The sequence below is a fragment of the Euleptes europaea genome, chromosome 4, assembly GCF_029931775.1.
Source record: "Euleptes europaea isolate rEulEur1 chromosome 4, rEulEur1.hap1, whole genome shotgun sequence".
Lineage (NCBI taxonomy): Eukaryota > Metazoa > Chordata > Lepidosauria > Squamata > Sphaerodactylidae > Euleptes > Euleptes europaea.
Genome location: NC_079315.1, coordinates 103,122,858 through 103,194,460, shown reverse-complemented (window position 1 = coordinate 103,194,460; position 71,603 = coordinate 103,122,858). Strand labels below are relative to the sequence as shown.

Here is a 71,603-nt window from a genome sequence, read left to right as displayed (position 1 = left end):
TCCTGGCCACTTTGTCCCCCCCCCCTCGCTGCGGCTCCTCTCTCCAAAAATCGAGAGGGTGGGATGGCGGCAAGTCCCGATGGTGGCAAGTTTCGCTTTCCCGAGTGGAACTCCCGCCACGCAGTACAATTTTCTGTTTCTTTCCTTTTTGGCTGCCATTTTTTAAACTGCCTTCCCCGCTACCGTTATGGAGTACAGCGGAGAAAGGCGGCGCGGTGGGAACAGAAATCATGCGAGCTTTATCAAAAAAAAGCGGAGAAAGGCAGCGCGGTGGGAACATGAAATTTTATTTCGTTTTGAATGCTTGTGTACTCGACACATATAAATAGCGAGATAGGTTGCTGGTGCGTTCACGGGCCTGATTTCAGAATGGACTGGAAAGCAGCGAGGGTTTCCAATCTTTTCTAACGGTCAGCGCAAGGCCTGGGAAGTCCCCTTCTCTTTTCCAGACATAGCATCATTCTATACCTTATTTTCATTTTTTTAATTCTGCTTCAAGTTTTTTAAACCTCAGAAAACTTCCTTAAAGATTCTGTTGATTTTGGATGACTCAGAGCAAGTCAGGGGACTTGCCTACTGAAAGTGGGGGTGGGTACAGCTGAGAAAGTGGGAAACTATCAGAGGCCTACAATCCACCCCCACAAAAAAAGGCAGGTTTTGGTTTAATACCAGAAGTTCAGGCTGTGGCCACAACTGTCAGGGAAAGGAAGTCTCGGTGCTCAGCGTGGCGTAGTGGTTAAGAGCGGTGGTTTGGAGTGGCAGACTCTGATCTGGAGAACCGGGCTCAGTTCCCCACTCCTTCACATGAGAAGCGGACGCTAATCTCGAAAACTGGATTTGTTTCCCCACTCCTACACATGAAGCCAGCTGGGCGACCTTGGGCTACTCACAGCTCTTAGAGCTCTCTCAGCCCCACCTACCTCACAGGATGTCTGTTGTGGGGAGGGGAAGGAAAGGTGATTGTAAGCCGGTTTGATTCTTCCTTAAGTGGTAGAGAAAGTTGGCATATAAAAACCAACTCTTCTTCTTCTGCTCAGTGTTCCAGGAAAAGTTGTTGTCCTGTTACTAAGGTTGCCAACCTCCAGGTATTAGCTGGAGACCTCCTGCTATTACAACTGATCTCCAGCCGATAGAGATCAGTTCACCTGGAGAAAATGGCCACTTTGGCAACTGAACTCTATGGCACTGAAGTCCCTCCCCTCCCCAAACCCCACCAGAAAAACCTCCCGGCGGTGGCGAAGTGGAACCTGGCATCCCTACCAGTGTACCATGAAGCATAGTGGGTGATCTTTGGCCAGTCTCTCTCTCTTAGCCTTACCTACCATACAAGGCTGTTGTGGTGAGGATAAAATGGAGGAGAGGGGAATAAAGTCCATCACCACAAGCTCCTTGGAGGAAGGGTGGGTTAAAAAATATACCAGTAATTTCCAAATTGTCTTTGTTTAATATAGCCATCCAACTTCCCAGCAGAAAGTGCCACCAACAAGACAATCTGAAGAACATTTGCTTGGAGAGTAAGCCCCACAGGATAGACCTGAGTAGGATTCTGAGTAGACCTATTAGGATGACAAACTCTTAATACCGAATTAAAACACTTAGCCAATTTAAACACCCCTAATATTTTTTTTAAATGTTAGCACAACAAAATTGCCAGTAGACATTATCTATCCAACACGCCGCAGACTCTTAAGATACTTGGCTTGTTAAACTAAGTCTGATTGTGCAAGAAACCTGATTATCTCACCCTGTATAAACACAGAAGACCTGGAACTAACTAAGTACATTCAATGGCTGGATCAGAAGTACAAACAAACAGGCAGGGTTTACAGTGCAATGGCTGGACAAAGTCAATACAGGCTGGAGATTCCAGTGGAGGTCCATTTTTTGCTTCCTTTCACTTCCTACTTCGTGCCACGTAAGAAGAAAAAAACGGAGGAAGGATTTATTATGACTTTTCAGGGGCAAATGACTCCATCTTTTTGTTTTTGTTTCAACTTGGCTTCTTAACGGCATCTTTTCTCCCCGCTCCTTTGCTCACAGTATCATTGCGCTCTTGGTTTTTCATCGTCTTTTCCTTGTGTGTGTGGGTTTTTTAATCTCTTTTGATATGATCAGAAAAAAAACTCAGGGAAAAAACCTGGGGAGAAAAAGGAAAGAAATTACCAGTAAATGATACTTTGTGTAAGGAGGAGGAGGAGGAGGAAGAAGACGAAGACGAGTTGGTTTTTATATGCCGACTTTCTCTACCACTTAAGGAAGAATCAACTGGCTTACAATGGCCTTCCCTTCCCCTCCCCACAACAGACACCCTGGGAGGTGGGTGAGATGTGACTAGCAAAAGGTCACCCAGCTGGCTTCGTGTGGAGGAGTGGGGAAACAAATCCAGTTCATCAGATTAGCCTCCGCAGCTCATGTGGAGGAGAGGGGAATCAAACCCGGTTTCCCAGATCAGAATCCACCGCTCCAAACCACCGCTCTTAACCACTGCACCACGCTGGTTCTCACTGTGGTTAAGAAGCCAAGCTGGAGGGAAAAAAAACAACAACCTTGCACAGAAAAGCCCGAGGCACAGAACCTCCATACCTCTGACAATACCCGTGTTTCAGTTTGCCTGTTCAGTTGGGACTCAGAGATGGGACCAGACTTTCTGGCCACTGGAGAGGATTGTACAGGGAGCACCAGAGAATCCCAATGGGTGCTACCGCTTGGCCAAATAGCAAAGGAGGCTAATGGTACGCAGGCCTCCCCCCCTGCTCTGAGGGACCCAGAGTGGCAGATGCATTGCGCACAGCATCTTAAGTTTTCATTGCACATTTCAGTTCTTCTGGCACATTGTGTGCTGAAGCATACAGACTGGGAATCACCAGTTTCAATATTACACACAGTTCTCTAAGGGCTACTGGTGTTTTGCTTATACCGAGGGCAGCAGGCAGAGCTATCAAGACTTCATTCTGAGAAAAGACAGTTCATATGCCTTTTCCCCTTAGGAAAATATACAGCTGTACATTTGAATTGTGTAATTTGTGTACTGCTACAGGAGTACGATGCCTAATATAAACGATGAGATATTAGTCACCACAGCCAGACAGGGAGATGTTGAGATAGTGCCGTTTTAACAGACAACTTGTTTGTATGCATTTTAATAATGCTACTTTTAAAAGGGGTAAGTTGCTTTGATCTGTAGCGAGAAGCCAACAGAACATCAGTGGTCCTCAAAGCAAGGTATGAAACTGTACATGGGGGTTTCAATGCTTAAGGAAAGAGAATTTAATCATAACTCTGCAAAGACCGATTAATGGAAAACAAAGTCACCTATCTAAGGAGGTACGGCTTACTACCATTATAGCCACGTGGGGCAATTAATGCTCTGCTAATGTAAGCCAAATGCACACATGCCTTTCTTCATGCCCACATGGTGTCACCAATTGAAACCACCCCCACCATGCTGTTATTAGCTATTTTAAGGGGGGGCGGAATGCAGGTCTTTTGCCCTACTTTTTTCTTTAAATAATAACAATGGCCCTGGAAAGGGCTGGAATGAAAGGGTTAATCCCCTCCTGCATAGTCCTTATCACAGTTGGCCCCAGAATGGCCAGCCATCTGGCTGAAAACTTTGGTAGGTTTTTTTGGGGGGGGAGGGGGAGAACCTGAGGAGGGGAAGAGTCAGGGATGCTGTGAACTCACTTCTGGGTGATCAGCCAGAACAGCTCCCTCAAACACATACCAGTGATGCTCAAGGAATTTCTGCAAACTTTATGGTAAATATGATAGAGACTGGGGGAATTTCTAGAGCATCCTTGGGGGGGGGAGTGTAATGTCACTTCTTGGAGATCACCCAGAATGATGTCCACAGCATCTGTGATGCTGATTCCCCCTCCCCAGCATACATACTTTCCCTCCCACTGCTCACTTGATCAAGCTCAGGCAGGGGCAGGATCTGGCCAGCTGCTGGTGGGCAAATGGTAACCCTAGTTGGCCCACATGTAGCTGTCACTGCACTTTAAAAGATGCTGAGAAATGCTGCTCATGGATCTTCCAGCATCCCTTGTTTTAACTCAAATGTTTCTATCGTTATGGAGTCACACTAAAGGCTCATAAAAGATACTGCCATGAATTTTCCAAGAGTTGCCATACAGGGAACCTCAACGTTCAGAGGGAATAAACTTCTGAATATCAGTGCCAGGAGGCAACATCAGGAGAAGGCTTTGGCCTCGGTGCCCTGTTGTTACGATATGGACTGCTTGTATCCTGGACTGGTCATGACAACCCCAGTCAATGCGTGCCCCCACCTCTCCAGAGCAAGCGGCAAGTCTAGAGCCGCCTGGAGAGGAGAGTTTTGTCATCCCATGAGCCAGCAATCAAGGAGCGGAGGCCAGATCAACCCTCCAGTGAACCAGAGGGACTCCATCATTCGCAGTGCCCCTGTTTCAGTGGAAGCCATATTGTAGGGAGCTGACAGCACGCAATCACCGGCAGCTCTCCCCCCCCCCCCCCGAGCTGATCGACTTAATCAGCTACGCATTAAGAGACTTTAAGACAAACAAATAAACACCATTCCTCCGGCTATGCAAAGGAATGCCTTCCAGGACATCGCGATGTGCAGCTTGTGTATGAGCAGCAAAGCCCACCAACAAGAGATCCCTGATTCCCCCAGGGTTGTGCAAACCAATGAAGACAGTATAGTCTACCAAATTATCATTCTCCCCCAACCCGGCAGCCGATCGTTAATCCTTTTGTCACCTTTTGTTTTAGCTTGGGAACAGCGAGGGTAATCCCATCACTCTCCCCCTCGGATAATAGTATAACTGGGGTCCCCGAGATCCATAGGGTACCCCTTAGGTCTTCCCTTGGCTTCCTTGCCGTTACTCTGCTAGTCGGACTTTGTGGAGCCCACCCCCTCTCTCTCCCTCCCTGGGAACCCCTACACTCTGCCCCTTTTTACCCCAGTGTTTTAGTCCACGGAACTTGGGACATCTCCTCTTCAGGACAGGTACCGTATCACCCGTCATCACCTCCTGCCACATTGGCTACCATCACTCTTCTCCTCCCTTTTGCTCTTATAATCTGTACGTATGTTGTGTATATGATTTTTGTATGTTTGTGAACATAATTAATTGACTAAGTAAAAATCTTTAAACTGAATCCATTTGCCTTCGTCTTTCCTATTGAATCCCGGATTGGACTCCCGTAAATGTTGGTTAACGATCCCAAGTTATGCCCACTGCCGGTTATTGAACGCTAATTTCCCCAAATTATTCATAACCGAGCAATCAGGCTAACACTGTCTGCTGACCCTCTGGGGCAGCTGCTTAATCGCTGAATGAGGCGGGATGCTGGACTAGATGGACCACTGGTCTGGTCCAGCAGAGCTCTTCTTATGTTCTTAAAATCTATTGCATTTTTACGCCCACTGTTTCTCCAAGGAGAGCCAGCGTGGTATAGTGGTTAAGAGTGGTGGTTTGGAGCGGTGGACTCTAATCTGGAGAATCGGGTTTGATTCCCCACTCCTCGGCAGGAGCAGCGGATACTAATCTGGTGCACTGGGTTGGTTTCTCCACTCCTCCACATGAAGCCAACTGGGTGACCTTGGGCTAGTCACAGCTCTCTTAGAGTTCTCTCAGCCCCACCTACCTCACAAGGTGTCTGTTGCGGGGAGAGGAAGGGAAGGTGATTGTAAGCCGTTTTGTTTCTTCCTTAAGTGGTAGAGAAAGTTGGCATATAAAAACCAACTCTTCTTCTTCTTATGTTCTTAAAATCTATTGCATTTTTAAGACCATGCTTCTCCAAGGAGCTCATGGTTTTCCTTCAGCGCTTTATCCTCACAACAACCTCATGAGGTAGGCTGGGCTGAAAATGATTAGCCCAAGGTCAGCCGGCGAGCGTCATCAGTGAAGTTGGATCTCCCCAAGCCTAAACTGGTGCTCTAACCATTACGCCATCCTGGCCCTCCAGTCCCAGGTGGTGATGTCATGGCGTTCTTTTGCTTATGACAGGTCATGTTTCTCGATCAAAGAGATGTCTCAATCCTTTGCCAGGCAAACACCCCCTCCTTGAGTTCGGCAGCTTGCTTCTATAATCAAACATTCTTACGTTTCCACCAAGTAAAGGCAATTATCAAGATGGGTGGTGGGATCGTTGATCAGCGTAGTTGCCCTGTGGTGGGAAAATAATCCTCCCACAGCAAGACTCCACCAAAATTGGCTTTGGAGTCTTCAACTGGTTTTTGTCATCTGTTGGACTGCTGCCATTTCTCTTGTACTCATGATCTTCTCCATTCTTGGAAAACTGAGATCACTTTTTGGGGTTGCTGGGCTCTTAGTAAACAGTTGGCAACATCCATTCTCCCCATGCCCGACTTTTCCTTTTATGGTACACAGATGTGGCTCCCTCCACCCCCGCATCGGCTAATTGCACACACTTCTTGTACACACCTTCTTGTACACACCTTCCCAATATGACCTACAAGCAAGATGTGACCTCTTCCAAAAGTTCAATCCCAGTCAGTTGTTTTAGCACTACCCAAGCTCACTGCCACAGCTCAATTCAAAGGGTGCAGTGGCTGACCAAGAAATCACTTGGAATCTCACCTCTTCTGCAGACCAGCAAGATTTCCAGAGTATGAGCTTTCAAGAGCCAAAGCTTCCTTCGTCAGATACCTAGCTTTGCTAAAAGCCAACATGGTTTAGTGGTTAAGAGCGGTGGATTCTAATCTGGAGAACCGGGTTTGTTTCCCTGTTCCTCCACATGAAGCCTTGGGGCCGGTCACAGCTCTCTCCGAACTCTCAGCCTCACCTACCTCACAAGATGTCTGTTGTGGGGAGGGGAAGGGAAGGCCAGTTTGAGACTCCTTGAAGGTAGAGAAAATCAGGGTATAAAAACCAAGTCTTCTTCTTCTACTCAGGAAATCTTATTGAAGAAGAAGAGTTGGTTTGTATATGCCAATTTTCTCTACCACTTAAAGAAGAATCAATCTGGCTTACAATCATCTTCCCTTCCCCTCCCCACAACAGACACCCTATGAGGTAGGTGGGACTGCGAGAGCTCGAAGAGAACTGTGACTAGCCCAAGGTCACCCAGCTGCCTTCATGTGTATGAGCGGGGAAACAAATCCAGTTCACCAGATTAGCCTCCGCCGTTCATGTGGAGGAGTGGGGAATCAAACCCGGTTCTCCAGATCAGAGTCCACCACTCCAAACCACCGCTCTTAACCACTACACCACGCTGGCTCTTATTGGTCTTTTAGGTGCTACTGGACCTGAATCTTACTCTTCCACTGCAGACCAACATGGATACTCACCTGAAACAGTTCAGGGGGAAGCTTTTTTTTCAACAGAGGAAACCGCCCCTGCTAGCAGAACAAATCCATCCCTAAATTTCAACAGGGAAGACGATAGCTCAGCGAGAGCAAGGAAGGGAAACCAAGGGATACTAGAAACAAATGTGAGCAAAACAAACTGTTGTTAACATAGGATAAAGTCATACATTCACTTTAAAAAACTAAAGGGATTTGTAACTTTGGCATCTATATCTTATAAAGAGATGCATCTCATTCTTTATGCCGATAGCTGTCTCACTTATATTCCACCTGTTTACATTTATTTATTTACACTATGTATAGTCCCCCTTTCTCAGACTCAAGGCGGATTATACAAAGTGAGTCAATACCACTGACTGATAAGACCTTCAATAAACAATGCCAGAGGATTAGGGTTGTAGAACCAATCGGAAGCCTAAAAACAGAACTGAAGCAAAGCATAACACCCCAGAAGGTCTTCTTTCCAGGAACTGACCAGACTTAGACCTACCTAGCTTCAGCAAGGCAGCAAACCTAAGATGTCTTTCTTGGGAGTAAGCTTCTGAGAATAAAAAAGGACTTGTTTCTGAGTAGACCTGCTTAGGATTGCTCCTCAAGCTTGGATTAGTCTACAGTGCCTTTAGTACCAACAGTCACCTCGTTATTGATTAGGTTGCTTCATTCGTTCTTTTTTTTTCTTTTTTCTTTTTTTTTTTTTGCCGTCACATCACAGCTGTCTCAAGGCAAGAGACTGAGGTGGTTTGCCATTGTCTCCCTCCTCGGCACGACTCTGGTATTCCTTGGAGGTCTCCTATCCAAATACTAACCAGGGTCGAGGCTGAGAGTGTGTGTGTCTGGCCCAAGGTCACCCAGCAAGCTGCCATGGCCCCAGGTTGAGAACCACTGCTTTAAGGTATTTCAATCGCGCCATGCAAGTCAATTGGCGTTCCTGGCTCCCATGATCTTCAATGGGCTTTCCAGCCTGTCCCATTGTTTCCAATGGGCAATCCTTGTCATTCCTTTCAGTACAGCCCATATTTCAGTTTAGCGTTCTTCTTTGCATGCTCTTTTTCCCCAGGAGAATGGAGCCTTTTAACAAAGCTGCGATGACACCTACAAACTCCTTTATGCATCCTGAAGCGGCGCAGCCCAGGAAAAACATTCCTACTTGATCCTGATGAGTATTAAAAATTGGCCTGAGCAAACTCGCTGAGGATCAGGTCACTTTTATCCATTTATGCATGGGAGGTTTTGCCTTGGATTTGCCACACTCTAGATGCAGATTTCCCCCATCCGAATTCTCAGATCTCTGCATGGGGGCTTATTTTTCAGTTGTGAGAATTTGGATGGAGAAAATGTGCATCTAGAGAGCGGCAAACCCAAGGCAAAACCTCCCATGGATAAATGGCCTGCGTTTCTTGCCATTTGGCCCTCTTGATTGATCAAGTGAATGGCTGAAGCGTTCGTCTTTTGGCAGTTTGAAAGGGAGCCATTGGGTACAAGTAGGCATTTTAAGCCACTTTGGGAACCCGTGGGAGAGAAAAGCGGGGTATAAATAAATATCTAAATAAATGCGTTTAAAGCAGAATGATGCTACGTTCGGGGGCCGGCATGGAACAGTATAAATAAGAAACAACCACACAAATGAATTCCGATTCTTCCACCTCTCTAATCGTCGCTGTGGCTCAGTGGTAGATAAGGTTGCTAGGTTCCTCTTTGCCACTGGTGGGAGGTTTTTGGGGTGGAGCCTGAGGAGGGCGGAGTTTGGACTTCAATGCCATAGAGTCCAATTGATAAAGTGGCCATTTTCTCCAGGTGAACTGATCTCTGTTGGCTGGAGAACAGTTGTAATAGCAGGAGATCTCCAACTAGTACCTGGAGGTTTGGAAATCAGCACAGATGAGAGAATAATTAATAAAGTGCAAACATTTATAAATAGCTACACAAATACAACACTGAACATCAACTAGCCATTCATATACATCCTAAACTATCCTAATGAACATGAACACAGTGTTGTATTTGTGTGGCTATTTATAAATGTTTGCACTTTATTAATTATTCCCGCATCTGTGCTGGTTTCCAAACCCCGTGATACTAGCACAGGGGTGTCTTTTTCCTACAGTACCTGGAGGTTGGCAGCAGGGCCGGATTTAGCTTTGATGAGGCCCTAAGCTATTGAAGGTAATGGGGCCCTTTATATGTCCAGCTGTCCTTTGTTATCAACAAATTGTCGCTGTTTTTTGTGTTGAATATATGCTGTATGGTAATTTATGGACCTAATAGGTATCTAAAGCCATCTGCACATAAAATATGTATTTTATCAAAGTAATTGTTGAACTGAAATACAATTAAGAAGTATATTAGTAGTGAAATAATTATTAAGCTCTAACTTAAAATGATAACACTGTTGCTGTATGTAGGTTTTATTTTATTGTCGAAGGCTTTCACGGTCAGAGGTCATTGGTTCTTGTAGGTTATCCGGGCTGTGTGACCATGGTCTTGGTATTTTCTTTCCTGAAAATATATTAACATACCATACCTTCATTAGCACATTATCTTGATACTTACAGGACAACGATTAGCACATTACCTTTGATACTTTTTGCAGGACAATGATTCAGCTCAAACCCAACCAATTTCTGACTATATATTACTCTACCTACACACTTGACACTGAGAGACACTGTCCTTCAGTGTTACTCCTCTGAAGATGCCTGCCACAGTGCTGGCGAAACATCAGGAAAGAAAATACCAAGACCATGGTCACACAGCCCGGATAACCTACAAGAACTGATAGGTTTTATTTTGTTTTTTATCTTATATTTTGGAAATGTACATCCAGTTTTTTTTCCCTTTAAATTTTTTGGGGGCCCCCAAGAGAGTGGGGCCCTAAGCTATAGCTTGTTTAGCTTATACATAAATCCGGCACTGGTTGGCAACCCTAGCGGTAGAGCATCTGCTTGGCATGCTAAAAGTCCCAGGTTCAAACCCCGGCACTTCCAACGAAAGGGTGATGTGAAAGACCTCCGCCTGAGACCCTGGAGAGCCGCCACCGGTCTGAGTAGATAACACTGACTTTGATGGACCAAAATAATTCACAGTGGTCTGAAGAAGTGAGCTGTGGCTCACGAAAGCTCATATCCTACCAGAAAATATTTTTGTTAGTCTTTAAGGTGCTACTGGACTCTTGCCCTTTTCTACTACTGCAGACAGACTAACATGGCTACCCACTGAGGAATTAACGGGGCTCTCGGCTGCCAGTTTACCGGCCAAGGTGTTAGACAAGGCTCTATTGTATCTCCCTATCTCTTCAATCTATATGCAGAACATATAATTAGGAAAGCTGGATTAGATTTCGATGAAGGTGGAGTGAAAACTGGAGGGTTTGAAAACGTTACAAAAAACATCGCTTTAAAAGGGTTTTTGGATACCACGGCTTATAAATGGTTGGAAGACGTCTTCACAGCTAAAGGGGGCAAACAAAGTGCAAACAATTCACAGTGGGTAGCCGTGTTAGTCTGTCTGCAGTAGCAGGAAAGGGCAAGAGTCCAGCAGCACCTTAAAGACTAACAAAAAATATTTTCTGGGAGGGTATGAGCTTTCTCTGAATCTGAAGAAGTATCTGAAGAAGTGAGCTGTGGCTCACGAAAGCTCATACCCTGCCAGAAAATATTTTTGTTAGTCTTTAAGGTGCTACTGGACTCTTGCCCTTTTCTACTCATGCACAGTCGTGCACACTTGTGCACACGTGAGCTCAGCTGTGGCTCAGGAAAGCTCATACCCTACCAGAAAATATTTTTGTTAGTCTTTAAAGTGCTACTAGAGTCTTGCCCTTTTCTACTCATGCACAGTCGTGCACACTTGTGCACACGTGAGCTCAGCTGTGGCTCACGAAAGCTCATACCCTCCCAGAAAAGATTTTTGTTAGTCTTTAAGGTGCTACTGGACTCTTGCCCTTTTCTACTCATGCACAGTTGTGCACAGTCGAGCACACTTGTGCACACGTGAGCTCAGGCGTGGCTCACGAAAGCTCATACCCTGCCAGAAAATATTTTTGTTAGTCTTTAAGGTGCTACTGGACTCTTGCCCTTTTCTACTCATGCACAGTCGAGCACACTTGTGCACACGTGAGCTCAGCTGTGGCTCACGAAAACTCATACCCTGCCAGAAAATATTTTTGTTAGTCTTTAAGTTGCTACTGGACTCTTGCCCTTTTCTACTTGTGCACAGTCGTGCACAGTCGTGCACACGTGAGCTCAGCTGTGGCTCACGAAAGCTCATACCCTGCCAGAAAATGTTTTTGTTAGTCTTGAAGGTGCTACTGGACTCTTGCCCTTTTGATGGACCGAGGGTCCCTTTTGATGGACCGAAGGTCCGGATTCAGTTTAATGCAGCTGCGTGCGTCCACGCGCCTCTCCTCCTCGCCCGGCCGCGCGCTCCTGCCGGCCGCCGGCTTTTGCAAGCGGAGCCCAGAAGCGGCCGGGCCGTCCTCGCGCGCCGGGACCAATGAGAGGCGTCCTCGCGCGCCGGGACCAATGAGAGGCGTCCGAGGGCGGGGCCGAGCCCAGCTGCCTCCCCGGCCGCAGAGAACTTGCAGGAGGCGTCTTTGCAAGCGCTGAGTGGAGCGAGGCTCGCGCTGGCCGGAGCGCGTGGTGCGCGGCGGGGAGACGCACCGGACCCGCGCGCCCCTGCTTGCGTGGACCGCAAAGGTCAGCCCGTGCGCCTGGGAGGGGGCGCGAGCCGCAGACGCCGCTAAACCCTGCCCTCGAAGCACCGGGGAGCGTTGCAAAGCCGGAGATCTTGCGTCGCCGCGGCTTCTTTTTGGAGGGGGACCAGCGGCTCGAAAACCCCTCCAGAAGGAAAGATATATAGATATATTTTAATTGCATCGAGCTTTTTAAATCTTGCAGCGCGCCAACCCCGGGGTGGAAATCTTATTTTAAAGCTTTTTAAAAAATTATTATTTTTTAATTGCTTATATCGCAGCGACCCGGCAAAAGCAGCTTTTGCTAGACCGGGGGGTGGGGAAGAGGCTGGAAATTCCAGTTGTGACCCAAGACGGGGATCGGTTTCCACTCTTCGAAAAGCGCACGACGAGAGTTGCAGAAAGGACTCGCCAAGAGGAAGTCGGGAAAGCCACCCTGCCTGGCGGGAAGGGTTTGCATTGGAGGGGCGGGGGGGCTGAGAGTTTTCGCTTCTGTTGAGTGTCTCCCCCACGTCCACTAAAGATTTTTTTTAAGAAAGAAAAAGACTGCCTCCCCTCCCCGCCCCCATCCCTGTCTTTAGATCTGCCTTTGAAATGCAAGACTTCTTCCATTCAGGCGCACACCCCTTCCATTGGATCTTCTGCCTTTGGGGCGTCTTGCACCCCTGACTTTCTCGCTTTAAAAAAGAGAATCCCCCCACCCCTTGCGACCACCCCTCGTCATGTCTTTCAACCACACCATGATCCCTTCCGCCAACAGCTCCTCCAGTGGGGCTGTTGAAAGCGGCAGGGCTCCGACCATCCCCACCATCATGTTCATCTTCGGCGTGGTGGGCAACCTGATTGCCATCGTGGTGCTTTGCAAGTCCCGGAAGGAGCAGAAGGAGACCACTTTCTACACCCTGGTGTGCGGCTTGGCGGTCACCGACCTCCTGGGCACCTGTCTGGTCAGCCCAGTCACCATCGTCACCTATCTGCAGAATAAATGGCCCGGGGGTGACCAGCTGTGTGAGTACAGCTCCTTCATCCTCCTCTTCTTCGGGTTGTCTGGACTCAGCATCATCTGCGCCATGTCCATTGAGAGGTACCTGGCCATCAACCACGCTTACTTCTACAACCACTACGTGGATAAGAAGTTGGCCGGGCTGACCCTCTTTGCCATCTACGTTTCCAACGTCCTCTTCTGCGCTCTGCCTAGCATGGGGCTGGGCAAAACCACCCTGCACTACCCCCATACGTGGTGCTTCATAGACTGGCGGACCAACGTGTCCACCTACGCCGCTTACTCCTACATGTACGCCGGCTTCAGCTCCTTCTTGATCATGGTCACCGTGGTCTCCAACGTCTTGGTCTGCATGGCGCTGATCCGCATGCACCGCCAGTTCATGCGCCGCACCTCGCTGGGGACGGACACCGCCTGCAGCCGCTTGTCAGACTTTCGCCGGCGCAGGAGCTTCCGACGCATGGCTGGGGCAGAGATCCAGATGGTTATTTTGCTTATTGCCACCTCCTTGGTTGTGCTGATCTGCTCCATACCTCTAGTGGTGAGTAATGCTCTTGAGACCTTTCCCCCCAACATGATCATTGCCAGTACATCTTTCCTTCTGTAGGAAGAAGAGCTGGTTTTTGTATGCTGACGTTCTCTGCCACTTAAGGGAGAATCAAACTGGCTTACAATCACCTTCCCCTCCCCACAACAGACACCCTGTGAGGTAGGTGGGGCTGAGAGAGCTCTAAGAGAGCTGTGACTAGCCCAAGGTTACCCAGCTGCCTTCATGTGTAGGACTGGGGAAATCAACCCGAGTTCACCAGATTAGCCTCCACCGCTCATGTGGAGGAGTGGGGAATCAAACCCAGTTCTCCAGATTAGGGTCCACCACTCCAAACCACTTATCTTAACCACTACACCATGCTGGAAGAGCTAAGCACTACCATTGCTTTGGTGGCAAGCTACTGCTTGCATTATTTTCATGCACATGATCTTAACCCCCCCCAAGAAAAAGAAGGGTCTGAGCCTATCTTGGCTTTCTTTGACGCTGATTCTTACTGGGTAGGGAAGACTATGACAGTTTGCTCACAAGAAACTCAAAATCAGTACTCTTGAATAATGCTGTTGTTACTTGCTCCACATTAATGTGGTATCAATGACAGAAGAGAAACCAAACATGCAATGTAGGGTTTTTGCATTTACACCACAGATGAGTTTTAAGGAAAATCCAATTTAGGCTTTATGTCTGAAAATGATCTTTTGTCTCCGCTGTTGTGCCAACAAGTTCTCAGGTTGCACCAGCAATCTCCCCCGAGAAACAGTTTAGCAAAGTTAGTTGAACTGAAGAGGGGGTATTTTCTCTCACCTTCTTTCAGAGAGCAAACACAGAACTGAAATAGATTGTGGGACCGGTTGGGCAATCTTAGAACTAACCCCTGGTTTGCTTCCACCAGATCAGATAGAAAAAAACAGCCTGATGGAGAAATTGCCTAGTGTAAAAACTCACCAAAGGAGTGTGAAGATTTGGGCCAATCCTGAAAGCTGAATACATTTTTTTAGAAGTGTTTATGGGGCCACTATGAAGTTTGCAGACACTTAAGCGCCAGACCGCCCCCCCCCCAGCTAAAGCACTTAGAAATCACTCAGTATTAATGCAATGTGTATGTTGCATAAATATTCTTGGATGGAGACATGAGACTGAAAGATTTATCACCTGGCTGCTACTAGCTGCCGCTAGAACTGCTCTTGTCTGGATATACCGGAGCTGCCCCCTTGCCTTTAAGAAGTAAATCAAAGATCTTGCTTTGGGAAATCTAGAGATGGCGTTGGAGTGCCACCACAACTGATAGCTTAGATAAATCGGTGGCTCCTCTCTTCCTTAACTGTTATGCACTTAACTGCAGGAGGTGAAAAGTCCATCCATTAAAAAAGCAACCTTTAATTAAATGACCCAGATCTATCTCTTGTTGGACTTCAGAGACAGTGAGGGAAAAATTAGTTATAGACGTAGCTAGGACTTGCCCCCTGTGGTAAACTTACCAAGAAAACATGACAAACTACTATAATTCTTAGTGTGGGTATATTTAACAACCCACTGGCAGTGCATACATGCTGTTGGTCCATCCTTTCATTCTGGGAGCTGTTGTTTGAGAAAAGTTTTGAGATCCCAACTCAAGGTGGTAGAGTCTAGAAGAAGAAGAGGAGTTGGTTTTTATATGCCGACTTTCTCTACCACTTAAGGGAGACTCAAACCTTCCCCTCCCCATAACAGACACCCTGTGAGGTATGTTGGGCTGAGAGAGTGTGACTAGCCCAAAGGCACCCAGTTGGCTTCGTGTGTAGGAGTGGGGAAACAAATCTAGTTCACCAGATTAGCGTCCGCCGCTTATGACTGGGGAATCAAACCCAGTTCTCCAGATCAGACTTCACCGCTCCAAACCACCGCTCTTAACCAGTACACCATGCTGATAGTGTAGATGAGAGCAGATGAGAGTCGTTTTGAAACAGCTCCCTATTAAGGGTGTATTAAAAATAGCTTTGGAGTGAAGGGGAAAAAAGGCCTGGCTTGAGCATAATCCTGAGGAATTCGGGTAAATGGTTATAATTTACTAGTTTGGCCAGTTTTGCGACATAACAATCATAACAGAGAAACATGTGCTTGGTCTTAGATAATAGCACACCTTGAAGTTGTCGGGCTTGTGTTGAGCAGTGTGTACCTGTACAGAGTTACTGACGGGGACTGTTTTACATGTGATGTTGTTCCTACACAAACATTATCACCATGGCCACACTAAAAGGGTACACATGTGGGGAATGCACAGTGGTTTTCCTACATAAACACCTGTAGCAAAATAAATCTGGTGTGCATAGGTAGCCTCTTATGCTGGAAATATGACAAGCTGTCAACATGGAATGCAGTATGGCAAAAACATCATGGATAATAAGAGATACATACAACCTGTGCTTCAAGCACTATGTGTGTTCCGGGACAAAACACATAGCTCAAAAGGACTTTGTCACCCGCTCAATCTTAAGTTATTCACACGTCACATTTTGGCAGCAGAATAAGTTTGTCATAGGAGTTGACTCTTTTGCCAGTGCAATAACCCAAGCAGGTAGGTATCACTGGAACATATATAGGTATCAATCGGAATATCTGTTTTCCCCAGCTGAATATATCAGCTGAACATATTTTAAATATAACTGTGAGGCTCATCCACTTGTATTGTACAGTACTGAAAAGCAGCAGTAGAACTATCATTTAGAATTGGGGAGGGGGTGTTAAAATGCTGGATCTGTGCCACCTCAGATTGTAGGGGGAAGTATATTTTGGAACGATTGCCCCACATAAATGCTCCCTGCCTGTTGTAAAACGAGCACATCAGTGAGAACACAATGCTAAATATTTCTTGAAGGGAGGGTTCCTACCCTCCAAAGTGGGGAAAGACTCACAAATTTGATCTCCCTGCCTGGAGTGATGCACTCCAGAATTCTGCCACCTTGTTCTGCAACTTGATAAGCAAAGTAGACCTTGGCCATTCTGGAACCCCAGAGACAGGATCTGCAGATCTTTTTCAGAACAGGTTTCCTTAGGAAGATATCTCCAGAAAGCGATTATACTTACAAACGTTAACAGAGTTGGAGACACCTTGTCCAGTATGATAGTCACCCTGATGCTAGAACGCAGTTAAGGGAGAAGGAAGGCCTTGCTTCAGAGAAAAGTAAACCCATTTGAGATTTCAAAATGAACCAGGACACGAGAAGTGGCTCTCTCCATTGTGAGAGCAGCCACTGAGCACCAAAATGGAGGAAATGTGTAATAGTTCAGTAATAAACATTCTTGCTTGAGGTAAGACCTGCTTGGTTGATTTTTCAATAAGTGTGTTTAGTATTACATCTTTACCTGCAAATACTTTTTGATATCCTATGGAATCCTGTGCACACTTACTTGGGAATTAGTCCTAGTGGGATTTAATTCTGAGTAAACATACATAATATTGAAGTATAAATTGCGTATCCATTGCAACGCCCTATTTAAGCATCGCTTCTATCTCCTGTGCTTTAGCCTACCCATTTTGTTTTCAGGGCCATCCTGTGAGGTAGGGTTAGGCTAATAGTGAGGGACATTCCTAAAGCTACAGGTTTGCTTCAAGGATGAGTGGGGATTTGAACAGAAGGGGTTCATTTTCCATTGCACAAAATGAATGTAGTGTCATTTGAATGTCCTGAGAGGTTGTGGCCCTGCTGAAGTGTATATGTAGCTGTGAAACTTTGGCTGTGAACAAAACTGACAAAATAGTAGAGAAAATTTAGTGTGTGTGTGTGTGTGTGTGTATATATATATATACATACACACACACACAGGAAAAATATATAACATATAATGTTAGCAGGCAGAGTTAAGCCTTGATATGAAAACTCGTTATTGAATATGAAAATAATAGAGCAGTAAGTATATTTGATTTGCTGGTCACACTGGAACGTCTTTCAGAAACCAGTGTTCCTAATGCAACAGTTATCTGAGCAATGAAGGGGCCAAGTTAATTAAGAAAAATCGGACAGATTAAAAAAATTGAAGTCGCCAACAGCCATAAAGAGCACGTTGACTAAGAAAAGTGGCTTTTGGTACACGTGTGTTTTAAACTGTCATTCATTCGTTGTCAAATATTGAACGAAGGCTTCACCTCAGGGTGAAGAGACGGATAAAAAAGCTGAAGAGGCATATGTTTAACAAACAAACAAAAGACACATATGACCATTAAAAAAAATTAACTGCTGCAGGGGGCCATGTCCTACTATAATGTTTTTAAAAAGATGTCATGTTGACTTTTTAATATTTTTTATCCAGCACGGAGCCACGTGCATGGGGGCTTTCTTCTACCCAACACCTCTGTGAGGTAAATCAGGCTGAGGCAGTTGGCCATGGGCCCTGGTGACCCAGTAAGCAGAGCAGGAATTTGAACCTGGGTCTTCCTGGGCCAAGTGTCAGTCACTCCCTCCATTACCCAAAATAATTGTCCAGTCCAAGGCAAGCATAATGAGATCTTTCATTTGAAGACACAGGTTTGCTCCTCCGCCAAGCTATTTTTAGTTCTACCAAATGTGGCTCAAGTGATTTCCATTGGTAATATTTCCTTTCAAGTGCCAGCAACTATGCATTGGTAATGAGGCGTAATTTCTGAGAGGGCCGGTCCCAAGACCTGGGAGGAATCACACACCCTCTAATGCAGGAGCCATTAATCTCAAATATGTGTGTGGGAGGACTGTGGTTACTCAGTGGTGAGGGGAAGGAACTTTGCATATGCTCCATAGCTGCCCATATTGGTACCTGACAGGGTTTCTGTCGGTTATCCAACCTGAGTCTTGGGACATGAACAGTTGCATAACAGGCAGAAACGTAATTTGTGCTAATTCTCCCAGCAAGGAAATGCAGGCCTAGAGAAAACTTCCAAATCTGTTGGTTTCCTTCTCTTACTCTTTCCCTCTCTTAAAAGCAACTAAAAGAAAATAATTCTGCAAGCCTCCGTAGGCAGATGTGTGGGTTACAACCCACCAGTTCGGGACCAGTGGCCCTATTCTATGACATTTTAAACCGGTTTTTTCCTTCAGGGAGCTCAGAGTGTGTACATGGCTCTGCCTTCCCAGTTTTATAACCACGACGACCCTGTGAAGTAGGTTAGGCTGTGGGAATGGGGACTAGCTCACAGCAACCTTCATAGCTGAGTGGGGACTTGAACGGGGACTTCCCCCAACGTGACACTAACCACTAGAAGGTTGTGGTTCACTGCTGTAGAGGAGGTAGCCCCAGTTTTGCTCTATGACAAAGGGGCCCAACGTGGTACCCATGGGTGTCATGTTGCCCATTGGCTCCTTTTCTGGGACTTCCCCCAACGTGACACTCTAACCACTAGAAGGTTGTGGTTCACTGCTGTAGAGGAGGTAGCCCCAGTTTTGCTCTATGACAAAGGGGCCCAACGTGGTACCCATGGGTGCCATGTTGCCCATTGGCTCCTTTTCTGGGACCCGCCAAGTGTTTTTAGGATGTGGATGGGGCCAAGTGGAAGTATGACTGGCTGTGTAGATTTTTTTAAATGTTGCTTTGGCAGCAGCTGCTACCACAGCACAAGGATCTTCACTGTATTGCTGAAGTTAAGCGGTGACGATCGTTTTGTGGCTTGCTCCGCCTCCTGCGGTAGCCATTTTGGGGCCGCCATTTTGCTGCTTCTCCCGCCGTGCTGTGTCAGAATTATAAATGTGCCCGCAGGTTCAAAAAGGTTGGGGACCCCTACACTATGGCCACTTATGCATGGGAGGTTTTGCCTTGGATTTACCGCTCTCAGATGCACGTTTTCTTCATCCAAATTCTCAAAACTCAACAATAAGCCCCCATGCAAAGTTTTGAGAATTCGGATGGAGGGAATGTGCATCTAGAAAGCAGCAAATCCAAGGCAAAACCTCCCGTGCATCAATGGCCTACGACATAAATGGGTGACCCATTTTCCTGTGGAAAATATTTCTTTTTTCATCCTAATCATGACACGGGGTTCCTTTAAAATTCCTAAAAGCTCAAAACATGATGGGTGTTCTGCTGTCACGGAACAGCAAATCACATTCCTGGCTCACAGACAGTTAAAAATACAGGTCTGCAACTTAACAATTTACGCAGAAGACCTGTGGCTGAATGGTAGAGAATAAGCTTTGCATACAGAAGGCCCTGGGTTCAAATCCTTTTTAAAGGGATCTTTGGTAGCTAGCAGGTGTCAGGAGAAACTTGTCCGTGCCTGAAATCCTGGATTGTTTCTGCCAATTAGAATAGACAGTACTGAGCCAGATAGACCACGGTGCAAGTACCAGGTCACTACTGACCCATGGGGCGACATCACATCCCGACATTTACTAGGCAGACTATAGGTGCTATTTGCACAGCCCAAAGAATGCGCTTTCAAGCCACTTTCACCGCACTTTAACGATCGTTTGCAAGTGGATTTTGCCAGTTCACACAGTAAAACCCACCTTCAAAGTGCATTGAAAGTGGATTGAAAGTGCATTCTTTGGGCTGTGTAAATAGCATGTTTACCAAGGAGGGGGCGCATTGCCATTGCCTTTCCCAGTCATCTACACTTTACCCCCAGTAAGCTGGGTACTCAATGCTCTCATGAAATTTTCTTAGTCATTATGGGGCTCTCCATCAAATGGGGGGTGGGGGTGGGGAGTAGATTCCAGGAAGGGACAGTGAGGTCTGCAAATGACAGAAGAAGAAAAGCAGAGAAAGGTGATAATCAGCAATGGGGAAGGAGTTGTGGGGGCAAGGGGAGAGCACTGGGTCAGCAAGGAGGGAAGATGGGGGTTTCCCCTTGCCTGTCAGTCCTTGCAGGCCATTTTTGGGAGTCATGCATAGACACGTTAAATTTTTCTGGGTAAAAATTACTCAGCAGATTCCGATTCCTCCTTAATATTAACTAGCTGACCATGAAAAGCAGTAGGCAACAGATGAGGTTTTATGAGAACAGGTGAAGATTTGGTAGAAGGTTACTCCTTTGTTTGTTCATGGGAGGTGGCTGCCATAAAAAGGTTGCTTTACGGTAAAGCATACTTTGTGTTTACTTTCAGCTAGAAGGGGAGCCCTGGCTTCCCTGAAAACCTGAGGTAAGATCCTATTCCAGTGACATCCAATGTGGTAGAGCGTATCAGAGTAAGCCTGGGGAGACCCGGATTCAAATTCCTACTCAGCTGTGGAGGCTCATAGGGTACCCCTGCTCCAGTCTCTCTCTGTCTCTAACATAGCACCATAGAAATGTTTGAAATCAATAAATAATAAAATGGTACAGTTACATGGAAGGCTGTACCACGTGCATTACTGAGAGGGCTTTGAGAGCCAGTGTGATGTAGTGGTTAAGAGCAGTGGTTTGGAGCGGTGGACTCTAATCTGGAGAACCAGGTTCGATTCCCCGCTCCTCCACATGAGCGGCGGAGGCTAATCTGGTGAACTGGATTTGTTTCCCCACTCCTACACACGAAGGCAGTTGGGTGACCTTGGGCTAGTCACAGCTCTCTCAGACCCACCTAACCTCACAGGGTGTCTGTTGTGGGGAGGGGAAGAGAAGGTGATTGTAAGCCAGTTTGAGTCTCTCTTAAGTGGTAGAGAAACTCGGCATATAAAAACCAACTCTTCTTCTTGAGCGGTCATCTTTTCCCCTCACAGGTAAGGCGGCCAGTTGGAGAAGGCAATTTTTATTGGGGGGGGGGGGGTGGGAAATCCAGCAGGGAAGTATAAGCACCTTCTCCTCTCCCCTCTCCGCTGTCTTGATCAGATTCATTGCCCCACTCCCTCTACTGGAGCTACATTTTAAGAAATGAAAGGTTTTCAATGTCCTATCTAATCTGGATTTCCAAATAAGAGTGCTAAGAAAAGCTCAGCCGTTTGACTCTGAAGTTCTGCAACTTAATCCCAAATATATTCAGGGGGCGGTAGCAGCGGTTTTCAAGTTCTGCAGGAAATAGCCTTGCGCATGCTCAGAAGCCACTCTATACTTCAGATTTTTAACTCGTATGTTGCAGTGCTTGCTTCCTGAATGCCAAATGGAAGCAATAGTTTTTGTGTGAGTGTTGCATCATATAACTTATTACAAGAACAGCATCCAAAAATCTATTATTGTTTTATTTAATGTGCATCGTTTTCATAAAGTTGTACAGTGACAAAGCTTGAAGAAAAGAGGTTGATTTGAATTAATTACCTGTTGCAATTAAGCACCTGGTTCAGATGGGCAGAGCAATACTATGGGGGGGAGTCTTTGTAGCCGGGATCACCCATGTGCCGGCGTTAATGCCACTTGCGCTGGCTGAATTGGCACTAAGGCTGGCACAGGGCCACTTACACTGGTGCCGGAAAGCTGTTCAACAGTACCACACATGGGTGCTGGCGCAGCAGCGTTTCCTTGGCGCAAGAGTTTGCGCCGGCGCCCCAGCGGGTGTTTCTGGAGGCAGGGCTGACTTTAGTCATCTCCCTGAGGTCTTTCACTCCGGGAACACTCCCTTTTGCTGGTGTGAACATGCGCCTGTGAAAAGGGAGGCATAGCCCCATGAAACTCAATGGAGCAGTTTCACGGGGGGTTCTGAAAATTCATTTTCGGTTTGCCATTCCCTGACGCTCCTCTACTACCCCACCCTTAGAATTGCGCTGTTAGTTACAAACTACAGACTTCAAATATGATTAACAGTTTCAATGAGTTTCTGTGAGATCTGGTAATCAGCTGCATCCATTAATTTGCAATTAGCATCGAGTTTGAAAAATTTTAAGGTAATCTATAGCTTCAAAATGGATTAGCAAACACCGGTCCTCAGATTAAAAACAGGGGATTGGTGGTTCTTCATATAACCCGCAAGTCACTGGTTTCATTGAAATAGACTCCAAAATGTACAGTTTTTTTCATTGTTTGGAAAGGATTATTAATACTGGCAAGCACATAAACACAGACCTTGCAAAAGATACAGTAAATAAATATTTATCGAGTTCTGAGATAAAAAGAAAAGCTATTGAGCTAGATACCCTAGCCACTCACTTGACTTTTTTTTTTTTTTTAATTTTTTATTCAGACATACCATGTCTGTTTGGTCAGAGTTTTAGCAGCAGCTGGATACACATTCATGCTTTCCCAAAGTGGCCCCTGCATCAGAAATGTTTTATACCAAATGTACAAGCTGTGCATCTGTGGGTGGAATTTATACTATGGCTCTATTTCCCTGGAGTAACCCTGTTAAAATCAAGGAGATGACAAAACAACTTAATTTATGCAATTATTAGACTGGCAAAGAAGGGAATATCCCACGCCTGTGTAATCAGGAATTCAGTTCAGCCTTTCTGGCTGCGTATACAATCCAAAAGCAGTTTTAGTTGCACAGAAACTGATCAGAACAAAGTAAGCGCCTCTAATCACGGAACAAGATGCACTTATGCTGGCGGCGAGGTCACACTTCCTCCTAAACCCTATCGGCCCCCAGGCTCAGGAATGCTCTGTTAGATTAGCTAGATCTTCCACAATGACTCAAGATTTGGTGTATGGGGAACAGAGGGGGTTTGCTTATAGGAAGTAAATTGCTATGGACTTCGTGCATATTGCAGGAAGAAGCTGGTAGGATCTAGCCCTAAATGTCTAACTCTGTATTGGTATAGTGGATTCTGTTGGGTGTGATGTCAGTAACTTGCCATTTTGTACTTGGATTGGTTGCCAGTTCAAAACTTTCACTGTTCTTGCTGCTTTTACGTGTCCTGTACAAAACCAGTCTTCCGTTTTGGCTGCAGCTGCCCAGATTGCCACTAACTTCACTCTTTCTTTCCCTGGCTTGCTCCCCCCGCCCCACTTGTGCAGAAAGGAAAGGAACAGCCTGCAGTGTAGACACAATGCCATCTAGTGGTTAGAAAACTAGTTGGAATTCAAGCATTTTCAAGCCCCTCCTACCCCCCAAAAAACCCTTTCATCTCTGCTGTTTTCTCTAGTAGAACTGGTCCCTCAGGATCAGAGCAGATCCCTGTATGGGGTTGCCAGTTCAAAAACTTTCACTGTTCTTATGTTCTAACCCCTGTTTAAAATGCAGTATGCATCTTTCCAGATATCTCGGAACTCTTTGGGGGGGATGTTCAAATGAACAGGAAGAGAAGAGATTGGTTTGTTTATTTTCTGTACAAGGTGAAGGGCTTTGCATACTGCAAAAAAACTCAGTGAGATATCCGAGACATTGAAGGAAGTGAATAATTTATGACGTAATGGATGGATGCTTATAAATGGGTCCTACTCCCAAATCAGAGAACATAGGATTGCAGCCTAAGACTTGGATTCTGTACTTTTTGTCCACTCGCAGAGTCAGTCCTGAGCGGTAGAGCATGTTCTTCTGGCACAGAAGTTTTGTGCTTATTCAAAATACTGGCCTTCCATGAGCAGAAAGAACCTATTATTTATTATTGTTATTTTATTGAATTTCTACCCCACTCACCCAAGCCGAGGCTGGGCTCAGAGCAGCTCTGGCACCAAAGGAACAAGTTCTGCAGCAGAAGCCAGCCCCATGCAAGCAGAAAGAAAACTATAGAACCTAAACCCCTGCCAGCGTGGTATAGTGGTTAAGAGCAGTGGTTTGGAGTGGTGGAGTCTGATCTGGAGAACCGGGTTTGATTCCCCACTCCTCCACATGTACGGCGGAGGCTAATCTGGTGAACTGGATTTGTTTCCCCGCTCCTACACATGAAGCCAGCTGGGTGACCTTGGGCTAGTCACACCTTTCTTAGAGCTCTCTCAACCACACCTACCTCACAGGGTATCTGTTGTGGGGAGGGGAAGGGAAGGCGATTGTAAGCCGGTTTGATTCTTCCTTAAGTGGTAGAGAAAGTCAGCATATAAAAACCAACTCTTCTTCTTCTTACCCATTTCTTTGTCATCTTTCCAGCAATAGGCTTCAGATCTGAAGTGTGTTGGGTTTTGACATGAAGCTCGGTGAGCGCCTTTTAAGTCACTGGCTAGCATCCTGAACATTAGTCACCCGTGTACAATTAACTGTTCATGGGATCGCAGCCAGCCTTTCCATAATACATTATAAATAGGACAGGCCAGATCCACATGGAAAGAAGTCAGCGGCCTCGTTCTGTGCCGTCCGTCTTCCTAAATGATGTGTCACTATCATTACTGTCTTTTTAAAAAGGTTTATTCCAGGAAAGCTGTCTTTAAACAAAAAAAGTATTAACAAGCCTCTACAGGTGAAATTTGGAGCGTGTTGAAAATGTTTCCCTGAGTATTCCAAGTCTTGGAAGATAACTCGCAAAAATTGCTTCTAACCGCAGAAGAGGCTACGGTTCCAGGCATGTTCCAAAAAGAGAGTTTGCCTGTGAGGTGGAAACTTGGGCCCAATTTTGTTTTGAAACGTGTGTTTACGAGAGGCTGGCTGGATGAAAGTATTCAGCGATTGGCTAGAATCTTCCAAAATGACTCAAGGCCACATTCTGTACCTATTACACACCCAGAACAGTTAAGAGCAGATTTGGTGTACGAGGAGCAAGAGAGGGCTGGCTTGTAGAGAACAAAAGCAAACAAAAATCTGCTCAACTCAAGGCTTTGAAATGACGAAGCCTGGCCCTGGAGAGAGCAAAACTATCTGAAATAATCCATCAAAGGTTTATTGGACCGTGGTTTAGATAAAAGCGAGTAAAGGCCTTTATCTCTACCCAACATCAACTTGTGGGAAATGTTTTCCATTTCAAAAATATCTCTGCAGTGACACAACGGGCCGTTCTCTGCTCTTTGCCCTTCCACTTGCAACATGCATGCAGCCCGCCATTTGCTTGACTTTGATATGGCTCCTTACCCATCTCGTGTTCCCTTCAGGTGCGCGTCTTCGTGAACCAGCTCTACCAGCCGCCTGTAGTGAGGGCCATCCAGCAAAACCCAGACCTGCAGGCCATCCGCATCGCTTCGGTCAACCCCATCCTCGACCCCTGGGTCTACATCCTGCTTCGCAAGACGGTGCTGAGCAAAGCCATCGAGAAGGTCAAGTGCCTCTTCTGCCGCATCGGAGGGGCCCACCGGCAGCACTCGGGAAGCAACTGCACCGACGGCCGCAGGGCCTCCGCCACCACGGCCAACCACTCGCCGTCCTTCATCTCTCGAGAACTGAGGGAGGTCAGCAGCACCTCCCAGACTCTTCTTTACCCCCTCGAGCCGAGCGAAGGCGGCGCTGGAGGGCGTATGCTCTTGCCAGGAGCCAGCAGCAGCCTGGCCCAGTCAGACACTACGTCCATAAGGACACTGAGGAGCTCGGATACGTCAGACTCTTCACAGGGGCAGGACTCCGAGAATGTGTTGTTGGTGAACAAACTCCGGCCTGACGGGAAGACCGGCGCCGCCGCCTCCAAAGGCAGCTCTCTGCAAGTGACCTTCCCCTGTGAGCCACTGAACTTGTCCGAGAAGTGCATATGAGCAAAGGAAAGGAGGAGGAACTGGTACAATGGACATATCGGATGTCAACCCATCCGTGGGCCTGCTGTTCCTGAGGCGCAGCCAGCGCCTGTGAGTGTTTCCACTTTCTCAGCCTGATGGGAATCGGGTAGCCATTCAGAGCAAGGCGAACTGGGAAGGGGCGCTCACAGAGAGACAAAATGCCAGCCGCTGGAGGTAGAATCAAGCGTCCTACCTGCTCGGGCTGCCACATCTTGACACTCTAGTTGTGCCGTTTGCTCCCTAAATAGAGAGAGAGAAAAGACGCAGCTGTGCATAAAGAAGTGTTTTTCTAACTGTGCGGTTGGCACAGCTCTTGCAAGCAACGCAAGATTGCCTAAACCATTTTCAGGCCTTGCCAATATAAAAGCTGATGAATATAGTGGAGTCGGAAGCACAAGCTTCTTACTCATTGCCTTGTCTTGCCCTGGGACAAAGGATGGTTTTCCAAAAGTCCCGGGTTGGAAAGTTGCCATTTTCCTTTCCATCCAAATATGATTGAAGCATACTTATCCCCTATTCCTCTCCTTGTCACATACTAAGGTTCAGAGAGTACTAAAATCTAAGACAGTTTGCTGGTAGCTATGTAGAATAACCTCTACAGCTGCCCAAGCTAATGCAAAACTGGGGAGGAAAAGCCAACCACCCCCTTCTGGTATGAAAAATGTGAATGTCTCTGGCTGTATATTATATTGTGACTGAATGTATTTTTTAAAAAAAATCCGTTCTTCTCTGTGAGAAGGTTAATTATTAATACAAAGTATAGAGAAAAATATTATTTCCAGCTCCTCTTAACACCTGCTGTTAGATGATTCCCCCCCCCCATTCAGTTTATTTTCCAGACCCGCAAACTCGAAAGACCAAAGCAGAGCTAATTCTTAAAATAGGAATTGGGAATTTAATGGGAATATCTTATGATACTGCTGAGCGAAATAAAGGAATGTTTTCTTTTAAAAAAATGTTCCTTGTATTGTGGATGTATACCTGTTTATGTTCTGTGAATGTGTTCAGAATAGTGTCACAGACCCCTGGGACCAATCCTTTATATGAACAAGGTGCTTACCTGTAGCCGGTGTTTTATGAGTGGTTACCTGTGCAGTCACATGATTGGAAAGATTCCAACTGAGGCTTTGTTCATACTCAAGCTCCTAACTCTGTGACATGCAGGCTGCAAAGAATTGACACATATTTACAGCTTGAGCCTATGTATATTTGGAAGGCAAGCCCCCCCCCCCGCCCCCAGTTGTTGAGCATCTGTAGTCCTCTAAACCTGCATGCAGACATCGTGGTCTGTTTAAACCAGGGGCTCCCAATCTTGAAGTTGTGAGTACTTCTGGGATTTTGAACAAAAGGTAGTGCGTGGCACAACAAAATGGCTGACGCAGGGGAGGGTTGGGAAAACCATCACAAAAAGGCTGCCACAGGGTCTGGACAAATCGTCGGGCGGCTCAACAAATTGTTAAGAAGTTCCAAGCTGAGTCACTTGAGCCATTTCAAAGTGAATGCTTCTCTGCAGACACTAAGGCGATGTCTCTTGGCCTCTTTTGAAGCACCTTCTACTCCAGTGTAGTGGAGGAAAGCCAGGATTGGGTGTTTACTTTGGGGAAGAAGGGTGTTTCTGGCAGCTCAAAAAGCGCTCTATAATTGTACTCCAACCCCACAGCGATACAGAAAGGTTAGCTAAAGCAACAGGGTTATGAAGCCACCACTACTCCCTCCTACTGTTGGAGGTGACCATGTGAGAACCACCAGATGTGTAAATCAGAAATAATCTAAAGAAATCTGAATAGCGTTGTTTGACTTTTGAAACATCTACCACTGCAAAAGCACTATACTTAAGACAGGCTTACACCAACCAACATATTGCCATATCACATGGACTGCAAAATAATTAAGGTTGCTGTTTATATAATTGGCGAGAGTACTGTGCAAATTGCACGGAAAACCGCTCAGCTTGGAACAGTCCTGGCTTAGCACACATTTATGTGAGGTTTCGAGGTGGCTGGTCTTTGTTCAGGATAAATGGGTCCACAGTTAAAAGAATGTGATCTTGTCTGTTTTGTGATTCTGACATGTTTTCCTTGTCAATTTTCAAAAGCCCTCCTGCTGCTAACTTTCCCAGTTCAGTTCTATGTTGTGCCCTTGCTTTACAAGACAAATGCATTTGCACCAATGCATCTGGATAAGAGGAGTGTGCTTCTCTTTTAAAGCGTGATTGAGTTTGGGCCTCAACAAAGCAGATCTTTGCGCTACAGCGTTCAGTGATCAATCTGCAGCCCCTCGGGTCAAGGGAGGAAGCGTCGCCCAATGGAAGAGTGCATCGCTTGGCGTGCAGAAGATCCCTGGTTCAATCCCTGGCATCTCCAGTTACAGGATCTCAGGTAGCAGGGCCAGAAAAACTCTAGAAAGAGCTACTGTCAATCCAAACAGATAGTACGGAGCTGCTACAAGCCCAAAGGTATAAGGTAGCTTTGTATGTTCAGAGACAACAGGTTGTATCTTCGTTACCAGTAACAACTGATAGGATAATACGCGGTTGAATCCAGCCAGCTTTTCTGCTGTTGAAAAAAGGGGAGGAGAGGACCCTTTTGCCCACTCCATATCATGGGACCTACATGGACTAAAGTCAGGGGGCAAGGGCTGTAGAAAGGAGAAGAAATTGAGGGAGACTGAGTGAAAAGCTGCCTGGATCCAGCCCAACGACCATTAGCCTTAATTTTTCACCTCAGAAATAACAGTAACTGAAGGCCAGAGGGACTTTGTACTTGTGTGCCATGTTCAAAGGCTTAAGAGCTTCATTAAAGTATTGTTATCCTGTAAAGATGTTTGGAAAACGGCTTTTGTCAAGGAAAATATTAGGCATGCTGTGCTGCTTCCCGTGTCTTCATGTGAATTGCTTTTTGCTGGAATTAGAATTCTGAGCCTCAAGTTGACGATATATTTTTTAAAAAACTGTTTGTACTGGCACAAATCACTTTCTTTTTTTTGGAAATCAGAATTAAATGCAGACATGCCTCTGGAGTTCAAAAGTTAATGCGTGTACGCATCTGTGTATTCGTTCTGAGACAGGGCTGTACTGATACCTCACCCAAACAACACTAATGGCACATTGAAGAACATAAATATATATATCCAAGACTGGTGCTACCATTAGGTGAACTAGATGGTCGCCTAGGGCGCAGACCTCAGAGGGGCGCAGTTTTAAACAGTTTAGTTACTTTTAAAAATGCAACGGACAATTTACATTTTTTTATTTTAAGATAAGTACCACAACAGTGCTATGGAATATAATTAATTATAACGTCATATAAAAAGTTTGGTAGGAATGCATCAGGCTTTTATTTTTTCTACGAGACATCTGTTTTTGAAAACTGCTTAGCAATGGGGGGCACAAGTTAGCCTTGCCTAGGGCGCAAAAAAGACTGGCACAGGCCCTGTATATATCTGAGCACTCCTTTGTGACAAAAGTTTGTAGGAAATATCTTGCCGCATCTCGTCAGTGCAAGGCCCACTGAGCAGTCGTTTACCTGACAGACAACTGACGTCGTATCTTCATTACCAGTAACTGATAGGATAATACACGCTTTTTCACTAAAACCAATTGCCTGACCCAATCAGCTGTTTTTAATTTTGGGCATTGCCCTCTTTATTCTAGTCTATGCACAGAGTGCTTCTGTTTATACTTGCCCCGACAGGAAATTTTGAGCCCCGGGTACGTTGGTCCTCTGCTCTAATCAAGCCGATTACATTTTACATTGTACTTCTGCATCCTGACCCCTTTCTCAGCAACACTCCTCCCACTTTCAGACTGGGATATAAGCACTCAGGGATCTCCATCCCTACTTGTATCTGACGAAGGGAGCTTTGACTCTCAAAATGCCCCGAAAATCTTGTTGGGTCTCTAAGGTGCTCCTGGACTCTGATCTAGGTAAGCGAGTTTAACAATCTAAACAGCTGCTTCTGAAGAAGAAGAGTTGGTTTTTATACCCCGATTTTCTCTAAGGAGTCTCAAACCAGCTCACAATCACCTGCACACCAGATTACAATTGCCTTCACCTCCTCTCCACACAACAGACACCTTGTGAGGTAGGCGGGACTGAGAGAGTTCGGAAAGAACTGTGACTAGCCCAAGGTCACCCAGCAGGCTTCATGCGTAGGAGCGGGGAAACCCAGTTCTCCAGATTAGAGTCCGCCGCTCTTAACCACTACACCATGCTGGCTCTGCAGTACAAAGTGGCCTGAGGATTTTTTTTTAAAGTAGGTTTTGATCCAATGTAGAACATACACATTTTCTCTTGGGTCAGCATGAGAATAATACAAGTTACTGTGGAAGGTACTAAACATATCAGGATGGTGTGTGTGACATCTCCAAATCATTATAACTGAGTAACAGAAACCCTGATTACTACATTAGGCTAAAAATGAGACATCTGTATATTACATTCCAAATGGGTGAAGCATTGTGGTGTAGCATGAGTAACCCTTAATAATTACTCTTCTGTTAGAAAGCTAAATGTTGGTACAAGTGCCTTGGGTTAACAGTGGAATGTGTTTACAATTTAAGAGTCAATACCAAGGATTTGACGTTAGGTTTATAGACGGCCAGAGGTCAAGCAAAACCACCCACAAACCCATGATGCTGGAAGAGATCTGGTGCTCTTCGCCTGCTTCAACCAGCTCTTGGAATATTTCCAAGCAGCACCCAAAAATCTGCATCTATGCTTGCAGAATATAAGCTAGTATGCGAATGTTTATATGTCATAAAAAGGTATAGGTAGTACCCTGTGCAAGCAATGGGTCATTACTGACCCATGGGGTGACGTCATATCCCGAAGTTTACTAGGCAGACTATGTTTACGGGGTGGTTTGCCATGGCCTTCCTCAGTCAACTACACTTTACTCCCCCAGCAAACTGGGTCCTCATTTTACTGACCTTGGAAGGATGGAAGGCTGAGTCAACCTTGAGCCGGCTACCTGAAACCAGCTTCTGTGGAACTCAGGTAGTGATCACAGCTTTTGACTGGAGTACTGCAGCTTACCACTCTGTGCCATGGCTCGTACGTGCGATCTAATACTTTTAAAACTGTAAATCACTCCTTCCCCTGCCATGCTAGTGATTCTAATTAATTCTAAAGAAATCTTAAGCGAATTAATCAGTTAAATCTGCATGAATCTGAATATGGTTTTTTTCTGGGGGGGAGGGAAGCAAACGTCTTTTGCTTTTAAGTGATGACGCAGTGGGCATTCAGAAAAGGGAATGCTTCTTTGTAGGATGACACACACGTCCCCAGTTTCTGTAAGTAATTACAATAAAAATACAATTTCACCTTTCGGGGTTATTAAAGAGGGTTTTAACCGATTTACCAATTGAGCATGGCAGCTATTTAATTTACCTATTTATTAAAATATTTATACTCCACTTTTCCTCTTGCCTCAATGCAACCTTGGCCCCAAATCAATCGTGCACCCCGCTGTACACGCAGAGAGGAAATTGTAAACAACATATCTACAACTCCAGTGACCGCAGCCCCTTTGGAGAGAAGTACTATATTGGTGCAATCTGAGAGGTTACTGTCAACTGCATCCACGTGCAGCCCAACTCATACAAATGTTTCTCCAAGCATGTGCTGTGACTCACGCAGCTGAAGACCTATGCAAATAAAAATGAACATTCAGTTGCCAACCTGGAGGGGGCAAGAGAAAGCGGCATCTATGGAAAATGAGAGATATCAGTAGGCCACTCTGAGGGACAGCATTAGGTCCTGGAGCAGCCATCCGTTATCAAAGTGACCCTCCCAAAAAGTAATTCCACGGAGATAGCTGCATTAGGTAAGGTAAAGGTCCCCTGTGCAAGCACAAGGTCATTCCTGACCCATGGGGTGACGTCACATCCCGACGTTTCCTAGGCAGACTTTGTTTACGGGGTGGTTTGCCAGTGCCTTCCCCTGTAATCTTCCCTTTACCCCCAGCAAGCTGGGTACTCATTTGACCGACCTCGGAAGGATGGAAGGCTGAGTCAACCTTGCGCCAGCTACCTGAAACCAACTTCCGTTGCCTTAGTTTGTTGCAATAAAAAAATAAACAGCAATGTTGCAGGAATACATAAACCCTTCCTTGGGGAGGGGCTGTGGCTCAATGGAAGAGCCTCTGCTTGGCATGCAGAAGGCCCCAGGGTCAAGCCCTGGCACTTCCAGTTAAAAGGGACAGGTGGTAGATGTGAAAGACCTCCACCTGAGACCTTAGAAAGCCACTGCCAGTCTGAGTAGACAACACTGATCTTGATGGACCAAGGGTCTGATTCAGTTATCAAGCAGCTTCATGTCAGTCTCGTGATACCTTAAAAAAAGTAGTTGTCGACCAGAGGTTTTATCAAAGGTACCCGTGGAAAAATAAGAGAAATCACACAAATCTGCGTAAACAGGTTACAAACAAACCTTTCTTGCGGCAGTATCTGGATTACTCCGATGTAGAATTCTGGAAATCCCGTTTTCAGATTATCATTCCCAACAGACTAACACTTTGCTTTTTTTAAACCTTATGCATTGCACACAGATACATTTAGTCACACGGGAAGCAAACTTTATTCATGACGTGAAAATACACAAAAACCAGGATTTAAGCGTGACCGATATGAGGCAGAAAAAGAGCAAAGCCACCAGTTATTTCAGTAGAACAGCAATCCACTGCTACTTCTCGGGGAACTGTCCTGTACAACTCAATACTATAGGAAAGAAAGAGTCAGCAGTATCTTATCCTGCCATAAATACATTTTTCATGATGAAGCAGCATGCATGAATGAGGCAGAAAGGACAGTTAAGCCCTCCTATGCCGAGTCAAATTTAAAGTAGTTTCTCTAGCGATGCCGCACCTTGTACTCTCCTCCTTGAGCATGCTCAGAAAAACCTGCCCGTCATTCCCTAAGGTTTCTCATAGACTGGGGTCCTCTACAGGATAACTTTGGTACAGATAGATCCATCTGATCAAAGCAGGCTGTACTTCTAAGTAAGTGTGCATCAGATCAGGTGAGGTAAAACTATGGGCTAGATATATGAGACATTTGGTAGTCTCCTGGGAGAAAAGGACAATGATCTGAGTCAAAGGTTATGTCTAAGGTAATTGGATCTAGCCCTGCTCTTCCAGTAAACCTGTCTTATTAAAACAAAAGTTAATGCCAATAAAGGCTTTCGTATTCGTATTAAAACAAAAATCTGCTTTATTAAAAGCGTTTTTTGTAAACAGGAACCAAGATGGTAAACATAGCCAATATGGTTATGAACCAAGCGTGTATTACTCCAAAGGAGTATACCCAACTTTTTGTCGTGGGCAGTTCCTCCAAAACATGTCTTCTGAAGAAATGGACTCTTCTGTCGACAGTGCATCTATTGAATTGAGAATGGGGCTACATCTGAACTCAGTACATGAAATACAATAGGAGGAAAAGACCTGTTTCCAAAACAAACAGACTTATCTGGAGGCTACCGGAAAATAGCACAGGATATTCACAAAAGATGTGAATATTAATTAAAATTTAGTCAACCCTGACTAATGGTTTGGCTACACGAGCCTGAATCCTGTGGATCTGTTCCACTCAAGGAGATGCTTTCCTCTGATGCAAGACTTCCACTGGTGGAAGAGTCCCTTGTATCAGCTGAGGGCTCCTTATACTGAAGGAAAAATGCCATTGCGAGAGGAACCAAGCTTCAAAGTGCTCAACCTGCAGAGTTAGTATGAGGGCAAATAAAACTGAGGGCATCACATCCTATCCTGTTTCTTCTAAAGCTTGCTTCCACCTGGTGTTTTATTTTAAAATTACAAAAGTAGGGAGGGAAAATAGTGGCCTCCCAGCCACGAGGACGAACGTGAACAGCTTGTTTCATGTTCCAAGGAATGGTGGAAGCAGATAATAAACTGAGCACGTTCAACTATAGTATGTATTCTATAGTTGACCAACATGCACACTCCAAATATGACAGTTCGGCTTTCGTTTTGTGATGGTACAAGTTCTTAGATTTAGGTCTCGGGAATTCTTATTCGCCCATTGTTTTTTCAAGCTCATTTACGTATTTATTTTAAAGTACTGCTTCTTTGGAAATTTGGGGTACGGGAGAGGATGATTGCTACCCCCTGCTCCTTCGGTGCATTAAATTAACTGAAAAACAAGTATGCATTAATAACAATTTCAAAATCATTCTAGTACAAGGGACGGACAAAACAAGCTGTGGTTACGCAACTGGAAAGCCAAGGGATTGGAGGAGTGGAGGCGGTGCCCACAGTCAGCCATAGGCACAGGTTGGGGAAGGGAAGGAAGTGGGGCCGTTGGGATGCGCAACAGATTGGAGGAAAACCTCCAGGCTTCCATGTGGGATGCATAAAGAGCAGAGATTAGAACAGGCCATGTCAGGCAGTTGAAGCTTAAACACTATTTACGGGACCAGGGATGACGGCCTTCCCACAAAAATAACCAGGGGGTCACACAGCACCTAGCCTTCGGTTCCCAACCAAAAGTCGCCATTTCCAGGCCAGGAGCATGACATGGCGAGGAGAAGCCATCCTGCTTCCATGGTGATTCTTCTCATTTGCCCAGCACTGCCTATTATCCCCATATGTGGCAGCATTTAATTTGTGGCCGCCATGTAGCGCCTGAAGCCTTTGGCATCTTCCTCCCCCTTCCTGTGGAAACGGGTTCGGAAAGCAAAGGGTTACGGCTACGCCCGTGGAGGCTTAACTTGGTGGGGGAGGCCTTCCAAGGCTCCATCCCAATTCTTGATGATCCGGGAGGAGGCTCGAAGCACGCAAGGGAAGGTGGGCAAGGAAACCCCCAAAAGGCAGGCTCAATTTCAGAAAAATCAGCGCTGCTTTATCGGGCTTTGATAAAAACGGCACCGTCAGGAGGCGCCGCACAGTCCTCCTTTTCAGTTACCGTCTCGACGGTCCCTGAGGCCGACACTATCACTACAGTTTTTGAGGCAGATGTGTCCTTTTCCTTCTCGGCGATGGCCGCACAGACAGCAAGAATCTCGTCACTTTCAAAATCGTAATCCGGGATCGATTCTTCGGAAGCCTCTCCCTGAGCTGCCGCTCCTTGGGGGACTGCCTGAGTCTGAGTCACCTTCTTTTGCTGTTTGTGCAGCTGTTTTGCCCAAGAAAGATCCTCGTTCCACAGTTCAGGGTTCACTGGCCAGATGTGCAAGGCAACCTGGAAGCTTCGGATTGCCTAAGAAAGAGAAGCGTGGAAAGAGCAAGGTGAGAATTCGCCAATGCGAGTGAAAAACGAGGGGCACCATATTATGCAGAACATCTATGAGAATAATTCAGAAGAGCTAAATAAATCCATGACTGCAACATGCTTTAGTTACAAAAATAATCACTTGTCTCTCACATGCACATTCATTCGGTCCAAGCAGCACCCAATGAAATGGCAGCTGTTTTGGATTTGTTCTAGCAATAGAAAATACGTTTACTGCTTCTTTATCTTTGTGCCAATGCATAGACATTCTGGCTTGCCCTCATGGCCCAGACGAGCCTGATCGGGGGGCGGGGGGAGACAGAAAAAGAAGAAGAGGAAGAAGAAGAAGAGTTGGTTTTTATACGCCGACTTTCTCTACCACTTAAGGAAGAATCAAACTGGCTTACCATCATCTTCCCTTTCCCTCCCCACAACAGACACCTTGTGATGTATCTGGGGCTGAGAGAGTTCGGAGAGAACTGGGACTAGCCCAAGGTCACCCAGAAGGCTTCATGTGTAGGAGTGGGGAAACCAACCTGGTTTACCAGATTAGCGGCCGCCACTCATGTGGAGGAATGGGGAATCAAACCCGGTTCTCCAGATCAGAGTCGCCCACTTCAAACCACTACACCATTCTGGCTCTCTAAGCAGAGAGATCACCAAGGAAGACTGAGAGACCACCAAGGAAGACTGAGGTGCTATGCTGATGAAGACAACGGCAAACAGCCACTGCTCATCTCTTGCCTTAAAAATTCTACGAAGTCACTGTAAGCTGGTTGTGACTTGACGGCACTCTTTCCCTTTCCCTTATGAACATTCCAACTTCAGATTTACACAGAGCTCTGTTGTCCAGAATCATAGAATTGGAAGGGACCACCAGAATCATCTAGTCCAATCCTCTGCACAATGAAGGAAATTCACAACTACCCTCCCCCCCACACCCATACCCCATGCCCAGAAGATGGCCAAGATGCCCTCCCTCTCATGATCTGCCTGAGGTCATAGAATCAGCATTGCTGACGGATGGCCATCTAGCCTCTGCTTAAAAACCTCCAGGGAAGGAGAGTTCACCACCTCCCAAGGAAGTCTGTTCCACTGAGGAACCACTCTAACTGTTAGAAAATTCTTCCTAATGTGTAGACAGAAACTCTTGATTTAATTTCAACCTGTTGGTTCTGATGAAGAGCTCTGTGCAGCTCAAAAGCTTTTAGCCCTTTACACCAACAGAAGGTAAATCCGCCCTGACCTGGATAGCCCTAGGCTAGCATGATCTCGTCAGATCTCAGATGTTAACCAGGGTCACCCCTGGCTAGTATTTGGCCTCCAAGGAATAGCAGGGTTGTGACATGGAGGCAGGCAATGGCAAACCACCTCCGAACTCTCTTGCCTTGAAAACCTACAGGGTCACCATAAGTCACCTTGTGACTTGACAGCACACACACACAAAGGGTAAATCCAACCAAGATCGTTTGTTTTCTTTGTATCGCTTTCAAATCAGCGCTGCCTGTAGAACTGCAGGGAGAACAGCTAGAGCATTCCTGCCCTTGCTGTCCTGCGACAACAACAATGCATTCCCTATACAGCTGTATCGGTCTCAGCAGAAAAGAGTTATGAACTTTGTAATCTCTGTGAAACTACGCTGAATTGCAGATTGCAGTCAACTCTCCCCTAACTACTGTCTTGATCAACTGCCTTTAGTTTCCAAGGGGGGGAAAGTGTGTGTGTGTGTGCAGACTTCTTTGGTTGAAGGCCTACTGACATGCACTTAAGCTTTTGAACATGCTAAACAAGTCAGACTCTGGAAACAGCTCGGCTACAGTCTTTCAACAACACAGCATCAGTTTACAGCTGTTCACATCAAGAGGTTGTTTAAACTGCGAGTAAATATAAAACTATCTTAATCATTGCAAAATGACAAACAAAACATTCTTTCTCCCCCACACCCACACCCTCCAAAAAAGAAAAAGTGCCCCGGGGCACCGATTTGTCACCATGTAACATTGTCAATAAAAGGCTGCTTGCTTTTACGAGGCTGCGAAATTGCATTATTAAGCACCTTTTGTTATAACGGTTCCTTCTAGATTAATGCCTGCCACTGGGTAAAAAGAGGAGAGTCATTCCGGGATGCGCTAGCAAAATTAGGAGAGAATCGAACAACTACATGGGTCATTTAAGCTCTGAGACAAGCCAGAACTCCCCTTATAAAATCTAGTTTGGGGAATCAGTTTAGAACTGTAGGCTTCTTTCATGTTTGGGGTCAATGTCCTATCTCGAAAAAGTATTGGATGTTATACAGCATATAACATAAGAGACAAGTGACCTTTTACAAGTTGACCTCACTCTTCCTCCAAGGAGCTCAGGGCAGTATTCATGACTTTCCTTTCTTCACTTTGTCTTCATAGTTCTCCTTATAGTCCTCCTTTCTCACTGAGACTCAAGGCGAAATGATGATGACGGTGATGTTGATGACGTGCTTCAAGTCGCAACAACTTATGGCGACCCCTCAAGGGTTTTTCAAGGAGAGAGATGAGCAGAGGTGGTCTGCCAGTGCCTTCCTCTCTGTCGCAATCCACCATCTTCCTTGGTGGTCTCCCATCCAAGTACTAACCAGGGCCAACCCTGCTTAGCTTCCAAGCTCAGGTGAAACTGAGCAAACCTGGGCTATGCAAGCTGCTCAAGGAAGACTATGCAATGTAAATCAACACAATCAGTAGAGTGATACATCCAACAAGCACAATAATCCTGTGAGGCAGGTCATGAGAACATAAGAAAGAAGAAGAAAAAGAGTTGGTTTTTATATGCCGACTTTCTCTGCCACTTAAGGGAGAATCAAACCGGCTTACAATCACCTTCCCTTCCCCTCCCCACAACAGACACCCTGGGAGGTAGGTGGGGCTGAGAGAGCTGTGACTAGCCCAAGGTCACCCAGCTGGCTTCATGTGTAGGAGTGGGGAAACAAATCCAGTTCACCAGATTAGCCTCTGCTGCTCATGTGGAGGAGTGGGGAATCAAACCCGGTTCTCCAGATCAGACTCCACTGCTCCAAACCACCACTCTCAACCACTGCACCATGCTGGATCAGACCAAGGTCCATCAAGTCCAGTAGTCTGTTCACACAGTGGCCAACCAGGTGCCTCTAGGAAGCCCACAAGCAAAACAACTGCAGCAGCATTATCCTGCCCGTGTTCCTCAGCACCTAATATAATAGGCATGCTATTCTGATCCTGGTTATGCTGAAAGATTGGCTCAAGGTCACAGAGGGAGCTTTGTGGCACTGTATTAATTTGAACTTAAACCTTCTGGTCTTTGCCTGCCACTCTAACCACTAAATTACCTTGTAAAACATCTTTACAGAGTGCTTAGAAGCCTTACTGCGCAAATCTTTGTCAAATATTGAAAATTTGCTAGTGTGGTGTAGTGGTTAGAGTGTTGGACTAGGATCTGGAAGACACAGGTTCAGATCTCTACTCTGCCATAGAAACTTGCTGAGTGACCTTGGGCAACACATACACATTCAGCCTAGCCCACCTCACAGAGCTGTTGTGTGGATAAAATGGAGGAGAGCAGAACTTTTGGGGAGAAAGACGAGGGAGAAATTAAGTAAATAAATAAAATGGAGGCAAGTGCTGCCCTCTAAGGGATGGCTAAAAAAATATGTTCGGTAGCAGAAATGGAAATAAAAACTTACCCCAGAAATAATTTAATAGAACAGAGACTTTTCAGCCAATTAATTTTTATAGCTTCTGTTATAGGAGGAAAATGAACAGGAAAGGAAAGACTGATACTCATACAAAACGTAACCTTGATTTCGTAATGGATGTTCTGTCCTGGAGCACAGCTTCCCCAAAATCACAGATCAAGCTGTTCAAAAAGTTCAGTGACTGGTGCTCTCAGCCCAGTTACCTTCCATTATTGCCTTTTCATTAGTTTGGAGAAGAAGAGGCAATATAACGGGGGCGGGGGGGAGAATCCCAGTTCACATTATGGCTTTTGATTTAGAAAATGTGCCCCAGGAAAGCAGCCTCAGTTCTAAACTGGCACATAAGAGTTTCAGAAGGTTTAAAAATTCTGACCTGGACCCCTGCAACTGATAGCTTCATAGGTGGTCCGCAGTGGCATTAACCAGTGGCATTCAAACAGTGTTCCAGGAAACCCTAGTGTTCCTTGGAAGTTTTTCAACGATGCCTTCAATGAGAAGTTGGCTAACAGCCCCCAAGCTTCCCCGAGAGAGACTGATCTTCACTACCAATTTTCCTCATCAAGGCAGAAGAGTATCTGATATTTTTTAGGGTTCACCCTAAGTTAGCTTTTATGTTACTTATTTCCCCACTTTTCTCCCCAATGGGGACCTATAGTGGCTTAGCGAGGCCGTGCCACCAAAATAGGTGGCAAAGGCCAGCCGCCACCCAAGGGGGCATTCCTGGGGCAATTGGGCTGTGGAAACTGCCTAAAGGCAGCTCCACCCCTAGGAACACCCCGCCGGTGTGGCTGCGCTGGTAAGGGGGCTGGCGGCACCTGGACGCCGGTGTGTTTGCTCCCGCGCCGGTGTAGGTGCCACCTTATTCCGTGATAAGGTGGCATCTACGTTGGCAGGAAGTCAGGCCGGCTCCAAAGGAGCTTCACCCGCCCCTTCAGGAATGGGCTGAGTGTGGTGGGTGTGTTGTTTAGGCGGCTGAGGTAGGATCTGGAAGACTTGGACTGAGGTCACCACTCTACCATGAAGCTCACTAGATGACTTTGGGCTAGTCACGTAACTCTCAGCCTAACCTACTGTGATGGACAGTTTGAAGTCCCGCCTTCGAGGAGTTTCACCAATCACTTTCAAACGGCGGACAGGAATGCTGGGGGGGGGAGGAACAGTTGGACAAGTTTAACATGCCATGGTAACCTCAAGGCTAGATTACTGCAGTGCACTCTGTATGGGGCTGCCCTTGAAGACAACTTAGAAACTCTAGCTGGTGCAGAATGCCGCCGTTTGATTATAAAAAGTCGCTTGACAGCCTATGCATATTACATCTATTCTGCTTTGTTGGTTAATGGTTAGTTTCTGGGTTCTATTCACTGGTTATTACCTACAGAGTGCTTCATGGCCCAGGGCTCACATATCTACAGCACCGCCTCTCCTGGTATGTCCTGCTGCAGCAGCTTCACTAATCTGAGCAAAGCCTTCTGAAGGTGCCACCCTGCAAATGGTTAAGATCAACAGCTGCCCACACCCGAGCATGCTCTGTTTGTGGCTCCCATCTGGCAGAATGGCCTGCCTGGTGAGGTCAGGAAGGTTCCCACTTTCCTATCATTCTGCAGAATGCGTAAAAGAAAATTGCTCCGGAGGGCATTTTTATAAAGGGAAAGGAGTTGAAGTTTTAACGACTGTGGGAGTTTTAGGCAATTGTCATTGCACAGTTTATGGCAGGCTCTGGGGTATTTTTACCGCATTGTTTTCTAATTCAGCAATCCACCTTTATTGCATTGTTCAGTGTATGCATTACACTCTTTTTATTGGACTGATCTCCGGTTTTGTAACCCAATTTTCATGCACTGTTTGTAGGTATTGTATTGTTTTTATTGCATTTCTGTTTAATACTTTGCCTTCTGCACCTAACATGTTCTCTCCTTAATCTGGCTGCTCAGAATTTTATAATGCATATTGCTGCATTTCCTATAGATGATTCCATTTTCTTCCTACAATAAAAGTTCCAGTCCTTTCTCACCATCACCAGCACTTCCAAGTTACTTTCAGAATAACATTTGTCTAAAACTTTAACTAGATAACAATGCACTATGGAGCAGCTGTATGAGTTTGCTACTGGCTATTGCTAGGATTTTTAAACAAAAAACATAGGACTAAAAGGAAAACATGCAACAAAACACTGCATTAATCCCCCTTTTAGTCAACAGAAAAGCCTCTAAAATCATAGATTCTTATTGACATGACTTAATTTTTTTCCCAGTGCACATTTCAACAAAGCACAAAGCTCTGAATTGGCTTTAGGTAAAGGTAGTCCCTTGTGCAAGCATCGGGTCATTCCTGACCCATGGGGTGACGTAGCATCCCGACGTTTACTAGGCAGACTGGGTTTACGGGGTGGTTTGCCATTGCCTTCCCCAGTCATCGACACTTTACTCCCAGCAAGCTGGGTACTCATTTTACCGACCTCAGAAGGATGGAAGGCTGAGTCAACCTTCAGCCGGCTACCTGAAACTGAATTCCGTCGGGATCGAACTCAGGTCATGAGCAGAGCTTTTGACTGCAGTACTGCAGCTAACCATTCTGCGCCACGAAACAAAGCACAAAGCTCTGAATTGGCTTTACCTGATGATACCTTACAAACAGTACTATGGCATTCCCTGCATTATCCAGAATAAACTGACACTGCTAATTATGAGTTTTGGTTTTATAACCTAAAAAAAGGGGTCATGGCTCAGGGGCAGAGCAGAAGGCCCCAGGTCCAATCACCGACATCTCCAGTTAAAAGGATCAAGTAGTGGGTGATAGGAACACATGAAGCTGCCTTTTACCGAATCAGACCCTCGGTCCATCAAAGTCAGTATTGCCTACTCAGACCAGCAGCAGTGGCTCTACAGGGTCTCAGGCAGAGGTCTTTCACATCACCTACTTGCCTAGTCCCTTTAACTGGAGATGCCGGGGATTGAACCCGGGACCTTCTGCATGCCAAGCAGATGCTCTACCACTGAGCCACAGCCCCTCTGGAGAGCCGCTGCCAAACCGAGTAGATAATACTGACCTTGATGGACCAATGGTCTGACACAATAGAAAGCAGCATCATATGTTATACTGAGGTGCTGATATTGCTTGTCTTACACAACAATAGAGTCCCTCTGTTCCCATCAGGGCCTGCTTGACCCACAATATAGAGCTCATCTGGCAAGGCTAGGTAATGAAAGTTCTGTGGGGCGTATCTCCACTAGGAAACATGTTGCGCAGATCAGCCACTTCAAGAGCTGCCAGCAAAAGGTATTCGACGTCTTGGGTTCTGTAGAATAGCTATTCTGGGTATTAAAAAAAATGTACAGAACTGCGATACCAGCCTGCATCTCCTCGCTTCTTCCTTCAGATAGTTAATGCCAATCCACAGCAGAGTCGACGCAAATGGATGCCTAACAAAACGGTCAGTTTCTGTTTTAGCTAGTTTACCCATAAACAAAAACGCCCCAAGGGTTGTGCTGATCCCTATCTAAAATTTACACAAAATCAGAAGAGACCTGATGTACTTTGAGTAAGTGTTGCTCAGGGTAATTCTCATGCGGCTAAAGGGCAATGAATTTTCTTTGCTCTGCCTGTTTGCTATCTGAAGCAGACATATGGCAGAAAAAAACTCCCACAGTCACTTCTATCAGCAATATACAAGCCAGCCTGAAGCAAAACGCTCCCTTAAAGCACAATGGATTTTTCCTGAGCTGACTGAAAGCGAGAGAGAAGACAACTTGGTTTTTATATGCTGATTTTCTCTACCACTTAAGGGAGAATCAAACCAGCTTACAATCACCTTTCCTTCCCCTCCCCCTCCCCTCCCCAGTAGCCCAAGGTCACTCAGCTGGCTTCATGTGTAGGAGTGGGGAAATCAACCTGGTTCACCAGATCAGCGTCCGCCGCTCATGTGGAGGTGTCGGGAATCAAACTCGGTTCTCCAGATTGAAGTCCACCGCTCCAAACCACCGCTCTTAACCACTGCACCACACTAGCTCTCAACTGAGCAACAGGGGACTTTCCCCTGCTTCCGTAGCTCTCCCATAAAACCAACCAGAGCCCAAAAACTTCAGGTTGCTTTAAAATAAAACAGGGGAAAATCCCACAGTAATTTAAGCATGCTTATTTTAAAAATACTGCCTGGCTCTCTTGGGAGTGTACAGCTGCACGTGGGTGTTTAATATATTGATCCAAGGAAGTCAAAAGCAATCTCATGCACTGCAAGTCACAAGGGGAAGGTGTGTGCTGGACAAATTGGACAGGTGAATTACTCTGGGCAAACTCTGACATGGGTTGTCAGCTAAACAACGCGTGATGCTGAGGAACAACAGAGATTCTGATCTGAATCCTTATCTGTACTGCATTCGTTAAAACAAAATTCAGTTGCTTCTGACAGCTTGCTGGCACATATGCAGTAATGTTGGTGTACAAAATTCTGAATTAGAGACTAGCATTTATTGGGGGCAGGGGTTTGCACTTACCAATGTGATTTCTCCTAACCCAAGCTGAGCACGTCCCAAAGTCTGCCAGGCCTCCCAAGAATGGGGATCTCTCTGGACAGCCATTTCTGCCGCATTCACTGCAGGGAACATTTCGTGCAGAGACATCAGGACCTAATTGGGGGTAAAAACAATGAACAGCAAGTCTGAAGCCTGCAAACTGAATTGTGCTGCGGGGGGGAGTTTTCAAAATAAAGGGATTTATTTTGGGGTTTGTTTTTTTGTAAAACAGATAATTGTCACAGGAAGTTGTGCTACAGTGATCTCCGGCAGAACTCATAAAATGTTGATTGAGCCAGCATGGTGTAGAGGTTAAGAGCGGTGGTTTGGAGCAGCGGACTCTGATCTGGAGAACCGGGTTTGATCCCCGACTCCTCCACATGAGTGGCAGACTCTAATCTGGTGCATTTGATCAATTGGCAATGCCCTTTCACTGAGGGACAGGGAAACCTTTACTGTACAATCAAACTATGAATTATCTACCTATCAACTTAACAAGGTCTTTCTTAAAATCTCATTCAAAAACCCTGTTCTGTACTGTAACCGCTAGCCCTTGCTTCCTGAAAGTTCCGGTCACATGTGAACCCAATGGAATTAACAAAAAGGGGGGGGGAACTCAACCTTAGCCAGACAAACAGAGAACCTAAAAGTTGAGCTGCAAATTTATACAAAAGACTGATATTGTTTATTATATAGTGAACACCCAATTAAAAACACTAGGCCCCAAAATTAGGCTGATCAATTAAAAAACTCTAAAAAGATAATTGCTAATTTACAAACATGGTTGATGATCATAAATATATGTAAATTACTAATAGACAACCAAACGCGTTTCGGCCTTTGGGGCCTTCTTCAGTGGTCATACATACATTTCCATATTTTAGAAACACATCCTGAAATACATACAAAGGTATGCTGAAAAGTAATTGTCTGCTATCTTGAGTAGCCTGTTGTCACTTATTGGTGTAAAGCCTGGAATAGTCACCATTTAAATTGGCTCATGTGAACCCAATCTTATGTGAACACGTGAACCCAATCTTATGCAAATTTACCTATTCAGTGGAGATTAATCCCAGGCTGGTAAGCATAAAATGGAAGGCTCAGGGCAGCTTCAGAGATAAAAATAAGAGCATATAGCCTGATACGTATTCATTTCTACAATGGAATTGTTTTATCTGTTCAACTTGGCCAACAGGATCTTGTGTAGGGAAGCTATGCCAACAGACATGCAAAAAAAAGAGGTAATTTTTTTGCTTCTCCGACAAAGCATGCAGAAGATAGGGCAGCAGCTTGGCAGAACCAGCATTTCTCCTCTATGAGTCTTTAATGAGATTTAATTCTTCCCATGCGACATTTGGGGAAATTGGGGCAATTGCAGGATACTCCTGGGTTGTAAAAATTTAAGATGGGAAGGTCCTGTTTGTACATCATCCGAATTAGAACAATGGGCCCAGAAGTTTCTATTCTGAGAGCAATCACACTGCAACCAAACTCTGTAACCATGGGCGCGGATTGCATCAATAAAACCTTGGCTGATCCTTCACCTTTGCCTTTCAGGTTAAGGTCTCCAAAAACACTGGCAATCGCTGTCCCCAGAATGTTTGCTAATGCCAGATAGGGATGGGGAGGGAGAAAAAGCTTGATATTTGCCGCTTGGGAGACAGATCAGACTCAGCCTGTTACAACATATTGCTAATGGTAAGGAAATTAGTAGCACTCCTTTTGTTAGGGTGTGTCAGCAACTGAACCGTTTCCGCACCGGAAAAGAGTCTGGCTGTACCGAAGTGGACACAGTACTGAAACCTCCCACATATGATTATGATTAGTCGTCTATGTTGCACTTTTCAGATTCATAAAGAACCTTTCCATTTTCGCACAGGGCTGATGGATGGAAGAAAGCCAGCCAGCCTCACAGTCACAAGGAACTAGTTGCTCTGAACCGTGGCAGTATTATCGAAGCGTAAAATGAATAAACTCAGAGCTTTGAATGTCCTGAAGACCCAACAGAAGACGATGTGCGCATGGCATGCACTCGGTTTGTTAACAGCTATTTTCCGGTGTGGAAGCGGTTCAGTTGCTCCTCCCCTACTCAGGGCCATGGCTTCCTTGATTGAGTCAATCCTTTTATTGTTGGGTCTTCCTCTTTTCCTGCTGCCTGCAACTTTTCCTAACGTTATTGTCTTTTCCAGTGACTCGTGTTTTCTCATAATGTGACCAAATTACGATAGCCTCAGTTTAGTCATTTTAGCTTCTAGGGACAGTTCAGGCTTGATTTGATCTAGAACTCACTGATTTGTTTTTTTGGTGGTCCACGATATTTGTAATACCACATTTCAAAGGAATCTACTTTCTTCTTCCTGTCTGATTTCTTCATTCTTTAACATTTCTATAGCGTAGCAGCCAATTACCATTTCCCTGGGACGTGACCCTTCGCTGTTTCAGTCTTCAATAATTTTTCTGTTAACTAAAATAATGTTGAATATTAAACTCTTCAAACTTTCACTTTGATTTCTCCTGAGGTTTTTCTGTACCAACTATTTGTTCAGTTACATACGGCAAACAGTACATGACATTTGCTCCAAATCCTGGGCTTTGCTATAATTTTCACTCTCGCTCTCAATAATTCTGATTCAAAAAACTGGTAGCTTATAATATACGTACCAGCCAAAATGTAATGTCTTTAAGATCTACCAAGTATTGCTAGGGCAATTATTCCTCAGGTCCTTCCTTCACTGCTGTCCCCTAAAATCTTAAACATTAGATTGTAGACAGAGCCATACATTCATTGAAGGGAAATGGCAGAAATAGATCACAACCTAATGGATAGCACTTCTTGATCCCAAGAGAAGCTCTGGAATGTTCTGTGGCTAGGTTGCACATACACAGATCCCAATACAGGATTCTTCTTTGCATGACCAACTATAGTTGGTATGAATACATATTCCCATATTTTTAAACTGCCAAAACATCGTGATGTGTTACCTGTGATTTCATTTCATAGAGGGCAGCATCTTCCGGAGTTAGCTGAAGGGCTTCATCCCATTTGTGAAGAGCCTCCCGGTATCTGCAAGTTGTTAAAGCAACAGAATGGTCTTACTTCCTGGAAATGGGATATGACCAGGCGAGGCAAGCTATAAAACAAAGGATACTGGCTATGGAGCGCCAAAAAGACCTGGAGAAGGCACCAACTTTCCTGTCAGCAGAACAGTCCAGATATGTAGCCTCTCCTGCCACCTACCTCTCCCAATTAGAGATCTGTAGATATAAGAAAGCATTCACCCTTGCCAGATGCCAAACTCTTCCCTCGGCAGTTGTGGGTGGGAGATACAGAAAGGTTTCCCTGGAGCAGTGGTTCCCAAAGTGGGTGGTACCACCCCCTGGGGAGCAATGGGATTACCTAGGGGGGCACTAAGAGGCAAGAGGGCAGCAGGGGGGCGCTAGAGGTGGGCCCCTTCAACTGTGTTGTTCACTAGTTTACACTAGATCAAGCTATGGAACCATGCTGGCAAATTTGGTAGAAACTTAACAGAATTTTTTTTCAGACTCTGAAGAGCTGGTACCACTGGATCAAGTCCATCAGTTTTGTTGAATAAATTTCAACTAAAAAGTTTTAATGTGATTTTGAATAGATGTGCAATTAACTGTTACTATTTTGAAATGTTATTGTTATTATCTTCTTTAGTGAGTCATGCAAACCCCTATTTTGAATAATGCTTTTTATAGGATAGGGTAGGGGGCACTGGGGTTGAGTCTGTGGAACCAAGGGGGTGGTGGCCCAAAAGGTTTGGGAACCACTGCCCTGGAGGATAGGGTATGTCCCTGTGCTTTAAAGGAAATTGAAACAACAGAGCACGTCCTACTGCGCTGTCCTTTATATCAAGAGGTCCGTTATAAGTTTATCTCCCCCTGGCTTAGTCGGCATTCCAGCCATTCAGGTCAGGAGCAAACTGAAATGTTGCTTATAGACGAAAACCCACAGTTCACAGTAGGAACGGCTAAGTTTTGTTCAGCAGCCTGTAGAATCCGCCAGACGCTGCTGAGAACACCGGTGTGTCAATCATTTTAATGGGTAGTTTATATAGTTTATATAGTTTCCAAAGAGTCCCAACAACTTTTTTAACTATTTGTATTAACCTGCGGGAAGAGCGTAACACTAAGGGTTTTAATGGTAAATTGTGAAGAGCTGGTCTATGACTGTTTTTAATAAAGATTGGATTGAATGGTTTTACTAGGTTTATGGAGGAGTTAAAAAATGGCAGTATCTTTACCAGTTCATCAAGGGAAGTCACATACTCTGGTCATAACACTCACTAGAAATGGAGCGTAAGTTAGAATGAGACAACCCCCTTATCCAGGGCCAGACGGGAGACCAGGAGGGCCATTTGGCCTGGGCCGCAAAGCTCAAAGGGGGCCTCAAATTTAGATATTTGTTAAGTTTCCTCAGTTTGAAATATTTTACCACTTGTTTTTACCTACCTCCCTATTGGACAAAAATGTGACACATTCTTCCAGCTTAGAATCGAGCCCAGTAGCACCTTAGACACCAACAAGATTTTCAGGGTCTCTGAGGTGCTACTGGACTTGAACCTAACTGTTCTACTGCAGACCAACACAGCTACCCTCTAAAACTATTCTTCCAGCTTATTCTTGTTATGGCTATGTGTGTGTTAAGTGCCGTCAAGTGGCTTCCGACTCATGGCGACCCTATGAATCAAAGTCCTCCAAAATGTCCTATCTTTGACACCCTTGCTCAGATTTTGCAAACTGAGGGCTGTGGCTTCCTTTATGGAGTCAATCCATCTCTTGTTGGGTCTTCCTCTTTTCCTACTGCCCTCAACTTTTCCTAGCATGATTGTCTTTTCCAGTGATTCTTGTCTTCTCATAATGTGGCCAAAGTATGATAGCCTCAGTTTAGTCATTTTAGCTTCTAGGGTCAGTTCAGGATTGATTTGATCTATATGTTATGGCTCGGAGCCTGTAAAATTGAAAGACAGTCTTGAAGGACATCGCGCTTACCACTTTCAGGGAAGTTCAGCTGACCCTTGCTGGCTTGGTTAAGAGCCTAGGGGTTATGCTTCGCCCAGCATTAATCCTGAAGAAGAAAATTAATGCAGCTGCAAAAAGTGCTTTCTTCCAACCCTGTTTAGCCTGGAAGACGGCCCCCTACCTAGACTCAGCTAACCTGGCCACCTGGATCCATGCCGCTAGACTACTGCAACGCACTCTGAATAGGTCTGCCCTTGAAGAGGAAACCAATGCACAACTGCCCCCAGAAACCAGACCAAAGAGCTAGATGAGTGTACAAAATGAAAAAGGACAAAGACAGCCATGCCACTCTCTGATGATCATCTGTGTACAGTTATCACCAAAACTGACAGCTCTAGAAGTCAGCCCATTTAGTTTTCCTCCCTTCACTGTCACTCACTGGAGCAATCTGATCTCTTCATTGATAAATGACATCTAATATACGAAGTCTAAATCTAAGTCTAAACACAGAAAATTCAAGTTTTCTTAGGATGAAGGAACGATTAGCAGCAGAACGCTGCAGAAGCTGCTTCCCTGTCAAAGGCAGGAAAAGAACTGGAGCTGTGAGGAAGAGGGGGTCATTTCCCCCGGGAGACAGGAAAACCATAGCGTTTTTATTCCTGCCTTCCCTGACAATGAGAAAGGAAATAACCCAAGCTGAAGATGCCCTTCTCCCTCAGAGCGAGAAAGGCAAGGCCTCTGAGACGCGCTTGCAGTTCTCCTGAGGATCTCAGTGCACTTCCAGTCTAGCAAAAATACTTTTGTCAGTTCTCCCGCTGACCCTTTGGGAGTGGCAGCAACTTGAAAGCTTTCAAAACTGCTTGCAGACAGAAAAAAAAGTCAGTGAGGCCCACAAACATTACACTAACCACTAGGTGTTCCCTCAGAGTGTTCAGTGTTTCCCTTAAACCAACTCCAATTTCAATTACACATGCACATATATGCTGTTTGCGTTAAGTCCTGTCAAGCCAGTTCTGTCTTACGGCGACCCTATATATAGGTCTGTCTATAATTCCTGGGGGTAAGTAATTTGGGGTCCATTTTGGGCTGCCATAGGAGGGGGCCTTTTGGAAGTCCACATACATAATGTTGATTGGATCACCTCTGATCATAAGTTAGGGTTGCCAGGGCCCTCTTTGCCACCGGTGGTTTTTGGGGCGGAGCCTGAGGAGGGTGGGGGTTGGGGAGGGGAGGGACTTCAATGCCATAGAGTCCAGTTGCCAAAGAGGCCATTTTCTCAAGGGGAACTGATCTATGTCACTTGGAGATCAGTTGTAATAGCAGGAAATTTCCAGCCAGTACCTGGAGGTTGGCAACCCTATCACAAGTGTATTAAAAGGAACTCCAAAAATTCGGTGAGAAAGGACTGCCCTTTACAGAAGCCAAGCTGATTCTTGGACTTGTTCCTCTATGGCCATGTTGGCGAACCCATGGCACGCGTGCCGGAGTGGGCACTCAGAGCCCTCTCTGTGGGCTCGCGCGGGTAACTTGAGGAGCTGTCGCGTCTGACTTGGTTTGGAGAATGGAGTGGCTCCAATACTCCCCCAACAGCCAGCCTCTTCCTCCCTGGCCTCTGCGCTCCCGCGGGCTTATCTGGGCCAAGCCCCTCCCGGCTCCGCCCCCTCCCGAGCCTCCCGTCCTGCACTTCCAGGGCTCCAAAAGGCCTCCCCGGTCGGCGTCTGGGCCCCTCACTCTCTCTCAGCTGAGCTGCTGCCTATCCAGGCATTAAATGTTCCTGAATGTATGGCAGCAGCTAGTCCATAAAGAGTATGACTAGTAAGAATGATCGTGTGAGTAAATGTTCTATTTAATATTCTTTAGCAATAAGTAGTGAGCGAAGTAGATTCCTTTGAAAGGTGGTGTTGGAGGAGAGTGCTATGGATACCGTGAAATGACAAAAAACAAAACAAAAAAAAAACCAGTGGGTTATAGATCAAATCAAGACTGAACTGACCTCAGATTCCAAGATCTGAGCAAGGCTGTCAAAGATAGGACATTTTGGAGGACTTTGATTCATAGGGTCGCCATGAGTCGGGGAACTTTGTATTGGCTGCTGTCCATAGGAACCAATCTGGGCTCCTGCTAATGGGAAAATGAGAGCTTGTATGGATGATCGAGGTCTGCACGCTTCCTGTGTATGGGAAATGTGTGCAACACCTCCACTTCATCTTATTTATGCAAATTTCCCAAGAAGGGAATATCTATTTTTTTAGTGTTAACTAATAAGTGTTTGCTATTTTTGGTATAGGGATAGATTTGTATTGGGTGCTTCATTTTTTGGAAATTTTGTTCAAAAGCATGCCAAATGCAAATTTTTACCTTTCAATAAAAAGTTGTTTGTATCATTGAAAGCTCTGTTATTGTGTTTTTCTTTTAAGACAAAAGATGTTAATGTATGAGTTGTTTTTTCTAAACTAAAACCTCAGGTTAAATTGCCGTGTTGGCACTTTGCGATAAATAAGTGGGTTTTGGATTGCAGTTTCGGCACTCGGTCTCTAAAAGGTTCGCCATCACTGCTCTATGGGCTTAATAATTTTACCTTAAATAACAGTTTCCACCGATTTATCTGGAACAGACTTTGCGGTAACTGCTTTGTCTCTCTTCTGGATTCTTTTTTTAAAACTGGCATTACATTTGCTAATTGCCAGTCCACTGGAAGAGAGGATGATTTTAGTGATGTTGCATATTTTGGACAGGATATGAACGTCACATTTATTCCCAGTTTAAAAAAAAAAAAAAAACACTTGGGAATAAGCCATCCAGATCAGGCAGTCTGTTAGTTTCTAATTTGTCCATTAGCCCTAGAACTTCATCTCATCATCTCTACTGGATTCTGGCACCCTTCCTGAAAACAGCAGCTCCAGCGTGAGTAATTGCCCTATATTTCCCTCAGTGAAAACCGATTCAAAGAATTCATTCAGTTTCTCCACAACCTTTTATCAGTGAAAGCTACAAACATGAATAAAAATATGCAATTGTTAATAAAGCTAAAAACCAACTGATTTTAAAAGCACCATAAAAACCCTGATGATTAGGCAGCAGCAGACCTATAGACCAGTCAGAGATATATGCCAACGTCTTTTGCAATCTTGCTTTCGTATCACAAACCCAAGAGGAGCTGAAGTACCATGGTGAAGAACGTCAAAGTAATGGGGGAGGATTGGGGGAGAGAGAAAAATAAGTTTATCAGATTGTCTTTAAAGCTTATTTTACCATGTTTTTTAAAAGTACATAAAAGCCTAGAATGAGAACTTCTTTTTCAAATATATCAGGTTCAAAGTCAACCCATGACTTAGCAGGCTCCTTCCATCTCACACACACATTCCCCTTCCCTTTCAGATGTGGAGCTGGTTACAGTTATTGTCAGCCCAAACTACGTTTTGCACACCTGTGTCCAACTATGGGTTAGAACATAAGAACGGCCATGCTGGTTCAGACCAAGGCCTATCAAGTCCAGCAGTCTGTTCACACAGTGGTCAACCAGGTGCCTCTAGGAAGCCCACAAACAAGACAACTGCAGCAGCACCATCCTGCCTGTTTCACAGCACCGAATATATTCAGCATGCTCCTCTGATCCTGGAGAGAACAGGTAAGCATCATGACTAGTATCCATTTTTACTAGTAGCCATGAATAGCCCTATCCACTCCCCTATTAAAGCCTTCCAAGTCGGGAGCCATCACCACATCCTGGGGCAGGGTTGGATCCAACAACAAGTTTAGTGAAATGCAGTTATTAAGATTCAATTCAGTCTCTCCACCGAATACGCATGTGTACAGCTGACAATAAATAACTGGAAATGCAGTTCAAAGAGCGGGGTGTAAAACTTATTACGCCTAAGCATGTCATAATACCTGTCATCTGATAACAATATCCTGGTGTGGCCTTCACAGCTTGATAAGACAGGCAATATTAATTCCTTATGCGTCAAATCTACTCACTAGTTAATACCAAATTGCATCTGTATAGATGCATTTTTAATGGTTCCCACAATACATATCCAGTACTTCCAAGAAGAGTTGCTTTTTATACCCTGCTTTTCTCTACCATAAGGAGTCTCAAAGCAGCTTACAATCACCTTCCCCTTCCCCCAACAACAGGCACCTTGTGAGGTAGGTGGGGCTGAGAGAGTTCTGAGAGAGCTGCGACTGGCCCAAGGTCACCCAGCAGGCTGCATGTGGAGGAGTAGGGAATCAAACTCAGTTCTCCAGATAAGAGTCTGCTGCTCATGTGGAGGAGTGGGGAATGAAACCCGGTTCTCTAGATTAGAGTCTGCAGCTCTTAACCACTGTGTCTCGACTCTATGCTGAGTCAGACCATCTGTCAGACTGTCAAGGTCAACATTTTGACTGGAAGGGCTCTCCAGTGTCTCTTTCACGTCATCTAGTATTAGAACCAACTAGAGATGACAAGGATTGAACTTGAGATCTTCTGCACGCAAAAAAGATGCTCTACCACTGAGCCATGGCCCACCCCTGACATTGCTCTCTGACATGCTAACAAGATCTTAAAAAACAAAACTCCATTTCCCCAGCAAAATAAAACACATTTCCTTTAACAACCACTGCTCAGGAAGACAAATGGAAGATTAATGTTTGTTCTGAAACCTTCAATCTCTTCTCTCTTTTTTTTTTAAACACCACCACCAAAGGTACTCCTGAGAATTAGAAGAAGAGTTGGTTTTTATATGCCGACTTTCTCTGCCACAAACCGGCTTACAATTACCTTCCCTTCCCCTCCCCTCCCCACAGCCCGGACCTGGATGGGCCAGGCTAGCCTGATCTCATCAGATCTCAGAAGCTAAGCAGGGTCAGCCCTGGTTAGTATTTGGATGGGAGACCACCAGGGCTGCTGTGCAGAGGAAGGCACTGGCAAACCACCTCTGTTAGTCTCTTGCCATGAAAACCCCCAAAAGGGATCGCCATAAGTCAGCAGCGACTTGACGGCACTTTACACACACACACCCCTCCCCACAACAGACACCCTGTGAGGTGGGTGAGGCTGAGTGTGACTAGCCCAAGGTCACCCAGCTGGCTTCATGTGGAGGACCGGGGAAACCAACCCAGTTCACCAAATTAGCCTCCGCCACTCATGTGGAGGAGTGGGGAATCAAACCCGGTTCTCCAGATCAGAGTCCACCACTCCAAACCACCGCTCTTAACCACTACACCAAGCAAGATCACAGGGAGATCGAGAGGAGCTTTTTGCACTGACTGAAGATGCTTATCTGTTTAATTGGCAACAGATTCTATAAAAACCATGAATGGGTGGCACTGAAGGCTGAGATTTTAAAAAGCTAACACACACGGCATCCCCGGGAAGATTTTGGATGAGACAGGAAGAGCTTTGGGGAGATTTAGCTGGCTGTACTTTTCCCATTGAATCACTATTATTTATTACACTGGTGACAAACTGCTCTTCTGAGAAACCTGGCCGCTGTGGCAGGCGTCTCTTGGCTGAGATAATAGGAAGCTAAGTCTTGGCACTGTGTTCGTATTCCGCTGTGAGCTGTTAAAGTTCTCTCCAAAGGTGTGCGTTCAAGACCACTTAACAATGCTTTAATCACCCTTTTGAGCTCACAATCTGGGCTATTAAAGTAAAAGGATAGATAAATTTCTTCTTTCAAAAAAACTTTGGGAAAAATGGGCCTTGTAATCTGTGGACTGAATTAAGGAGAGCAGCCGTTTTATTTTTAATTCATCCAGAATAAGGGTGACTTTACATGGAGGGAGATGGGCCCTGCTAACATATATGAGGCTCTCGAAATTGGATACGGCATCCTGAACTTCTCATTTTGTTTTTAAACCACCGGTGAATGCCAAGCTGCAATTAAGGGGGGGGGGGAGGAAAACACATACACATTAGTAACATGAAACATAACTCAATTTCCTTTCCTAATCAGATTGTGACAAAGCATACACAACCCCGCTGTTATAAAGAAGCTGAAGAGTCACTCCATCCAGAGAGAGGTCTCTCAGCATTTATACTTGTTTTAGAAATATGCAGTGTATAGAATAGGGGTGTCAAACATAAGGCCCGTGGGCCGTATCTGGCCCCTTGGGAGCTCTCATCCAGCCCACGAGCCAGCCGAGGCATCCACCCCCTCCGCTCTCGATCTGGACTGGCGAGGCATGGCCCGGCCCGACCAAGTGACATTTATGTTATATCCGGCCCTCGTAACAATTGAGCTTGACCGCCCTGGTATAGAAGCTAATATGACGTAACAGTGCTAATATATGCTACTATACAATAGAAGGACTTCTAAAACACATTCTTCAAACATTGAGAAACCTGAACTCATGAAGCTTCCCTCCCCTGAGTTAAGTCACTAGGCCATCCTGCCTAATACTACAGGCTGAGCATCCCTTATCCGGACTGCTTGGGACCAGAAGCAGTCCGTATTTCAGATCTTTCCACATACTGGAATATTTTGGAATATCTGATCTGGCTGCTGCGGTGGTGCCCCCCACTCTCGATCTGGCCTTGGAGCCTGCAAGCCACGCCGATCTGGGCCTGGAGTGGGGGAAGCGAGGGTGGCTACCTCGGCGGGCCAGAGAACAGCCCTCAAAAGGCTGGATCCGGCCTGTGGGAGGTATGTTTGACACCCCTGCTTTACACAGTTCAAAGGGCTTAACTGATGTGGGGCAGAGGTACATGAAAGGCCAACACCTCCCACACCATCCAGCCTGCCAGTTAAGATCTGCCTCCCAAGCCTTGCTGTCTGTGCCCCTGCCTTAAGAGGGGAGGCCTGTGGGGACTAGAGGCAGGGCTTTTCAGTGGTGGCACGTTGCCTTTGGAATGCCTCCCTCTTGAGCTTCACTTGACACCCGTCCGTCTTTTCTTTTCACCAGGTGATGGACCACGGGTCTGATTCAGTAGAAGGCAGCTTAACGTGTTCATTGTATGCTGTTCTGTTGCCCTGAAGGATTTTTAATACTGATTATGTTGTTGATTTCATAAGCCGCCTTGAACAGGTCTCTGGAGAGGAACCGCATCGCCTCTCTAAATAACTACATAATCCCCACGTTTCTTGCAGAGAAGCCATGACACATTAAACCCAGCCATGTCTGAAGTATGAGAAAATCTATGAATTGCTCTTTGACACTGGGATCTTTAAAAGATATGTTTGCTTCCAAAGTAAAAGGGTAGGAGCCAACTGATCTCATTTCCTGTCCCGAAGGCCCTTTTGGATGTTCTTCAATTTAGGGCAGTACACTTTTTAATGCCTACATTTTCCATATGGAATAGTAGCTCAGTTAATTTTCCCCAGAGAGAATGACAGCTTACTCTGGGTTTCAAGAGCTTTGGATGAAAAGAAAAATGTTGGAGGTTCATTTAGTTTAATTTCATTGGTGTTTTTTTTTCCTGGAACACTCTTATTTACAACAGACACTTTAAAGAATTAACTGAGAAATGAAAAGGAGGTATAAATATTTTTTAAAAAATGAAATTAACTTATTATCATTAATCAAAAGATGAAAATGAATCTGTTGAAAACCTTTTTTGAGGCCTGGTTAATGCAGGAGTAGATTCAAGATGTTGTTTCTAAAATATAATCATTGATTTCCTTTTGATGCATACCTAATAAAGCCATTTTCACTTCACTGCATTTTTCATAATTACCCAACTTAATCCCATTTCATCTCCAAAACTCAATATTCTGAAGGCTCAAATCTCATAAAGAAAGCAACTAAACCCACAAAGGCCATTAAATGATTGTAATTACAAGCTCTCTAAATCGTAGAACAAGATTACAAGGTCTTTAAATCATAGAATAAGATCCCGTCCACAGCATGCAGGTCACCTGTGGATCAAACCTCCATGATTCTAATCTCTCTCATCATCCCACTTTGCTTCATTGCTTTCTTATAGTCTACCCGTGTTCTTTGCAGGAAGTAATCTAATGGACCTGACCCAGAATATCTATCTACTGCAAACAATATGAAGTCATCAGACAGATGACTGAAATACACATTTTGAGAAACACAAGGTTGCCAGGGGACTTCTAAAGAGGAAGTAGGTACAAAAGTTATGTGGAGTAAAATTTTCCCCGTATCCTGCTCGCCTGCCCCAGAAACTCAAGCCAACTATCTATGTGTTTGTGTGTTTTACAATGTGACAACATCAGAAAACAGGGAAAGTTGTTACATGTTCCAGAAGGGAAGGCTGCGGAACATGACAGGGGGATGCCAAATTCAGTGGCAGCCCTAGGATGCCAAATGCCCGGTGGTGGCGGGCAAACCCCTGCCAATCCACCCCATTGCCCGCCGACCAGCTGAGGGTTGGGGGGCAAATGTGCAAGCACGCCTGCACACCACGGCATGTCACTTCCGGTTTACACCCGGAAGCGCTGCATCGCGAGGGGCCTTTTACTACTGTGAGTTTGAGTGGTCAAGGGCCCCTTGCAATGCGGCACTTCCGGGTGTAAACCAGAAGTGATGTGTGTGCGGCCGCACGCGCGATCCCCTCAGCTCTGCCCCAAAAGCCTCCCGCCGGAGGACAGGGGGGACCTGGCAACCCTAGGCAGCCCCGGGTTTTTTAGTAGATTAAGTTCCATCCAGTACATAAAGCATTCAGCCCATTCAGGATCTATATCTTTGTTGCCAAGGCTGAGGTTTCGTAAGTACACAATCTCCCGCCAGCCTAATTTTATTTGTTCTTACAAGTGCACGCCATATACTTCATTTCCTATCCCCGTTGCATAATAACACCGTGTGCTATAAAACAGCTGCCACATTTCCTCCGAGATTATTCGGCTCATTAAAAAATATCACATTTTCATATTGTATTTATATAAGGCACCAACTTCCTCAACTGATTAAACAATCCCAACAGCCTTGTCCTCTGTGAACCTCCCTCACGTCGAACCGTGACTGCCACCCAGGAAAGGACCTCGCCGAGTTGCTTCCATACCTCCCAGGAGTTGGGTACCCGGTGTACTTTTAAGTCAAGAGATAACGTTACTACTAGATACCTTTAGTGTTACACATCATGCTTTCATCCCACCCTTTAAGGAGTTCCTGGCAGCACGTGCACCATTTCCTCCTCCCGTTCAACATTGTCTGGAAACTTCAGTTAGCCCAGAATGCAAGACCGAGTCAGCTAGCTGGCATGGATGACAGGAAGTGCGTTATAGCAGTGCTTGAAGATTCTTGCAGGCTGCCCGTTTACTTCCAGTCCCAATCCATGGTGTTGGTTTTGGGGAGGGGCCGTGGCTCAGCGGTAGAGCCTCTGCTTGGCATGCAGAAGGTCCCAGGTTCAATCCCCGGCATCTCCAGTTAAAGAGACTAGGCAAGGAGGTGATGTGAAAGACCTCTGCCTGAGACCCTGGAGAGCCGCTGCCAGTCTGAGTAGACAATACTGACTTTGAGGGACCCTTCCAAGGGTCCGATTCAGTATAAGGCAGCTTCATGTGTTCATGTGACCAGGGGTAGACTGGTATGCAAAAACAGCTCTTGAAGATTTTCACTGGCTGCCCGTTTATTTGCAGTTCCAACCCATGGAGTTGGTTTGGACCACGGGTGGACTGGGATGCCAAAACAGCTCTGGGAAAGGGCCCCACCCAGCATGGGGCTCAGGCCATCAGCCGCCATTGGCATCTCCCGCCCACCTTATATGGGGCAGGGGCTGCCACTGACTCTGGGCTGGGGTGGCCCCATCAAGGAGGGCACACACACCCCGGCTCACTAGGACCTTTCCTGGTGGTCGTATTAGCCAATACGCCCCTGGTTTTGACCTATCAAGCCCTACACAGCTTAGGATCAGAGCACTGAAAGGACCAGCTGCTCCCACACAGTCCCTACCCAGGAATTCTGCTTTTCGTCTCTGGCCTACGTTACATTTTCCTGCATTCAAAGGCACGTTAGGAGGACAAGGAAATAGGGCCTTCCCCATGGTGAATACATAAACTGTTGTAGAGAGCCAGCATGGTGTAGTGGTTAAGAGCGGCGGACTCTAATTTGGTGAACAGGGGTGATTCCTCACTCCTCCACATGAGCGGTGGACTCTAATCTGGAGAACCGGGTTCGATTCCCCGCTCCTACACATGAGCAAGAGACTCTAATCGGGTGAACCGGGTTGGTTTCTTGACTCCTGCACATGAAGCCAAATGGGCGACCTTGGGCTGGTCACAGCTCTCTTAGAGGTTTCACAGCCCCACCTACCTCACAAGGTGCTTGTTGCGGGGAGAGGAAGGGAAGGAGATTGTAAACCAGTTTGATTCTCCTTAAAAGGTAGAGAAAATTGGCACATAAAAACCCAACTCTTCTTCTTCTTCTAGACTCCCAAAAAATCTTGTGGAATAAGCCAGCCTCAGAATCTGAAGTCTACACTACACTGCCTCCTATATAAATCCATAGCAGGTGAGCCTGTGAGCACCTTTGGAATTCTGCCATGGTGTGGAGGCCACAGCAACAAAACGGCTGCCATACAATGGCTGCTGCAGAAGACGGAGCCAGTCACAAAATGATTGCCAAAGCTCTACTTCAGTGAAAATCCTTTTGCTGCTGCCAAAGCAATATTTTAAAAACTCTGCCCAGCCAATCAAATCTCCAATAGTCAACCAGAAGCCCTGCTGGGCAAAAGCTCTACCCAGCCCCACCCACTTCCTAAAACCACTTGGCAGGCACCAGAAAAGGTGGTGGCTGACACCATGGCACCCATGGGCACCACGCTGGGGACCCCTGATCTGGAGAATGAGAAGGTGTGCATATATGACTGTGATGGTGCTGGGTATCGAGAGGCCAAACAGTTTTCATTAGTCCACCATTATGCACAAGCATAACAGATTAATTGTAAAAGCGTGCAATAAGTAGTCAGGACATAATATTGTTAACGGCTTGCATGTCTTAGTGCTCTGGCACTTAACGTAGGTTTGAGCCAGAAGAGTAAAATGGAAACAACAAGCACCGGGTCATTCCTGACCCATGGGGTGACGTCACATCTCGACGTTTACTAGGCAGACTATGTTTACGGGGTGGTTTCCCAGTGCCTTCCCCAGTCGTCTTTCCCTTTACCCCCAGCAAGCTGGGTACTCATTTTACCGACCTCGGAAGGATGGAAGGCTGTGTCAACCTTGAGTCGGCTACCTGAAACCAACTTCCATTGGGATCGAACTCAGGTTGTGAGCAGAGCTTGGACTGCAGTACTGCAGCTTACCACTCTGCACCACGGGGCTCCTAATGCATTACACAGAATATAAAGTGTGCCGTTGACCTGCAACCAATTCATGGCAAACCCAGGAAGCTCATGGGGTTTTCAGGGCAAGAGAAAAGCAGAGGGGGTGGGGTGGGGGGAGGTAGTTGTGAATTTCCTGCATTGTGCAGGGGTTGGACTAGATGACCCAGGTGGACCCTTCCAACTCTATGATTCTATGGTTTGCCATTGCCTTCCTGCGCATAACAGCCCCAGTCTTCCTTGGCGGTCTCCCATCTAAGTACCGACCCTGCTTAGCTTCCGAGTTCTGATGAGATCAGGCTAGCCTGGGCTATTGGGGCTGCTAACAGAATATGGACTAATAAATAAGGTAATCCGAAAAGTTCAAACCCATGTGTACAGGCAATCATAACAAATACCCAATTCAGGATGTAAATATTATTGTTTTGTTCAAAAGAAGTACAGAGTTGGTCCATGACTACATTTTGTTTGTTTGTTTATTTAATTTATATCCCTTCCCAGTCAAGGTCGGGCTCGGGGCGGCTTACATCCAATATAAACACAACCATGTACAAGTCAAATAATCACAATAATACATATAAATTACCATTAAAATTTCCTTTAAAAAAATTTTTTTTTTAAATTTCCCAATAAAAATCTAGAATTGTAGTAGAATTCCACATCATGTCTATTCAGTCAGATTGTTTTAGAAGTTAGTTTAATATATGGATGAATACAAATATAATGGTCAATTAAAGTATCAGATTTTTACATTTAGATTTGCTGTCAGTAAGATGCCTAACTGGTACCCATTTTTGGTCAGTCGGCAGAATTAATAAACTTGACTTGACTGGTACCCATTTCAGGGGGGGGGAGACTTCGGCGCAGTCCACATCTGCAACAGGAGATGGTAAAATGGACTGTGCCACTTCAGATCACAGGGGAAGGAAATAAATTCTTAAATGCTCCCTTAAGTTAACAATTACCTGCAAACAGAAAGCCAGCCATGTAAGATAGACTTGCTCTTTCATGAGTGGTCTATTTGCAAAAGATTTTTTTATTTTGTTTTATAGAATGAATCATGCAAAAAAGGGGGGCACACCTTGCCTGAAGTAGTATAGTCCACTCTATCACTATTCCTACTTCCCTCCACTCCATGTGTGACTTATTTATGAACCCTTCACATCATGCCCTGACCTGGATGGCCCAGGCTAGCATGACCTCGTCAGATTTCAGAAGCTAAGCAGGGACGGTCCTGGCTAGTATTTGGATGGGAGACCACCAAGGAATACCAGGGTTGCTATGCAGAGGAAGGCACTGGCAAACCACCTCTGTTAGTCTCTTGCCTTGAAAACGCCATAAGGGGTCACCATAAGTCAGCTGCGACTTTGATGGCACTTTACACACACACATCATGGCAATTAATGAAAATGTGGTAGCTCTCATGCGTAACACCGCAAACATTGAGAAGACGCAGAATGGAACAAAGGTGCACAAAACCATGGCACAGTTGTGATCTTCTCACTAATGCCCCACCCCCTTAAGGCACAAGCAGACGTCATTAAAGAGGACACTAATAAAATGTTAAGGACAGAAAGAGAAGTAGGGCTGCCACACACCCCACACACACACACACATGTGGTGAGACAATTTACAGCTTAACGTACATTTCCCAGCATGATGAAAGTGGCAATCTGTGCTTTCCTTTAGAAGTTTCTGATTTTTGTCACATACTCTGCAGAGAACTTCTCTTGGGGAAGTCCTAATGAAAGTAATGACTGTGTACAGAAATCCAGGGGTGTGCTTTTGCATCTCCCATGCTTCTTAAGAACCAGCCTTCTGCAAGAAACATTCCCCATCAACTATGCTTCGGTACCAAGTGGCTTCGAAAACAAGCTTTTGTGGGGGGGAAAGAGCGAAGGAAAATATGTTTCTACACAACTTCAGCATCCGGTCCCTGAGCAACACAGGAATGGAACAACAAAAAAATGGAGGCCTCAGACCTCATTTAGAAGTGGCCTAAAATCAAGGATGTTATCATAATTGGATGCATTCAGTCATATACCAAGGGAAACATGCTATTGAGATGGGACAAACACAGATCTGAAACTCGCCTCAGTGACGGTACTTTACTCTTGAACAAAAAAGAGCAAAGGAAAATACATTTCTACACATTTTCAGTATCAGGACTGATGAACAATCTAGGAATGGAGCCCCAAAAATGAAAGCCTCAAACCTCATTTTAGACAGTGGCCTAAAATCAGGCACATTATCATAACAGGACACAGCCAGTCGTGTGCCTTAGGTACCAAGGGAAGCACGCTATTGAGATGGGACAAACGCAGATCTGAAACTCACCTCAGTGACGGTCCAACAAAGTACTGAGTGCCCCCATGGCTCACAAGTGAAAAATGAGGTTAAATTTCTGCCCATTTTTTGACGAAGAGGGGCTGTGGCTCAGTGGCAGCCTCTGTTGGGATGCAGAAGATCCCAAGATCAATCCCCGGCATCTCCAGTTAAAGGGACTAGGCATGTAGGTGATGTGAAAGACGTCTGCCTGAGACCCTGGAGAGCCGCTGCCAGTCTGAGTAGACAATACTGACTTTGATGGACCAAGGGTCTGATTCAGTATAAGGCAGTTTCATGTGTTCCTGCCATGTAAACAAGTCTTATAAGGAGCATCAGACCCTATCATGCAGTCCTTTCTCTCCCTTTTCCTTAGTGTCACAAACCAATTACTTACTTCCTCTTTCTACGTTTACTGCTCTATCACAACCAGCAAACTCTGTTTTGGGCTGGCCCTGCCAACTGGGAATAAACCAAGGTGTGCAGTCCTGATTGGCACGGAGAAGCACGAGTAAGCCATAACCTTTCCTGTTCGGATATGAAAGGCAAGTTACAGTTCGCCAGGCAGGATCACACAAGAGAGCACAAGGACCGTTGGAGTCTCGTTTGCTCACTGGTGCCAAACCACAGCTTGTAGCTCAGCCCAAATTAAGCCACTGTGCTGTACTAATGTGGTCTCTGCCTCCATCTAGTGGACAGAGTCAAATATAACCACTCGATTTGCTTGATCATGGCTGACGGCCACTCCACATGGTACACATCTAAGACCGTGGCTCTTAACTTTAAATCTATTGCCCGCCCCCATAAAAATGATGTTGAATAATTGGTATAAATATCTAAAGAAAGGAAGAAATATAATAATATAATAACTGAACACCCCCTAGGCTGTAAAAATCACTCCAGATAAGGCAACTTTATACAGGCATAGATCACGATGGGTAGCCGAGTTAATCCGTCTGTAGCAGTAGAAAAGAGTCCAGTAGTTCGGCTCAATTCTCATTTGTTGAGTGCCACTATTGGAGGGGCCTAGGTGGGGATATCTAGAATTTTATCCTCAAGGTGGGGTGGACAATACAAAACAACCTTCCTCCAACGGCCAACAGAAGCCATGCAAGGGAGCGGGGGAGAAGGGGCTGCCTAACATTCCAAATGCCCCCACCCAATTTACCTCCCAAAAGTTCTGAATTCCACTGCCCCAAGATCAGTATCTCTTGTTAGGTATTTTCTCTGTACCCCATCAGAAAATCATTGAGCTAACATCATAAAGGTGTACACACAAAGTGTGAATGCAACAAATACATTATATAGGGACATTGCCTGGAGAGAAATGAAAGGGTTGCAGTTCCCCTGCTGAGATGAAGTGACTACGCCTCTAGCCCTCCTGGGTCTAAGATCAAGACGTCAACCCTGCATGGTGAGTTCCAGAGAGTTATTCTGGTAGATGTAGCTAATAGGGGCTAAATGACTGGATTCAGACTGAAACCCCAAAACCCAACAAGATATAATTAAAGTGATTTATTAAAAGAATGTACAGGAATATACAATATAAGAGCAGTGAACAGTGAGGATAAAATAATAAAGCAAAATATCTAAGCTAAGCAAATTTACAAGCATTGGTCCTAGATCCAGATGTTACCTGACAAAACTGAGCCCAACAGCATTTCAAAATCCAAAGCAGGGGCTCCGGCCAGCCTGGTCCATCAAGAAGTGTCCCAAAGTTAGATGTAATCCAGACAAAGGACAAAACTAGAATGAAAGATCTTTCCTTTATGCCCAACGACACTCATTGGCATGATTCTAGTTGACCAATCAAATGTATGGCCAATGAGGTAACTTGACCAATCAAATATGTTAATACACAGGTGACCCACAAATCAGATGAGTGAGACCATATACTCTGCAGCTGTAGATGGGTCCCTAAACTCCCTCCCTCGTGGTTCTTTGGCCTTGAAACTGCCAGGCCTAATAGTCTGACCATCACCTGCATCTGCCTCCCATCCTTCCTTGTCTCACTCTTTGAAGGTACAGTCAGCTTTACCTCGAGTTCTCAGAGAAACTTCCATGATTTCTGCTAGGCCTCCGCCTGAACCAATATTTCAGAACTGACAAGAGACTACTAGGTGAGCTAGTCTCTTGACCAGCTCTGACTCTCACCAGCTCATACCTCGAAAATCTTGTTGGTCTCTAAGGTGCTACTGGATTCAAATGTAACAAAATAGTCAGCCTTATTAGTGCTAGGCCCAGAACCTATTGGAATTATTTAGATTGCCAGAGTGCTCAAGGCACATACACACAGCACAGGACCATCTGGTTTGTGTGTGCTGCTACAAAACGACACATTCAGTACATAGCATTAACCTGCACACATCTGAGTCCTCTTTCAGGGGTTTTATGGTTTTGTGGGTTACACAGCAATTGAATCACTCCACGCACAACAAGAAGCCAAGCCCACTTTCAGTGACCCCGATATATATTAAGTTTAATGCTTGCTGCTGTTGGTAGGGCACCACACAGAGCTGTCCAGATACAAGGACTTCAAGGATGCAAGAGCTCAGATGGCAGCGAGTTACCCCCATGCCCAGTCAAAATTAAGAACTCTTACATGCCCAGGGTAATGCTAATCACCACTTTGGTGTCAGGGAGCAATTTTCCTCCAGGCCAGATTGGCCAGGGATCTTGAGGGATTTTTTTTTTGGCCATCCTCTGGGCATGGAGTAGGGGGTCATTGGGGGGGTGGGGAGGCAGTTGTGAATTTCCTGCATTGGACTAGTTGACCCTAATGGTCTCTTCCAACTAGGGCTGTCAAAAAAAAAAAATTCGGTACAGTTCGGATTCGGCCGAATTTGACCCTTGTGGGGTCGGTACGTGCCGAAGTCCGAACTCCCCCGCTTCGGATCCCCGGTAATTCGGGGGGATCCGGAGTTCGGGGGAAAATTCGGCCGAAGCGCGCCTTCAGGGATTCGGCCGGGAGGCGCAGATGAGTTTAAAGGGCAGCCCGCCCCCCTTCAGCGGGCTCCACTGAAGGGGGGCGGGCTGTCATTTAAACTCATTTGTGCCTCCCGGCCGGGAGGCACAGATGAGTTTAAATGACAGCCCGCCTCCCTTCAGCGGGCTCCCCTGAAGGGGGCGGGCTGTCATTTAAACTCATCTGTGCCTCCCGGCCGGGAGGCACAGATGAGTTTAAATGACAGCCCGCCTCCCTTCAGCGGGCTCCCCTGAAGGGGGGCGGGCTGTCATTTAAACTCATCTGTGCCTCCCGGCCGGGAGGCACAGATGAGTTTAAATGACAGCCCGCCTCCCTTCAGGGGAGCCCGCTGAAGGGAGGCGGGCTGCCCTTTAAACTGATCTGAGCCTCCCAGCTGGGAGGCGCAGATCAGTTTAAAGGGCAGCCCGCGCCTTTCAGTGGGCTCTCCTGAAGGGGGGCCCGAATTGGCCGAATTTATTCGCGAACTCCCGAACTCGCTGAATTCGGCCCCCCCCGGTTGCCCGCCAGATTTGAGTTCGGATCCGAAATCAGGGGAAATTCGGTTGATTTTCAGTTCGGACCGAACCGAATTGACAGCCCTACTTCCAACTCTATGATTCTATTATTTCCTTTAGCTCTTTACAGTAGTGGGTTTGGTGACTGTCCAGACCCTTTCAGTGCACCCTGTCCCTTTTCTCAGCCCAGCATGTGCACAGGGCTTGGAGCAGAGACAGGGATTGTTTTTATTTGTGGTGGGCTACAGCTAAGGTAGGAAAGTGTGCAGGGGATTCCTGTTTATCTTATGCAAGCCTCAAAGCAAGTGAGAAACTGGGATGAGAACTAACCTCTCCTCCAAGCTCTGCGACTTTGCCAGAGAGAGGAGGTGGGGTTCATTTCCATTTGCACCACAGTTTGGAGGAAGGAAGACAAGGCAGGAGTTTACCTTTTCCAGACTGCAGCATACAGGAGAGCTCAGGGGATAGAATGTGTGTTGCTGAGCTTCCTTCTCGTCTGATGGCGAGGAGCCCTCGGTTTTAGAAAGCGGATGGGCAGATGCCTGGCAGACAAGCTTCATGAATTTGGGGAAGTCATGTAATGCTGCCCAATTGCCTGATGTTAGGCTATCTTGAGCACCTATCAGGCTTCTACTCTCCTCCCTGCTGCTCCTTCCCCCTTTCCCAAGCACATTCCCACTTCCCTTTTAGTTCCAGAGCTCACGCACTGAGCTGTCACTGCGGTAGTTAGAGAGTTGGACTTGGATGGCCCAAGTTCAAATCCTCACTTTATCTCGAAGCTTGCTGGATGACAGTGGGCCAATGTCAGCCTAACCTACCCTACAGGATTGTTGTGAGAACCAAATACAGGACGGGAGAGCCATGTAAGCAGCCCTGAGGCCCTTGGAGGAAAAGCAAGACAAAAAATAAATCCATCGAAAGGTAAAGGTAGTCCTCTGAGCAAGCACCAAGTCATTACTGACCCATGGGGTGACGTCACATCACAACTTTTATTAGGCAAACTTTTGTATTCTGCCAAATGTTGTTATGCCATAAAGGTATCTGAACTGATTAGGCAAACTATGTTGACGGGGTGGTTTGCCATTGCCTTCCCCAGTCATCCACACCTTACCTCTGCACTGTCCATTAATGCTAACCTTAGGCTTAAATTCAATGGCCCCTTTCCATTTGTGGAAGCATCTCCTGCTCCCACAATTATTCCTTCCATTCACAGCAGTGGTCTTCCTCTAATAGGAGACTTATTCTGTTCATGGAATAGTGAGTTAAGAACTATATTTATATCCAACCCAACATCAGCACCAAAGTGCTATTCACAAACCTGCTTCTAACTAAGGTTGCGAATTATGGTTTGGTGCTAACCCAGGCTAGCTTGAAGGTCAGTGCAGACATAACTATAAGCGAAGGGCAGAGATGACACACACAAGAGGAGAGTATGTGAGCTTGCAGAATAATAATTATAATAAGAGTTGGTTTTTATATGCCGACTTTCTCTACCACTTAAGGAAGAATCAAACTGGCTTACAATCACCTTACCTTCCCCACAACAGACACCCTGTGATGTAGGCCTGTGAGAACATGTCTAACTACAAGTAGACGATCAGGGAACATTTTGTCTGCACTGGATCTTTGTGAGCTTTACATTTTCTAAACCTGGGTGAATCTCATATTCTCTAGGCAAGGTTATCAGAAACACAACGCAAACACCAGAAGAAGTCAGCCACCAAGAGAAATGAGAGAACATAACCGGTACCTTTCGTTTTCTGCCAAAACTGCTCCTTCCGCCTTCAGCTGTTTACTTTTTGCCAAACAGTCTTCCAGGAGAAGTCCCTTTTTCTTTTTTGCCTCCGGCAGCCAGTCAGCCTCATCACCATCAAGGCCCTGCTCATCTGCTGCCTGAGCTTCAAATTTCTGTGATGTTACCTTTGATACTTTCTCCCCAATCTTCCTCTTCCACCCGAAGGAAGCCATTTCTCAGAACTGAAAAGAGTACATGTTATGTTTTTTTACTCGCATCTTAAAACTAGAACTGAGGTTACAAGGCAATCCACTGAAAAAGGACTTAATTTCTATAAACAAATTCTGGCACAGATACACAGTTTCTATACACCCATGCAGAATATAAATCATCTATCTAGTATCTTGTCTGGGCTTGTGGATCTTTCACCTCCTAAGACATAACCACTGGATCTAGGCAATGGGGAAACACCCACGAGTTGCTTTCCCCATTGAGTAATTTAGATTGTAAGCTTCTTGGAACAGTGACATCATATCACTTACATGCAAGGTGCCAGATAAAGGAATTAGCACTTCCTGATCTCTACAGAAGCTAATAATTGATCCATGTTGTTTTGCCCTGGATGGCCCTAGCTAGCCTGATCTCGTCAGATCTCAGGAGCTAAGCAGGGTCGGCCCTGGTCAGTATTTGGATAAGAGACCACCAAGGAAGTCTAGGGTTGCTATGCAGAGGCAGGCAATGGCAAACTACCTCTTAACGTCTCTTGCCTTGAAAACCCTTTGGGGTCGCCATACGTCAACTGTGACTTGACGGCACTTTCCACCACCACGCTTTGAAAAAACAACCACCATAGGTCAGTGATCCCCAATGTAGCACCCTCCAATGCACTTTTGCTTATTTGATGAAGCATTTCTCCTCCAAATCCAAGAGCTAGTCTTGGCTTTCCTTCACTTTATTAGAGTAGGAAGTGGTGCAGAGAATGCCCATACATAAACAGCTGCCTCCATCATAGGTTAATGCTTGGCTTAGAACTTTCCACTTATTTGTGATCAGCCCCTACCCCCCATTAAGTGCTTCTGCAGCACCAACTTCCTGTTCTCAAAATTCTAAACACACCCACAGGCTCAAAGATTGGGGACCCCAACTTAGGTTTTGCAGGCAGAAAGCAAAACAGTTGCCTCATGAGGTCACTCTTCCTCTGAGATACCATCATGTCATTCAGACTCAATAAATGCAGCGTATTCCTATCCTACTGCTGGTGTTAAATAACTTAGTATGCCTACAATGATTATGTTTTCACATACTTTAGTAAATGTTCACTTTTCTTAACAAATACAACTGACTGTTGCAGAGAGATACAACTGACTGTTGCAGAGAGATAACACAATCTGTACATTTTGCATTTGTTAACATGAACGCTTGAAGCTGCCTTATAGCAAGCCAGATAATTGGTCCCTTTAGCTCAATATTATCTACTCTAACTGGTGACATCAGCTTTTCAGGGTCTCCACCTGAGAGAAAAAAATCCCCCCAAATGCTGACCTCAGGTCCTTGAGCTAGAGGTTGCCCTCTTATTATCCCTTTGGTTGACAGTTTTTGCTTGTATGCCTGCTGTGTATACATTTCTGCTAAGGTTTCTCCTCAATCATCTGATGAAGTAGTTTGGTTAATGCGTAAAAGTGATGCCAGTGAACCTGTCTTTCTAGTCCTTTGAGACTTCTTTTTTGGGGTACCACAATCAATCTGGTTTCATACGGGGAGCCATGTTAAGTCTGCAGCAGCACAACAGACTCTGAGCCCAGTAGAGGCCAACAAAATTTCCCAAGGTATAAGCTTTCAAGAGTGAAAGCTCACTTCATCATATATAAATGAAGGCCCATCACCCCTTATAACCAGGTCAGAAGGTAAGGGCTGATGGATCTTCATTCTATTTGTATCTGACAAAGTGAGCTTTGAATCATAAAAACATATACCTTGGGAAATGTCACTCTGTAAGCTGCTACTGGACTTTTGTTCTACAATAAATCTTGTGTCACTGGCAACCGTAATACTCTTCCATAATACTAGAACACGGGGTCATCTGCTAAAGCTGGAGGGTGAGAGATTCAAAAAAGATAAAAGTATTTTTTCACACAACGCATAGTTAAATTGTGGAACTCCCTGCCCCAGGATGTGGTGATGGCTGCCAGCTTGGAGGGCTTTAAGAGGGGAGTGGACATGTTCATGGAGGAAAGGGGTATTCATGGCTATTAGTTGGAATGGATGCCGGTCATGCTGCATACCTGTTCTCTCTAGTATCAGAGGAGCATGCCTATTATTTTGGGTGCGGTGGAAAACGGGCAGGATGCGCCTGCTGCAGTCGTCTTGTTTGTGGCTTCCTAGAGGCACCTGGTTGGCCACAGTGTGAGCAGACTGCTGGACTTGATGGGCCTTGGTCTGATCCAGCAGGGTCTTTCTTATGTTCTTAACCAAGATCAAGTTAATTCATGCCATCGTATTCCCTATTACTATGTATTGGTGTGAAAACTGGACAATGAAGAAAGCTGATAGGAAGAAAGTAGATTCCTTTGAAATGTGGTGTTGGAGGAGTGTTACGGATACCGTGGACTGCCAAAAAACAAAAACAAATCAGTGGCTTATAGATCAAATCAAGCCCAAACTGACTCTAGAAGCTAAAATGACTAAACTGAGGCTGTCATACTTTGGTCACATCATGAGAAGACACGAGTCCCTGGAAAAGACCATCATGCTAGGAGAAGAGGAAGACCCAGCAAGAGATGGATTGACTCTATAAAGGAAGCCACGCCCCTCAATTTACAAGACCTGAGAAAATTCACAGTGGGTAGCCGTGTTTGTCTGTCTGCAGTAGTAGAAAAGAGCAAGAGTCCAGTAGCACCTTAAAGACTAACAAAAATATTTTCTGGCAGGGTATGAGCTTTCGTGAGTCACAGCTCACTTCTTCAGATACAGCTAGAATGTGAATCCATCTGTCTTTAAGTAGAGGAGAGATTGGAAAGAGAAACTGCTGAATTACAGTTGATATTCAAACTAAAGGCAATGCATTTACCTGGGCTGAATAAAGACCTTGCATGCATGGCTCATGACCAATGCTGATTTCTCCACACCCATCTCTCCCCTGGACATCACAGACTCTTCTGTATACCCCACCTCATCCCATCACGCCTGCTATTCACATTTACGTACTGTTAACATTTACATACTAATGCTTGTCTGAATTCGCTCTCCTCTACTTAAAGACAGATGGATTCACATTCTAAGCTGTATCTGAAGAAGTGAGCTGTGGCTCACGAAAGCTCACACCCTGCCAGAAAATATTTTTGTTAGTCTTTAAGGTGCACCTGGACTCTTGCTCTTTTCTAAGACCTGAGAAAGGCTGTTAAAAATAGGATGCTTTTGGAGGACATTGATTCATAGAGTCGCCGTGAGTCGGAAGCTACTTGATGGCCCTTAACACACATGCAAATCTTTTTTTTTAATAATTTTTTTTTATTTTTTCCCCCAAAATCATTTCATATTCCATTATACATAGCCATTAATTATATTGTAGCAGTATTTTCTTATCTTATAAAATGTAAATTTCTTTAACTTCCCCTCTCCCCTCCTCTATCTCTTTATTATCATTGTTGCTCTCTTTGTAATTATTGTCACACACATGCAAATCTTGTAGACCTTTCCAGTCCCCTGCTTTCACCATCTTCAGGGTAGTTCTTGCCCTCTTCCATGCACGCACTCCCCATTCCTATAAGCAAAACCCAGGATCATAAAAGGAGAAGGGGCTTTGAAGGAAGGACCCTCTACCCTTGGGGTGAGGCCAGGACTCAGAAGGACATTGCCTTCCCTCAACCCCAGGGGGAGAGAAGAAGGGGCAAGGCGTTACCTGAGGCCTCCTCTCCAGAACTGCCTTCTCAGCCTGGTCACCTCTGGATTATGCCCCGCCCCCCCCCGCGGAAGTTGCGCAACCGGAAGCAGCTGCGTTCTGAGAGCTTGGGGAAAGAGACCACAGAGACTCCAGACAGTCCTCATAAACTCTTCCGGTTTGCCCCGGAACGGGGGTGTTTCCAGGCCCAGTATACAGGGCTGTTGCTATAGAGACGCCGTGGCCTAGAGCGGCGCCACTCTGCGCCCATGAGCGGGGCCAACGGCGGTTTTCAACGGCCAGGTAGAACGACGCTCTCGTTCTCTTCCTGTGGAGTCGACGGCGGGCGAGTCCAGAGGTCGATACTACAACTCCCAGAATGGCGCGGGAGCCTCGCGACTCGGCCTTTAGGGAGAATGTGCCGAAGAGCATGCTGGGTGATGTAGTATGATCGGCTTTGCTTTTTGTGTTTAAAACCCTCTCTTGCGACTATTGCTGGTCATTGGCTGTTACCGCACTAGGTATTCCCAGCGATGTATCAAGAGTTTGGAAATGTTAGGGGGGGAAAACATCGCTTTAAAAGGGTT

The 71,603-nt window shown here is 45.6% G+C and overlaps 2 protein-coding genes and 1 non-coding gene across 3 annotated transcripts; 1 reads left to right on the top strand and 2 right to left on the bottom strand.

The window, feature by feature from the left end:
- Nucleotides 1-12,724: 12,724 nt before the first annotated feature.
- On the top strand, nucleotides 12,725-25,949 carry PTGER4 (prostaglandin E receptor 4). The gene is made up of 2 exons (XM_056847857.1): nucleotides 12,725-13,546; nucleotides 25,359-25,949. Exons 1-2 carry the CDS (start codon nucleotides 12,725-12,727, stop codon nucleotides 25,947-25,949), a joined length of 1,413 nt encoding a protein of 470 aa, XP_056703835.1.
- Nucleotides 25,950-34,824: 8,875 nt separating this feature from the next.
- Nucleotides 34,825-71,100, bottom strand: TTC33 (tetratricopeptide repeat domain 33). The gene is made up of 5 exons (XM_056847858.1): nucleotides 71,038-71,100; nucleotides 67,155-67,381; nucleotides 46,384-46,465; nucleotides 43,384-43,515; nucleotides 34,825-35,181 (listed from the first exon to the last, which is right to left on the bottom strand). The coding sequence occupies exons 2-5, from the start codon at nucleotides 67,370-67,372 to the stop codon at nucleotides 34,825-34,827; spliced, it is 789 nt and encodes a 262-aa protein (XP_056703836.1). The 5' UTR covers nucleotides 67,373-67,381; nucleotides 71,038-71,100.
- TRNAA-GGC (transfer RNA alanine (anticodon GGC)) lies at nucleotides 41,829-41,900 on the bottom strand. Its single transcript has one exon. It is a non-coding gene; the product is annotated as a tRNA-Ala (tRNA).
- Nucleotides 71,101-71,603: the final 503 nt, after the last annotated feature.

Excerpts from the sequence above, each read along its gene's own strand:
- TTC33 (XM_056847858.1), bottom strand. The coding sequence starts at position 67,372 with ATGGCTTCCTTCGGGTGGAAGAGGAAGATTGGGGAGAAAGTATCAAAG. Across the intron at positions 46,466-67,154 it reads GTTTTGGCAGAAAACGAAAG|ATACCGGGAGGCTCTTCACA; the intron begins GTACCGGTTATG and ends AACAACTTGCAG. Across the intron at positions 43,516-46,383 it reads TCTATGAAATGAAATCACAG|GTCCTGATGTCTCTGCACGA; the intron begins GTAACACATCAC and ends ACCCCCAATTAG.
- PTGER4 (XM_056847857.1), top strand. The coding sequence starts at position 12,725 with ATGTCTTTCAACCACACCATGATCCCTTCCGCCAACAGCTCCTCCAGT. Across the intron at positions 13,547-25,358 it reads TCTGCTCCATACCTCTAGTG|GTGCGCGTCTTCGTGAACCA; the intron begins GTGAGTAATGCT and ends TGTTCCCTTCAG.